General features: G+C 39.4%; 1 protein-coding gene across 1 annotated transcript; it reads left to right on the top strand.

The window, feature by feature from the left end:
• Window positions 1-23,497: 23,497 nt before the first annotated feature.
• On the top strand, window positions 23,498-41,487 carry LOC140246702 (carbohydrate sulfotransferase 15-like). Its single transcript, XM_072326040.1, has 9 exons — window positions 23,498-23,645; window positions 25,088-25,102; window positions 26,852-26,967; window positions 31,482-31,698; window positions 32,883-33,011; window positions 36,862-37,012; window positions 38,497-38,656; window positions 38,895-39,039; window positions 40,959-41,487. The coding sequence occupies exons 1-9, from the start codon at window positions 23,498-23,500 to the stop codon at window positions 41,153-41,155; spliced, it is 1,278 nt and encodes a 425-aa protein (XP_072182141.1). The 3' UTR covers window positions 41,156-41,487.
• The last annotated feature ends 30,602 nt before the right edge of the window (window positions 41,488-72,089 follow it).

Genomic DNA, 72,089 nt, shown 5'->3' on the forward strand with positions numbered 1-72,089 from the left:
ATCTCACAACTGATCACGCTTCGCAAAGGGCGCGCGTCCGCTGCAGTGCGTCTTGGAGCTTTTGACTGTCCGGTGGATACTGAAATCCTACGTTCAATAGCTGTTCGGGACGGACACATCTGTGTATAGACACTCTTTCCCCCCACCAACCACGATCAGTCTAGGGTAGCTAACTCTCGCCCCTGTATACAATTTTCAGTAATGTCCCAGGATGCCTTTGACGCACTTATCGTGCTTTGACGACCAAACTATGATCTCTCCGTGTTTCATGCTTGCTCGTACTGCGCCGAGCTCTAACAACGATTGTCAACGTTGTGTTTAGAGGCAGCATTGTTCTCACTCTCACCCTCTCCGAACAAGGGGAGTTCCCCTAGCTAAATAAGGCATCCGCCCATTTTTTTAAAGCTGCTTCGTGATTGGTCGTAGTGATCACAGCATGAGAGATGGAAGTCTGTCTGATCTTTAAACAGGTGGAATCTGGTCCGACGATGAAGACCCGGTGAGAACCTCGAGGGATGAAGCTAACTTTTCGAATTCTCGCTTAATTTGTACGATGACCAGACGATTTCGGACGGACAACATGGCGGCTCCATTTCGCTGGCAGCTCTTGGCTCAGCTTGTGGTTAATGTAAGTTTTGCGCGATGTGATTTTAAGGGTATCATCTAGATCTAATTCATTCGCTCTTTCTCGTGTGTCCGTCAGCATGTCTGTATCTGTTAAAACATTTTTCTTTTCTCAATCCTTCTCTCTCCCCTCACCTCTATCAGTCTGTCTATATGTCTGTCCGTCTGTCTGTCTGTATGCTTATCTCTTCACATCTTGTCATGTTGTCTATGTGATGTTTTTATGAGTATAGGCCTCCAACGTATTCAATATATTTACCAATAACCTAATACATGTACTGATTTCGCATTCTACTGTGTATCATTAAGGACGTTACGTTTGGGTTGAGATATTTCACATTACTCAAGGAAGCATGTAAAGGAGACCTCCGGGTGATTTTTAGACTTTTACATTTGAACAACTACATGTATAAATCAGTTATACTGAGTGCAGAGTTTGAGAATCTATAGTGATTGGGATGAGGAATGAGAATGTTTTCAAAATAAGGCAATGAACAAGGATGATGACATGGCAGCCTCACCATAAGAATGCATGAGTTGGGGCTCAAGGAAGCAGAACAAAAGGAGAAGGCATGAAAAGATTCTACACAGGTGAACAGGTGAACAAGCGGTATGTAATGGATTTACACTGCTACATTTCTGAAATTGTGAGGCTCCTATGTCAACAACACTGTTTAATGTAATTTGTTTAAGATTTTTCAGAGTATTGGTTTCTCTGCTCAGGGACCACAGTAAATTCCAGAAATCTATACGTGGAGCTGTCGATTTATGTACTACATAATGTGAAATTATGAAAACCGTCTAGACTGCCCCTTAATAATCATATGCTTGTGACTAGATGCAAGCAATCAACTGGACCGACGGCCTGCAGTCATCTCAGAAGAGTATCAAATATATGTGCGTGTCATTATCTTTGCTATTTGCTTCAAATCGCAAAAAAAAAAAAAAAAAAAATATATATATATATATATATATATATATATATATATATATATACACCATACAGTATATTACTTACTTGTGATATGGATGTGTCATGACGTATATACAGACAACATTTGACATAAACCAAACATAATTATAGACACCTGTTGGTTAATCCTGCGTAGTAATTTACCAGCCACATTCATATCTCGCCTTTTATTTGCTGTCAATTTTTCTTCTAAATTTATACATTACAATTTTCGTCAAAACAAGACCACACAATCCAAGGGCTTTTTTTTTTTTTGGTAGTAATTGTGATGCATGATGCATACACGGCGGATATAATACTGTCACTAAATTACTTACCAGTCTGCGGTCACATTGGCATATATTCGTTTATTGAATGTCAAACGGCGGAAGTATACACGATGAGTAGTAAAACTGGGCCACTATTACTCATATTAACGAGGAAACTCTCTACACGGACGGTATACTGTGGGGAAATAACATTAGGACTACGATTTGCGATGCAAAGTGTCCATACAATTTCCGCTTTGTTTGATGGCCTGAATGTGTCAACAGAATGCATTATTTTGCATCGTGTGCAGTAGGTTGTACACAGTGGTCTCCACATGACTGGGCATTATTTTTGATAATACAGTATTCCTGATGATATATAAACGAATTTCAGTAATCATTTCGTGCGACAGTAACTCTGTAAAATATTTGAAGGGGTACCGTACTGACTTGTTGCTGAATAAAATGTGCTTTCACCAATCACAATACCAATGCAGATATCGTATAAAGAGGCGAATACTGTATTTCATGATTTGCGCGAGATCGCATGGGGGGGGGGGGAGGGGTGGTTCTGATAAAAACACACAGATGGTTATCGTGTCAAAACGTACAGGTGTTGTTATGGCGACCAATTTGCTGGTCAGACTACCTCCATCCTTACAGCACAGGATCCTTATGGAAGATATCTCTGTTTTCCACAGAAAATGAATAGCATGAAATATTCTCATCTTTACATGACTCATCCAAACAAATTGATAGAAATCCTCACGTCCAAGAAGTCAAAAAAACCTTGAAGTCTGCTGTTCTACATTGACATGCAGACTCGTTATCTCGTGCGCAGGTAGATACAGCACGGGTCGCATCGCAAGAGAGCGACAGTTCTGCATTGGACGGAGGTATTTTCAGAAATTTGCCATACTCAGCTACTCACATTCACTTCATAGTTTTACGTCTAGGTACCAGTGCCACACATAACTATTTTGAACGTTTTGCGAAATTTCATATGCACTTCAAAAAAAAAAATACACAAATCAAAGCAGGGATCGAGGCGGAAACAAACAAACAAACAAAACAAAACTAAGAACCACATTTTCCGGGAGTTTTTGTATAGATTTAATAATCAAACAAGACTTATTACATTGTATGCGTCCAAGCATCAACGGCAGATTCATTCATTCATTCATTCATTCATTCATTCATTCATTCATTTTGCATTCATTTTCCTATTTCAACAGAAACATATCAATATTTTACAGAAATTGAATACAAAAATTGCATTACAATACGTAATAAAAGATAAGTTTACATAATATTTTAAGTATACGGAAATGCTGGAAATGGGGAGGAGTGGCAAAAAAGCAGAGCTTGTAGGGTGCATTGCCCCCACACAAATCATGTGATTGAGAAACTGTTAGAAAACGGTTGATAGAAAACGTACCGCAAATTTGATGAAAACTCCTAGGGGACCTTTCTGTCTCTACCACGCTCTATAAATTGGAAGATATCATAATCTCTCTTTAAAGAACATATCGTACTGTGAATGGCCTATTTTCTTGTCTTGATTTCTTTATCATTTTCTATTTTCCTTCATACTTCTTCTTCCTCTCTCACATCTCTCACCCCTTCTCTCAACTCATTTCTTCTCTTCTCATTTTGCCATTTTGCAATTCCATATCCATACCGCATTGCTCTTATTTTCTTACTCTTCTTTTCCCCTCCCTTCGAGATACTGTCACCCCTGTCAGTATTGGTTTACCCCAAAGGATTATGCCCTGGGTTCAGCTGGTAATCCCGTCTTCTCCAAAGTAAATCCTTGACACATCTTGCTCGATATTTTTTTGTGTTTTATTTCAAATATGATTTTCCAGACAGCAGACAACCGGCCAGATCTGCTTTCACTTAGACCGAATCTCAGCTCAAATTTTTGGCGCAATCCATCGACCCGGATGTACAAGTTATGTTTTTGGATCAAATGGACATCTATCATTTCATATCTAACAGTGTTTCATTTTCAATTTTAGCACCCTAGACGAAAATAACCTAGGGGCATTGATTAAGTGCATCTGGGCGGATTAATTATTATGATGTCTTGGTAAGTGGGAAAAGTGTTCCCCGATCTGTGTAATTCAATTATCATTCCATGTAAGCAGTTTTGAAATACATTTTTCATTGACGATGATTACAATGGTCACCATCGCCAAGTAGGTCTTCAGTCATTCAATCATTGATTTACAGTCCTTTTGTTTCTGTAGTCTTGGCTACCACTGAGACTTGCCATGGATGTGACTTTCGCACAGTCGTGGGCGTTATTAATTTTGATTACGGTATGTCTTACTTACTTTGTCTTAAATTTAGTTTTTCCTTACCCCTATAATAAGACGACTAAAAGAGGAAATCCACCCAAAAATACTTTAAAAAGAAAGAAAAGAAAAGCTGATAAGAAATAAAGAATATATGACATTTTGAAATTTCACATTTTTTGAAAGCATTTTTTATCAAGTCCTCATGAATATCCAAATAAACGAGTGGATGACGCCATACACTCACCATATTTTTCATGCATGTTAGGCCTATATATGAAGTTAGGGAAAATGTTATTTTATACAAAAAAAAAGTTATTTTTAGGAAATACAAATGAAAGCATGACCTCATACCGAGATATATCACAGTTAATGTTTGTTCTTCTATATTTTGGGTGTTTTTAAGCCAAGTTTTATATTTATACAGTTGATATTTTTGTGTCATTTCTGTAAATGAAATGAATGAACATTTGTGAGAGGATGGCAGCGTCAACATTTTCATTTGAATATTCATAGGGACTGGTCAAGAAATATTTTCCGAAAAAGTGAGAAATTTCACAGTGTCATATCTTTTCCGATTGATTTTATTTGTGTATCTTTCTGTATCATAGGGCATTTTTTTTTTTTTTTTGGGCGGGGGGATGAATTTCCTCTTTAAATGGTTGTCATAAGTTATCACGCAATCACAATATTGACGTGGGTTCTGTAAATGCAGTCTTCAAGCCGATCAAAATCACCACAGCTGTAACGAGTGTTTTGCATGTAGAGGTCCACCACTGTCTATTCGACCAACACACATCGATCACACCCTCTGTGGAGGGGTAAATCAATTCCACACCAAATGATTCTATGGTGGAGTTGAAGACGAGAGGTGACGGTCAGATCCCACTTCCCATACTAGTACTTTTTAAAGAAATTCTCTCCTCCAAACGACCAATCATTTGTGTGTGCGATGTGTGTGTATGTGTGTGTGTACGTGTGCATATTTATTTTTCTTATCTTCCCTTCTTTTCATAAATGCAGGTGCTGTACAAGAAACTTTCTTTGTTGCTATTTTTTTATTGTCGCGTTTGTTAAGGTTGATATACCTCACGACAACTACTATACACACAGAAACAACAACGAAAAAAATGAAAGCGAGCTAAAAAAAAAAAACACACAAAGACATGAAAGATTTAACGTTCGCTTATACGTAATCGTATACAGATTTGTAAGGTTAGCTGAACTGAGCGACATGACAAGGAATGTAGAAACAAGATCTCTGCGATATGTCACGTTCTGCACCAAAGAAAGAAAGGTAATAGTATAGAAAAGGGGCCAGACGTTTCCTTTACCGTGTCTCCACTGCTGTTCCTGACAACCCAGCTGTATCATCACTCTGTTTGCACGTTTTGCAGGAGGGCATTTACTGTTGATAACTTTTCATTTGACCACAACACTTAATTACCACAAACAAATGGCATAGTATGGTACATGGTAACGAAGAATCAATAAGGACGCTCTTTAAAAACGGTCATCTTGAGGTACACACTTTACAGTCTCCGCTTTAGAGGCGTATGCTGTTTGGACATCTTATAATCACACCATGTTTCTTTTTTTTTATCTGTCTTTATAGTTACATAATCTTTTCAGGGAGTATTAGTTATTGAATAAGACGCTTAGAGAGAAGCTGACTGATTAAACGTTTCTATCCTTCTTATGGTGTATTTATTATGTGTTCTTTCACGTCTCTGCCGAAGCGTCACTTAATATAAACAGTTTAATACATTTTTTTTTCAATAATACAGTTATTATTATTACTGTCATATAGTTATTATCATTCTAATTATTATTATTATTATTAATATTGTTGTTGTTGTTATTATTATTATTATTATTATTATTATTATTATTATTATTATTATTATTATCATTATCATTATCATTATTTTAATCATCATCATCATCATCATTACTGTCACTGTAATTTCTTGCTGACAATGCGGATCTGTGAATTTTTTTTCCTATTTGTAGTTTGTTTGTTGTTGGTTTTTTGAGAGCTGCTTCACTCGTATAAGTGTGGGTGTCCTGTTTGAACTGAAAGCTTATCAAGCGAACCCACGGAGTGTCACAGTGTCGCGGTGATGGAGAGATATCCTAGTCCGCTGGGTTTCAAAAGGCGCCTAAAGTCGGGAATGTGATCTTCACTGCACGGAGGTTGACAGGGTAAATACGACGGAATATTCTGAATTACCGAATATCTCTGACTGTTGGATTGACAAATACATTTTTTCCCATTTCAAACCCGACAAGAGGAGAGTGATGTGCGCTTGTGAGAGAACAAAAAAAAAAAAAAAGGAAGAAAGAGAGAGGGAGAGGAGGAGTGAAAAAATAACGACATGTGGAGAGAAGAATTACGGGGAAAAAGAAATGAAAGGAGTGAAATTGACTCGCTTTAGTCAGAATAAGAATCAGATAATTGTGCTTGGGTGTGTGTTATTTTTGGGAGGAAAGAATGTTTTCCTTCGAAAGACGTCCGAATTTAGGAAATTGAATTATGTCACGGCACCAGTTTGATGAAGAACATTGAAACTTCAAATTTCCAGCATTTTCAGCATTTCTTATATTTCATATCAAAAAAGAAATAAAAGGAATGTTTCATTCTGTTCTAAAACAGTTATACTCTGAACTGCAAAACGAGAACCCCCATACTCTGAAAAAAATACCTATATAGTCAGATATGACTAGAAACTGCTGACTATGGATTAAAGGGTCCCAGGCAATGCCAGAGGCAATTACTCTTTTGTAGTCATTTTCAACTGGAAAAAAAAAAACAAAACAAAAACTGGTCACTGATTTTCACTAGAAATCTAGTAAATGCCTAAGTCTAGATATTCTGGTCATTTTGACTGTGTGGGATACGGATAAATGAAAGTTTTGACCATCATCACAACAACGTTAGTTTTTTTTTATCTCTCTGATATTCTCCCCTGATTAGGTACATACTCTTCAGAGTATGCATTTTTTTTTTCTCTTTGAAGGAAACGTTTTTGAAACATACCAATGTTTCTGACCTGCTAGGACTTGACATGGAATGCAACAAAATATAACAAAGTTAGAGAATGACACATTTACAAACATGGTAGGAACGCTGCCGACTTTCATAGTAACACAATAATGTACCACATCACAAAATCTGGATAACGCCTGACTTTAGCCCTTTTGGAAATGATCTGCGACTAGGATCATGGTAGTAACCGACTCGAAAAACCGAGCTTTGTGGTGGTCATACAGGAGTAAAAATAAAATCGCTGTTTTTTAATACGCAAGAAAGTCATTCTCACCACGTAGAATTAGGGATATCAGTTTTGGTGGCATCCAGTGCTTGTAGGCGTCCGTGAGATGGCACTATGACTGAAGGAGAAATCATCTGAAGGGGAGAGAACTTCTCTCCTTTTTCTTGTCTCACTTCCCTGCACTTGAACATAGAAGATAAAATTGACGAGAACTATACATTTCTACTGTCCCTGGAGAAATGAATCCAATGGGACCTGGAAACGGGGTTCCATGTCGATGACATTTGTAGGACTGATGACTCTCACTTTTCCAGCCAATTATCCTTTCCTTTTTGAGTTTCTGTCTTTACTCTTTCCTTGTCCCATGAATATGGAGTAGAAGTCAATTGCTGCGGGGGATATTGAATTTCGCTGCGCCCCAGAATTCACGATCACGTCCGAATAGGCTTCTGGCAGCGAACCCTGGTTGACCTGCATCTAAACTCCGGCAGGGCGTGAAGTCCTATATGTACATGTACGAAGTAGGACGAGACCGCCGCCCTAAAAGCAGAAATGACCATCATCAACATAAGTACACTCACGAACACGCAAAAGTGCGATGGTTATTGATCTTATCTTTATTACCATTATTATTACTAGTAGTAGTATTAATAGAATTAGTATCATCATTATCATCATAATAGCTACTATTGTTATGATTATTTCGTGATTATGACGATGACAATACAATGTTGATGATAACAATGCTGATGACAGTGTGTTGGTGGTGGTGGTCATTATTTTTTTTTTGTATATTATTATCATGTAGATTAGGTTCGAGTATTTCCCTCTTACATTCATCCTTAGAGGTTTGTTTCTCTCCTGCAAGAGACTGGTATATAAATGGCTATCACCTCTTTAATGACTATAAAAAAAAAAAAAAAACCGCACAAATCACAGCAGGGCTCCTCTGATGAGGCAGTGTCATTCGATTGATGACACCTCTCGATGGAGTAGCCCATACACTACTATACATTTGTGCATCACTGCTATATTTTAAGTGGGCGCCTTAAAATGATTAAATGGCAAAATTTTCTCATCAGTGTGTGCCTAACAGTCAGTCATGCATCATGCATTGCATAAACTTGCCTAAAAATGGCCCAATAATATGATGACACAGCTATATTACATAGTCAGCCCATCAGTTTGCAGACACTTTAAGACTAATGGTATGATGTTTTTGATACTAATAGTGGTAATGGTAATAATTGTGATATTGACAATGTACATACTATACAGATAATTCGTGTTATTGATAATCTTAATATTACTATCAACTTTATTCAACTTTATTCAACTTTATTTTCATTTCCATTAAATAAACAGGAGAAATTATATTCAATGCATAAACAATCGTATCATCGTAATCACTTTTGGCATTATCACTGAAAAAAGAACCCCGTATGATTATTTTAGAAACTATATCACATACATTTTATTTCTTCATATCATGACAATGTTTTTCACACACATTTTTAGTACCAGTGCATGCCTTCATTTTCATTGCGCTTGGGAGGCGAAATCATTTTGTCATTCTTTTTAATGAAAAATAAATTTCTAAATTTGCAAGCGCATGCAAAGAAATCTGGCAACATACGGATTGTTATCAGCGTCCACCTGAATGCAAACAGTACCTGAATGTGAGTCTATATATTCTTTGCAGCGAACACTCATTGGAATCATTTGAATTGAATTGAAAACACAAGAAAAACCTGCATTGCACGGATATTAGACTTTGATTTCCATTTTACTACCCGATTACTGCGATTTTTTATGTTCGAAATGAATGCAACCATATTCCACAATCAAAGTTGCGATGTATAGATAATCGAATCATAAACGAATTCATATGGTCGGTCCCCCACCCCCTCCCCCGCCACAGCTGCCGCGTAATATGATACGCATCCCGCTAAGATGCAATAGACATGATAGAGAAAATTCATGTCCGGAAACCTCAAACGCTGCCACTAATTTTCATCTTCATATCACACTCCATTGGCTATGCCGTCGCCTTGAATTCCCGTGATGAAATTCCCTGGATGTTGTTGATATGTTTCGTATGTTGTCTTTGAATAAAAACCCTCGTATGCCGGCGAAGATGCGCGTGCCAGCCACGCGATTGTCGATACGTCTTTCAACGCGAGCTGTCGTCCAGGGGACTAGTGACGGAAACGAGTCCTTCTTGCCTCGCTCGCTCGGTCCGTGGGGAACGCACCTTATTAAAACGTCGCTGAGAAAAGTGCGATGTGGCGAGCAGGCAGATGGAGTTCGCTTCAAATTAGGCGTTCCTTCCATATTTTTTTTGCGTATTTCGGACTACGACTGCGCCAATGTTTGTTTTTACATGGATATTCTATTGCAAGATTTGTCTCAACGTGTCAATCCCAGTCAATACATCCATCACTTTATTTAAATCCGTATTCGTTTCTTTTGTCATAAAATAGTATACTTGATAGGAGCCCAATACAAGGCTCATGCTGTCCCCTGTGTTGACCCTTAGAAAAGGGTCAACACATTATATTGAATATAACCTATGTTTTGTATCTCTTTATTGTGCATGGCCCCTTGGTGGAGTAGTTTTTTCTTTTTTAACTGAAAGAGCTACCCTGTTGAAATAAAACGGAAATAATAATAATAATAATAATAATAATAATAATAACGCAGGTATATGCAGTTGGCATATTATTATTTGCTAGCGAAGCTATATTAGGTATACCTCCCCCGAGTCTATACGATATCGTCACAGGGAAGACTGCTAAAATAGCAAGGGGTCATGCTTATTATCTCCTTCAGAATATTCGCCCATATCAAGCGGCACCTAAGATGAAGCCATCCACCCACCACTAAATGAGCTAACTATTACGGAAGAAGGGGAGAGAGGAAAAGTTCGCACTTCGAACCCTCATGAAACTTTCATGCAAATCATTAGGACGTTGAGGCGCTCGGAGGCGCTTCGCAAGGAGTTAAACTAATTGCCAATGACCCACAGCTGTATTGTCACACATGCATCTCCCCCCCCCCCCCAAACATCTTTTTCTCCCGTGGACATTTCTCCTTTGTCTACTTCACCATTGCCCCTGGTCGTCTTGTCATCTATATCTTCTTCTTTTTTTTTCTATCTTTTCTTATCACAGTCCAATTTGTTTCTTTTTTTCTCTCGAAGATTACATTTTGAGTTCTTTATATTATATCCATGATATTTTTCTTCTTTTTCCCCCTTGTTTTGTTGCTGTTGTTGTCATTGTTGTTGTTGTGTGTGTGCGTGCAGGTGTTATTGTTTGACTTTTTTTTTTTTGTCTGGGGACCTACCCCACAAGCATATCTGCTTTTCTGTGGGTTCCCCCGCACATAATCTTCATTATCCAATATGAATACAACGTACTCTAGACTGATGTAGGCCCTAAATCCATTTTGTATTATCATGTAATATTATTTAGAATCTGTATGCAATGAATTTTCAAATATTTGTTACTATATTTACAAATGTAATTTGTGTGGAAACTTAATAAATGAGATGATGATCAATATAATGCTAGTCATGTTACAACCCCACAAATAAAATCTCTTTTTTTTTTCGGGCAGAGTTTGGAGTACTTGTCATTAACAACAACAAAAGCAACATACAAACAGAACATACTTCAGTGACTTTTTTTTTTTACATTATTTGATTTGATTTGACTTAATTTATTGGTTCATGTATCATCATAGTACATGCACACACATAATTATTGTACATGTATACATAGATTGTTGGTGGCATACATATTCATAGGCATAAGTTGTTTACAAACAAACAAAAGTATTTTTCTACATTGCCTTTACAATGTACAGCAAAGCGACGCAGCAATACAATCAAATAATGCAGAATGGCTACAGCTTAAGTGTAGTGTGATTTGCATGCAGCCGTCGTTCATAATACATATAGGGAAAATAGGACGTAGGGATGACTTGCATATAGAGATAGGATAGAAGTAGGGAAACAGGAAAGGAGAGGTCTGTCTGCTTTCACCAAAGAATTACACAAAGTAAGATCACCTTGATCACTGATCAGCAAGGCATGACAAAATATCTTATCACCGAGGTACAGGTGAACAGTTTTGTTTGTTTTTTTTCGTTTCTTCCGAGTGATTACCACTTGCTGAAATCATATTATATCACATCCCTTAACTTCATTGTTCTACGTCCAATTCTATCGAAGCTTACACTATTTTTTTTTTTTTTTGTCGTAGGGACTTAGTCTATAAAAGAAGGTGTTTCATTGCACTGTCGCAGTCAATGAGTATAATACTCATTTTTGAAAGAGGATTGTGATTTCGCTGACTTGGTAGGACGTCTGCCTCCAGATCCAATGGTACCGGGTTCGATTCCCGAGTCTCACTATTCAGTCTTCGTCTCCTCTTTAGTTATGAGAGGCATAACACTCTGTCCCTCGAATAGGACATTAAAGGACAAGTTCACCATCACAGACATGTGGGTTGAGTGAATGCAGCAATATTAATAGAACACATCAGTGAGGGTTTGAGGAAAATCGGACAATCCGTTCAAAAGTTGTGAATCATTAAAGTTTCTGCTCAGTCACGGCTGGATGAGAAGACTACTGTAGCTTGTGATGTCACATGTGTACAACGATATAAAGAAAGAATAAAGAAAATTCAACATAATTTCCATTTTTCTCGCATAGCAAAAGAACACTCGACTTCTCTCTTTCAGAAGGCAGGGGGAATAATATTACCCATAACATACGTCAGTAACAAGTAGAAGAAATGTGCACTTTATTCAAAACGTAAAGTTTTGTGAAATTCTCTTTTTATTTTCCTTGTATCGTTGTGCGCATGTGACATCTTACGCTGTAGTCTTCTCATCCAGCAGTGACTGCGCAGATACTTTAAACATTCATAACTTTTGAACGGGTTGTCCGATTTTCCCCAAACTTTCACTGATGTGTTTTACTAATATTGTTGCCTTCACTCAATCCACATAATTATGAAGGTGGTCTTGTCCTTTAAATGGAGGTCCCGTGCGTGAGTTAGCCTTACGCTTTAAAAGATCCCACTTCATTCATTATCGCAAAGAATGAAGTGGTCCACCTATACCTACGCACGTAAGAAAAACTGGCGAATGATGCCAACCCCTCGTGGTTCTCCCCAGGTGACTAGCAATCAATCAATCAACAAACGGTATCAAGAAGGCACATTGTGCCATAAGCTTTAATGATTGAACTTGTGAAAGTTGAAATCAATCACATGTTTGGATTGAGAATTTAAGCCATATTTCTTTTACGCTGACATTGTTATTTTTGAAAGAACTGTAACGTTAATCTGAAAAGAAAAGTCAGAAAAAAGTTGCAAAAATTTTGTCACATGATTTACCCTCTGCTTTTCCGGAACAGGGTTTTTACCTTAATGACTTTTTTTTAATATATAATCGTATCGAAGTCAAAGGGTTAGTCAAGGCTTGTAACCTCGGAGGGTGTGAACTCTCATCAACGTAAAAGGCGCTGTGATCCTGAACTTCAGAGAAATATCAATAAGGGGAGAGAGTGATAGATAGACAGACAGACAGACAGACAGACAGATAGATAAAGAGAGAGATAGAGACAGACAGACAGACAGACAGACGGGGGTGAGTGTGGAGAGGAGAGCGAGAGGGAGAGAGAGAGAGGGAGAGGGAGAGGGAGAGGGGGAGGGAGAGAGGGAGAGATGGAGGGAGGGAGGGAGGCTGGGAGGGAGGTATGGAAAGAGTATGGGAAAAGGGTGTGACGTGAAAGCTGAGAGCTCTGTCTGATGACAATAATTCAGCTTACTGGCACTTCCGTCCATATTGACTAACAAAGTACCCGTTGCTAAGCGACACGTGCAATGGTGTTCTCTAGGAGAATTGCAAATGAATATGCGATGCGTGTTCCAGGGCAGCAATGACTGACATTAATTGAAAGGTTCGGGGAGATTGTTCTTTGAGGCTTGTCTTGATGTTGAAAGTTAGTGCGTCAGTCAAATTTAGATGAATAACTTTACAAGAAGTTAATTTTGACTTCAATTTCAGGTGAACTTTAACGGTTCATTGACCGTGAGTACTCTGACACAACTAGATCCTTTTTTTAATTATTTGATTCTCTATTTCTTTTAACTTTTTCTGTAGGCTACATGTTCCTGCCGAAAACCCGTCTTGTTACGTGTCAAACTATACTTGTTTCAGATAATTTTGTCATCAGTTGTGCCATCTTTTCTTTGCTCCCTGTTTGATCTATACTTCTGTTTACAGTCATTACTATTTCCTGTGCGTGACATGTTAATGGTGTACTCGTTTTTTCAGTGTTTTTCGATAAAGCTCGTGTTTATGAAAAAAAAAAACAAACAAAAACCGTGAAATTAGGACAACTGAAAGAAATTCCTCTCTCAAAGTTGGAAAAGTCGTTTTGGCTGGATACTAAAATTTGAAACGGTTGGCAAATCTTTATTCAATAAAATGAATGAACATTGATCGTCTCACCTCCCTGATATTGATCCATATACACTGAATAAGTTCTTCAACAAACAATTCGATATAACAATTTCAAGTGAATTTCGTCCAAGTGTGTATTTCCTTGCCAAAAAGGTAAATATCTCTAGATCCAGAGCCACCGGATATTTCGCTACAAACATTTTGGAGTCATAAATAATGATGCTATTCACGGAATCCTAGTCCGCTTACGTTAATTTTCAGTGATAGTCCGCTACTGATTTCCCTCGGGACCTCATAGTGTTTGTTCACTGGAGCAAAGCGAATGTGAAATCATCAATTCCAGTTCGACGGTTTCACTGACGTTAGAGGCGCTGTACACATTTGTCGCTTTTGTTTCTTTGGTTTTGCGTGTCTGGGAATAGTCGGTGCCCCTAGGTGCATTCAGGCCCCTATCCTTGCAGGAAGAATACATTATATGTTGTAATAATTATATTATGAATATATTATTCTTCTCTCTTTTTTTTTTCTGCCTACATGCCAGAAGGTAGTAGATCTCACCTGCATGGCATAATGAGCTACTGACTCTGAGGCTCTGACACACACAGAATCAAACAACTTGGCGGCTTGTGACTTCTGGGAACTTATGTTTATGACTCACTATTGGAACAGAAGGGAACATGTTATCAGAATGCATTATTTGCGCTAAATTACATCACAGTCATATGACAAATTCATGGCCATTTTTTTTTTCTGCGCGATGATGTATCAATTAAACAATACTGACTGTTATGAGAGGTATGTTTGGTGAAGGGGGGGGCAGATATAGAGGCGAACTCATTATCAGGCGATGATTTGAGGTTCAAAGACGGATATGGCTTGATCATCAAAAACAGTCAATATTAAGGTGATTTTCTGCTGCTACGTATATTTATTGCTTTATTATTATTATTTTTTTTTTGGGGGGGGGGTGAGAATTGTAATTGATGCTTTAGGCATTTAGTATCAGATTTCAAAATGATGATTTACTGTTGATCAGTAAGGCATGCTTTAGACTGATTACATGGCCGATTGATTATGGTACGAATGTTTCATTGATTTCTGTGAGCGCGGTATAGTGGGTTGGCTTTTGAGTGTTGGCCAACAAAATGTTCCTCTTGACCCGGGTGTGTACAGTAGAGTCCCGTTATAACGAAGTCTTAGGCACCTGCAGTTTTCTTTCGTTATAACTAATAAACGATATAGAAACACTAAAATGAATAATGCTGCAGCCTGAATTTTTACTTCGTTGTAACCGGAATTTCGTTATAACCGTGTTCGCTATAACGGGAGTGCACTAGGCTATACATAGTGTATCTGGTAATGCTGGATAATAACAACGGCTGGGAGAGTTAGAGTTAAGCTGCTACCCTTATAAGCAGATAAAGCGGCTATGCCCTAGGTAGATAAGATCATTTTCATTTCATTCGTTTCCGTTTAGAGCTTATCTCTGTTTTGCAGAATCAATGCCACATTGGGTATAACTTTTAAGTACTTTTGTTTTACAGCAAAATAATGGTAACTCAAATTAATAAGCATAGAAAGTTTATAGGCAAAAATGATGTCACATCGAAAAATCATTTTCCCCTTTATTTGTTCATGTTTTTTTTTTTTCATGTTTCTAGAAGCTTTCTTGTTAGCTTATGTGGGATACTCCGTGTCTTTTGGAGCAATCCCTCCTGGAAATAAAACAGTGCCCCACAGTGTGAAACACAGTGTGAACTCATTGTGAACACAGTGTGAAATCTCTTCACACTGTTCAATTCGAGCGTTTTAACAATGTGAACACATTATGAATCATCACTTCACATGGGTAAATGATAACTTCACAGTGTGAAACAGAACATTACCATGTGAACTCTCCTTGAAAACCACACCACAGTGTGATTTTCACTATGTGTTCACATAGTCACTAAGAGAACACATTGTGAACACACTGTGAGACACAGTCTTCTTTCCAGCACGGATGTCTGTGAACATAATTATGCCGCAACAATCAAATCTACACCAGCGCCATGAAAATTAAGAGTTCTCGTCAGTCTGCCCTTCTTTGTCTTCATCTTGTCCACCTTTTTGTTATTATAATTACGAATATGATTATTTTCATGATCATTCTTGTTACTATCAATTTTGCTTTGGTTCCGTGTTGTGACGGACAATGTTGTGAATAGTTGAGTCAAATTTAAAACGGGACTTACATCTCATAAAAATTATAGAAGTGGGTTTTTGGCAAATCCCTCCCAAAGAATCAATATTTTGAGAATCAGATTCTACTTTGAAAAATAAGTGTGGTTTTTTTTTCTTTAGCCTAGATAATCCGCAAAGGTAACTACACGCACACACATTTCACGATATGCAATGTTGTGTATATACAGACTGTTATTCATTTTTTTTTTCCCGACAGTTGATTAGAGGTTTGGAAGGTGCGGTGACATGATCCAAGCTGAAAATATCCGTTGATGTGGGATGCGTTGCCTGGCAACACATCCTGCAAGCTGGTATGGCATCCTCTTTCTGACGTATTAGGTCTTTGGCATGTCTGTGACATGTTGTAGCTCCATGATGGGAGTTAGCAGTGTGCATGGGTGCGCGTCTCTCCCCCCCCCCCCCCTCCCCCTCCTGTTTCTCTCTCTCTCTCTCTCTCTCTCTCTCTGTTACCCTGCCGGCTCGAGAGAGGGCAGGAGATGAGGAGAGTAGGATAGAGAGAAGGGCAAAGGAAAAGGGAGACAGAGAGAGAGAGAGAGAGAGAGAGAGGGAGAGAGATGGAGGGATCGTGGGGAAGGGAAGAGCGAGTGAACTGAAAATAGAAAAGAAAACAACAACGCGAGTGGTATATTGAATTTCAACAAAGCAAGACATGAGAGCGTAATGGAATGTCATACAAATTGACCTCAGAAAAAGCTCGGCTTGTTCAAATTCATGAGATTCTTCCGTCGAGATGTTTTCATTGCAACTGATTGACAAATTGCCCTGCATCTACGTAGATAAGTACTGAATTGATCAGTGTTTAAGTAGTAGCCATGATAAAAAAAAAAAAAAAATCATGGGCGTACATACTCGAGCGGGATTTGAACCCACGACCTCCTGATCACCGGACAGGCGTCATCTCCACTAGACCACCGAGCTTTCGCCCGACAGCAAAAGTTAATTCTAATCTTTATAGCATGCAGCGGGTACTCCGTAATTATTCAAATTCATGAAATTCTTCCGTCGAGATGTTTTCATTGCAACTGACTGACAAATTGCCCTACATCGACGTAAATATGCACTGAATTGATCAGTGTTTTAGTAGTAGCCATGATAAAAGAAATAATTGGCGTACATACTCGAGCAGGATTCGAACCTACGACCTCCTAATCTCATTGACCATGGTTACTACTAAAACACTGATCAATTCAGTGCTTATTTACGTCGATGTACACTGCAAGGCAATTTGTCAATCAGTTGCAAAGCTCGGCTTTGTTTGTGTTACATATTATGCATACAAAGTGGATATCGTTTCTACCTGAATCAAGGCATCAATACACATAATACATGCAATAAATCTTATACACATAACCACAGCGTACGATTCCCAGTCATTTCATACTTATCAACAACAGCAATTGTTCGGATGTAAAAAGAATTTCTCCCTCAAACCAGATTGATAGAATAATATGTTATACATACAAATAGGCCTACGGGTAATGCTAACTTCCAATAAGTACTACGGTAATACAGTGTGCATGCGTTTATGCTTGGTCTACCTAAATACTGTTCGGTAATTAGTCGTAATACAATAATGTTAGTAATGCAGGGAGCATGGAAATTGTTATATTGCCTGCAGTGACGTCACGTCAGGTATTTTTTTTTCCAGGATCTGACCACCTGCAGACGGGGATAGAATGAAGTGATGTGTATCAATTTTATGTAGAACATGCAATATAGCAAAACAATATACTATGTCTATCTTTGTGAAATAACGTTTGCCAGTTACTAGTTCAGCTGTACTTGGAGCTATATTTTCCATTAGACACAATATTCTGGGCAAAAACATAATCACCGAGTGTGTGTCAAGTGTTATTACGCGTCTAAAACAGGCGGTATCTATTAAATATCACGGAATTGAACAAGATTAAACATGAAATAAAAATAAAACGCCCCCTCTTTTCCACCGGCCCCGTACTGGTTTAAATATATATATGAAGAGTTTGTTTGCAAAAACCGATAAGTCCATTTTTGAAGATTTTGAAGTACGCTCTCTGTCATAAAGCACAAAATAATCCCTTTTAAATGATATATTGGTCACTACATATAAAGGTACATTTTTTAAGTTATGGTCAAAAGAAGCACAATTTTTCTTATTATTCTCTTTATTTTTCTTGACCTTTAATCGCAAATATCTCCATTTGGCAAATATGGACTTATCGGTTTTTGCAAACAAACTCTTCATATATATATATATGTATAAATATATATATATATATATATATATATATATACAACAAATAAATAAATGAATAAAAAAAATCAGCCAGTGTGAAGTAGCCTTGACTTTTATGTGAATGAAAATTAAAAAGAAGCTGCATAGACGGATAGATACATAGGCATAATTATGCACATGGTATTCGCACCCGCACGGCAATAAAGATGTGCACATTGAATCAATGCCCTAGGGAAATGCAGTGCCCTCTCTTGGCCAGTTCGCAGCTTGTGTCGCACTTTATATACAGTTGTAGTGTATATCCCGCATGTTGGAGTGTGAAGGAAGGGAGGGAGATAGCGACAAAACGCAATAGCATCACATAAACCTACTTGCCCAGTGGAGCATTGGACAAACCGGAGCTAAGTCGTCCATCATTCTGTAACTTTGAAAAATTGATCGGCCTCCTAGGCAGAAAGTCGTGTATTGGTCTGATTCGGGGGCGCCACCGTTGCATAATTCATAGTATCATCATTCGTCTCAAATTAAGAGATGATCTGTCAGTCCGACCAGTGCGTGAGTTCATCATGTTTCTTCGCCGCGCGTGCGTGCGGAGACAGCGGGGCGAACGCTGTGCAGACGACGAAGAAGAAGTAAACGTGAAATGCAATCACACTTTGGCGCGAAATGTGCGTGAAAATACGGCTATAAAGAGAGGTCGTCGAAATTGATTATTATCATTCAGAAGGGCCGCAACGTGTTTGGAATAGACCATACGAAGCTAGTATCGTTAAACTTTCTAATTTCCCCCAAGTCCTCACATTATTCTCAGAAATGTCACGAATGTTTGATAAGTTAAAGCGATCATCTATCTGCACAGCACTATCTCTTCGCAGACGTACACAGAATTATGACCTAGTAATCTATTGCCTGTTACCCAAAAGGTCATTAGTCTCGGCACAGGAATCCTCTTTTTGTCCTACATACTAGTGACAAATTTTCATGAACAGTGCATTTTTTTTTTCAGAAGGGATAGTTAATAGAAGGCCTAGACTCGGAAAATGAAATTTAGTTGAACACTATGCAAGCACAGTGTCCAGGGATCAATATTGAATTCTGTTTCAACGTGAAATGTTGTTATATATTCCATCAACCTTTCAATTTTCATTCAGCTCTAGGTGTTTGTATGTAGTGCAGTTTGCTGCATTAAACGAGGCAGATTATGCAGTGCTTACATCCCTAATAAGAAAACATTACTCGATTTCGATGCTGTCCGAGTACTTTGCTAAACAATCGCTGAAGCAAATGCCAAACAATGCTTAATGACTCAGATAATATGATTTGAGCAGCACATCTCTGCGGCTATGCTTGTTGAGACAAATGTTTATTTTGCTATTTTACTCGTTCTTTTTTCAGGTACCCGGTAATCATACATTTTCGCTCCTCTGCTTGAAGTGAATTGAATTGAATTGATGAGGCTTATTGTTACTGAAATTGGCAGCCCAGAGGCTGAAATGCATTCAGTTTACAAAGTATAGATAAAAATCACAGTGCTTCACAAATAATAAGATGTTTGCAATAAACATATGAATCTGCCAAAAAAAAAAAAAAAAATATGCAGCGGTATGAAAAAAGGAGGGGACGTTATTGCACAAGAAATGTAAAACTTTTTACCTGTCGTCCAGTTAAAATTACCAACATTTTGGAAAAAAAAAATCAATGAAATTATTCAGCACCAAAAAAAAAAAAATATCATAACAATATATTTCATCAAATATTACATTTTCAATTTACTGTGTTAAAGTTTCAGATGAAAAAGACAAATAATATACATTGCAATATACATAATAAAAATTATCGATCTCTTATCTGATCATATCAAAATCTATATTATTTAAACATATATCAAATACTCTATATTACAACTACATTGCATTCTTTCAACATCTTACAAAAGTACTTTTTTTTTACTAATTTTTAGATATATGAATATACAATAGATTCAAAATCGCACTATATATATATATATATATATATATATACACAATATACTTGTACATACCAAGATGTCAATGTACCTCATAAGTCATCCATAAAGAGTAAAATGAATGTACCTTAAAATGCAGTCTGATAAAAAGGGTAGAGGGGAGAACTAAAGCCTGAAACGTTTCTAGACAAACAAAAATGACTTTTCATTAATCAGATACTGGTGGTTTTTTTAAGAAAAAAAAACACACACACACACATAAGGAGTACAACATACGTGTGTGGAAAAAAGATAGGGAACAACCAGTCTTGCAACTTTTATATACAAATGTAAAACAATTTAAACTAAATAAAATTTGAAAATTAATGTTGATTAAGAAGGCGAACTACAGACGGAATAGTGGATTTACGATAGCGTTCAGTTTTACAAAAAGGAGTGTTCAGGGCATGAGAATTACCAAGTTGACGTGAAGGTGGCAAGAAGTCTCTATGGCGGGGGGAATGGCGAAGACCACGTCCGAATGAATGGAGGAGCTGCTCAATTGTAATTCATTGAGAGCGTTTTCATATGAGGTGTACTCACTGCCTAGGATGATGCGACAGACTCGTTTCTGTACTCTTTCCAAGGCATTAGCCTGTCCTTTCATTATGCTAGGACTGTAGGTGGCAGAGAGGTGAAGCGTACTCAAGGAGAGTGCGAATGTAAGAGATGTAGATAGTTACCAGGTCAGCCCGGCTCACACTATACACCTACGCAGACGGCAAAGAATAAAGAGTCTCCTCCCCGCCTTCGATATCACGTCAGCGACTTGCGTGTCCCACTTCAGGTTTGACTGGACGGAAAGAGCAAAAATCTTCTGGCGCGCAGTTTCCTCCAGAGGCACACCATCGATATCCAAGGGCACTTGATGGATCTCGCGTCTGCTGAAATTGATAGCCATTGAATTCATGACTTTTTGTCACATTGATTTTGACGTCGTTTCCAAGACACCAGCCAGCAAGATCATCAAGATTTCTCTGTAAAAGGGAAACTGCTGTGGACGGACGAATTTCAAGGATGCTAAAATCATCAACGTATTTCCAGCAATTATTGGTGTTACATGCAGCGTCATTGACGAGCGTTAAAAACAGAACGGATCCCACCTTGGTTCCTTGCGGCACACCACTGGACAAGGTTTTCATATCCGAGATAGCAGAGCCAATTCTTACCGCCTGGGTACGATCACTCAGGAAACTACAAATAACTGGGAGAAGAGCTTCATCAACACCATACTCAACGAGTTTGCGAATGACGATGTTGTGATTCACTCGGTCGAATGCCTTTGAAAAATCGATTGTGCAAATTGTAGCGCAATGATTCACTTTCTTCAAGTACTTCAAAATTGTATCGAGTAAGCTCACAAGGAAGTGTGTTGTTGAGCTACTTTGTACCGCGAATATTTCACAACTGACGATTGTCTAGGTGAGGTGCCAGAACTCTCATCAAGTGCTGCACGACAAAGGTTTCAAACATGGGAAAACAAGGGTGTAATCGATCTTGGTCTCAAATCGGTGCAGCCAGAAACCGGCAACTTCTTCGGTATTGATGTCACGACAAATGATTTCCAACACAGAGGAAACACTCCAGAAGTGAAGGCAGCATTGAAAATGTTGGTAAGTGGTGCCGAAATCTCGAAAGCGAACTCACAAATCAGCCCCATGGGAATGTCGTTTGGGTGGACAGCTTTGGTTGGATCGAGTCATTTCAGATCCTTGAAGACTTCGAGCCGGGGAATAAGCGGAAGTGGTTATCTTGCAGGGAGAAAGGCTGGACATGAAGAAGTGTCAAGGTCAGGTAGATCTCTGCATATCTCTGCAAAAAAAATCGTTAACAAATGAAGCTCGTTGGAAGTCGTTGTAACCAAACTCGTTCGAAAAGCTAATGGGTGGTTTCGTGTTCATACCAGCCATAGATCGAATTCTGCGGTGCAATTTTGCTGGATTAGAGCTTTCCAAGGTAGTGATCTTTGAGTCTTAGAATGCAGCCTTCCGTTTCTTGATATCACGTGAAACACGATTTCGCAGAATGCGAAATGTGACAGAGTCTCCTTTATTGTAGTCATGTCTTTTTCGGATGAGCGATTTTAGACCATCAGTTATCCAGGGTTTATCGGTTTTTGCACGTTTGCAGATCACAAGAGGAACATGTTTCCTGTAAGTCTGTGAGAGCACGGTATTGAGATATTGGGCCATGTCCTTCGGAGTATCCAGTTGTGATATCACATCCAAAATCATCCAAAACTCGTAAAAGCGATCCAGTTGCTCCCATATTCATTCACAAATACTTCACTCCATAAATGACAAACCAACAGCCGAAGTAACTCTCCTACAATTTAACAGAGCTCGAAACGAGTGGCAACCTCTACGGCGCACGCACTTATTGTACATGTGTTGTGTTTGCCCAGGGAGGTTTCCTCTCACCTCCCTGGTTTGCCGTAGCCTTTGAGAGAAAATTGCTCAATATTAGATAGTTATGTGATGGGAATGTCTTTTCCTTCCCTTAACCAAAAAAAAAAAAAAAAATTAAAAATAACAAACTTAGTTTTTCATGTTCATGACTGCTGCCATGCTTCAGAAGAATAACCATGTGCCACATACTCTCTCACACACACATACACACTCGCACACACAACGTCACTTTCAGAGGCCCTATTTAGGCTAATGGATTAAGGGTACAGGAACTTTTCCTCCCAAGAAATATAGTTCCGTTTAAATGGATGAAAGCACCCCGAGAAATCAGATATACAAAAGTTAGAAAATGATGCAGTGTTAACTATCTAAAGGCATCAATTTTTGTTTCTGACCGCAATAAGTCATTTATGGACAATGGACAATGGATGTCAGGAAAAGCGAGATTGTAGAACTGTATAACATTCTGTAACCCCCCCCCCCCTCAAAAAAACAAAAAACAAACAAACAAACAAACACACACACACACAAACCACTTTTAAAACAATATCGCCAACCGAAGCAATTTGCCAACTTACTTTACAAACATAATAAGATCAGTAAAAGGTTAAAGGCGTTTTAACATTGTTTGTTCATTCCTTCCTTTTCAGCAATTTCTGAGACGCGGGTTTTTGCTGGGTCTATTTCTGGTTTCGACACTGATGTGTATTTGCTCATGGTCATTAATGGCTGCTTCCGACTTGCACAAGCCTACACCACACCTGGGCAGCTCGCAGCCGAGCCGCCTGCAACACGCACAGAATGGTGACTTGAGGTGGGGCCACAACAACTCGTCTATCGGCAATGTCCTCTTTCGCTTCACCAAAGAACCGAGTAAGTTCATAATTATAATGATTCTCTTAGTGGCCTGCCGCCACGAAAGTTTACTCTGGGAATAGTGCTTGCAATTAATGTCTTTTGTGAGAAAAAAAGCTCAAAAAAACAACAACCCATATTGGACAGAAGGGAGAAGAGAGAGAAATATAGAAGATAGATAGGTATATGGAAATTAATAGACGAGATGAGTTTTGAAGTGTAACGCCATAATATAACCCAATAGTCAAAACAAAGAGGTAATTCTTACAAAGCACTCCCGTTATAAAGGAACACGATTATAACGAAATTCCGGTTACAACCAAGTAAGAATTCAGACCACAATATTATCCAGTTTATGTTATTTCTGTTTTTTATTTGTTTAGTTATAACGAAATTTCGATATAACGAAAGAAAACGGCCGGTCCCGAGGAACTTGTTATAACAGGAATACACTGTACAACTCGACTAGAGTTTTGATCAACAAAGGGTGCGTTTTACACCTTCACCTCTAAAGTACTCAAATATGACGGAGGGTTTAGGCAGAATGTATTGAGAGGAAGGAGTTGATAAGTGTTCTGCTTTAACCCTAAAAGGGCCGGGCTTTTTTTTGGGGCTATGTCAAGACCGGGGGGGGGGGGGGGAGGGATGGATTCCGCCCCCCCCCCCCCCCGAGATCTCGGCCATCGGTGGTGTGATCGCGATAAAATTTTGCATGTGTGAGACCCACGTCATAATCTACAAGACTGTGTCATAAGATTTTTATTTCTAATTTTAATTAATTAATTAATTATGCAAATTAGGCTCAAGATCATATTTTAGCTTAATTAAAAGCATTGAGAGTCTAATTTTTGATCTGTAAATCTGTTTTAGTATATTCAACACTTGTACATCACAAAAACTTCCAAAAGTCATTTCATTTCTTATGTATTTTATTGTTTTCAGAATTTCTCATGTATTTCTTTGTTTTTCAACTTTTTTTTTCGTTGTTTTTCATTGGAAATTGTCACTGACCACTTTTCTACCATAATTAGCATAAGATTAATCAATGAAAGTGATTAATTTTAAAAATAATCAGGTTTTATGACTTTCATGACAGAGCAAAATTGTGCCCGTTTTGGGGCGACGTTCCGTTACAAAAATGGGCGTGGCTTCGGAAAAGTATGCGCGGGCGTTGCAAATTTGGTCTCAAAAATTGCGCGAGACTTGAACAAACAAAGTCAAGAAGCCTCGCGACGAGGCCTTCTCGCGTTACAGAATTATAGCGCAAAAAGGTCGGGGGGGGGGGTGGATTCCGCCCCAACCCCCCCCCCCCCCCGGCCCTTTTAGGGTTAAAAGACGAATATTTCGCCTTTATAATCAGATGTTATATTGATCTTTTAAAAGATTCATCAGAAAAAAAGTCCCAGTCACAATAACCAAATGCCCCAATGTGTCTCGCCCATTGTCTTTTCCCTTTCCAGAGTACGTGGAGATTTGTATGGAACTCGTTTAAATTTCATCTGTTTATTACTTTTCTGATTATTCTATTACAGTTGTACTTGGAATTAACAAACCCTAAAAGCATGACACAGTTGGAACTGATAGTAAATAAGCACCGAATTGATCGGTGTTTTAGTAATAGCCATAATAAAAAATCATGGGCGTATACGTACTCTCGAAGGAAGAATTTCGTGAATTTGAACATGACCCAGCTATCAAGCATAATTATTAGTACATTGACCAAGCCATAGTCGTCAGTCTATTTCATGCAAAGGAATGGAGTTAAATTTGTAAATATAAAGGTATTTATATCAAAAGAAGTTTCTTTGTGATAATAGCCATAATAAAAAATCATGGGCGTATACGTACTCTCGAAGGAAGAATTTCGTGAATTTGAACATGACCCAGCTATCAAGCATAATTATTAGTACATTGACCAAGCCATAGTCGTCAGTCTATTTCATGCAAAGGAATGGAGTTAAATTTGTAAATATAAAGGTATTTATATCAAAAGAAGTTTCTTTGAGTCAAAGTTTGCATACAACATAACTTCCCATTACAAAAAAGACCCCAGAGTCTAGCCATAATGTTTACACACATACTAATCGTCTTTTATTTCAAGAATCACCGTATCATAGTACCAGCACGATTTTGTCATAACGTGCAGAGTAAACATCCAGTGGGAAATCATACCACAAAAAGTAAGTGGAGAAGGAAAATTGTAAGTGACAGAAGTATGCCATTCCGCGACAAACAAATGACTTAAAGCTGTGCGCAAGGCAACTACATCAACATCCTATGCTTACGCCTTGCGAAAGTTCATTCCTAATAAAAGCGCAGGCATAGAGATCTCTGCTCGTTGTTCTTGTTTTTGTTTTCACCATTATGGTTTGTGCGCATCGTAAGCGATACGCAGCAAAATCTCGACCTTTTTGGCGGATGTCGAGATTTCGCAAAAGTTGTACAGCTAATCCATCATCGAATGGAATGGCGGAAACTGGAAATTCCCTCCCTCCGTTAGGCTCGCTGACTCAATCCAGGGTAAATTGCGGCTGAATTTTTGTTTTCATCCCGAGTACAAGAGCACAACTGACGTCACAGAACTACTTTCAGTGTCCTTCTGTCCAATATTTTCATTAAAACCATTAGACATACATGTAATATCAATTAATTTCCAAATTACGATTGCTCTCATTTTGATAGGTTGACTTTCAGCCACAAATGTCCTTCACCAGATTACAGTTGAATCATTGTTATTTAATGAGACTTTTTTTCATTTGTAGATTTATCCAACTTATGTGTTTTATGTACATATGCGTTTTGGTGTTTTTTTTTTGAGGAAAAATTTCAAACACGAATGATTTTGTATAGAGTTTTTCGTGTATGCGTGGGTAGTGGGGTGGGTACCGGATTGGTGATTAACTTTGCAGCCTGTAAACTCAAAAGTTGATGCTGTCTTTTTTATGTTGTTTTGTCTTTCTATTTCATATCATTCTAGTTTTTGTATGATCTCTGCATAAGCATGTTCTTGTATGTTCTTGTATCATACTATGTGACTACTTTTTTCAAAATGCACGGACCTCTGAATCAGAGAACAGACTGTGGCCGAAGCAAGTGCTCATGTGGAAATATAAAATGATGAATAAAATGAAATTAAATGAGATTCCTTTGTTTGTTTGTTTGTTCAAATCGGTTCAATCTTTATCTAGTAATTTGCCATCCAATGTTTCACTACTTCAAAGCAGACACATTTCACACCACGAGAGATGCAGTGCATGAGACAAGACCGGCAACTGGTTACTATGGAGACGGATATAACATAAGGAAGCTGCCTCCAGAGCTCTTCAAATTGGCACCGCAAGTAAGATTTTTTTTTTTAAATCATAGGGAAGTGCACACGTCGTTGATTAGATGATTTCTTTACCGTTGGTATTTTCCGAGAAATGTTTCCATTATGCACAGTGACTAGTGACATGTGAAACATTGTAGAGTACTGTGTATATTCCCTCCGATTAAAGTAAGATATCCGTTTTGTGCTGTGAAAGATTCTTTCAGTTTCTCTCACCACAATTTTACGATTGCGGTCTTCTGATACAACTTTCATTTTATTACGAATTACGGAACACTTGCATTCTATATGAATCTGTATGTTGCAATGCCGTCTGCTTCCGTCAATTTGCCTCTAGTTCAACTTTCAACTTTATTTTTCATTTCCATCAAATAAACAGGGAACATTATACTTAATGTATTAACAGAACATATTCGTAATAATTTCAACAAGTACATTAACAAAATACATGTGATCATGAGTAATAACATAATTGCATTTATAAGGTATACCATATGCATAGTACAAGGATGGGAATGGAAATGGAGGGTCCCACTAAAAAGCCAAGCTTGTACGGTATGGGACCCTCAGAAGTAGTTGTACATCAGAGGTCATTGGTCAATGCGTTACTGACCATCGACCCGTTATGATCGACGAGAGGCGTTTTGTCCATTGATAACCATGCAATCATCAGACCACCCCACTGATGCGAATGAAGAGATCCTCATTATCAATATGACAAAGAAATGCAAACAGTGCATTCTTGCGGAGGGTGCAAATAAGTATAATGTATGGTAATGAAGCAGCCTTCAAGCAATTCTAATATACCATATGTGAGTTGTAAGGTGATGACATGATATATCCAAACGATTTTATCAATCACACACACAAAAAGTAAATCACAAGAAATAATAGCTTGCAAACAGCACACGCGCTTTGAACTATTATTTACATCGCATTTTACACTTCTACAATACCTCCCTCCTGGAAAGAACACAGTATCCCACAGTGTGAGAAACACAGTGTGAAATCTCTTCACATTGTTAAATTCGAGCGTTTTAAAAGTGTGAACACAATATGAGTCATCAATTCACAGTATGAAACAAAGCTTGAATATTCTGCGAAAACCACACCACAGTGTGAATCATCTTCACACTGTTAAATCCGAGCGTTTTCACATAGTCAATCATGTGAACACACTGTGTTCTTCCAGTAGGGTTGGTCAGTGAATCTCTAGAATAATCCAATTCAAATGACCCACCCTTTGACAAAAACTATGACACTCATCAAATAAACTTTAAATTCTTCATAGAATTGTATTCTTTCTCGTGTTTCATATAAGTGGTTTCTAATTATCTCGCAAAAAGTTAAAAATGAATCCCCATCTCAACCGGAACGATTCCATCCGTTTATAGATGCAAAGAAGAAACAGAGGGGAAGAGATGCAGAGAGAGAGAGAGAGGGGGGGGGGGAGAGAGAAAGAGAATAAAGAGATTGGAGATAAATTCGTTTAACTTGTATGTGCGTGTATGTTTGCATTCTGTATCTATTAAAAAAAGACTTTTAGTGAGTTTTGTATATTTGGTAAATGTCTGGTAAAGAATATGCCCTTTACCATTTTTACCATGAGTTTCACAGTATGTATATGGGTTTCACATCCGTTTACATGTACCAGGCACACTGCCGTATCGTCTACTGAGCCAAATTTAGAGACAATTCATTTGAAGAAGAAGAAGAAAAAAAAAAGAGCCTGGTTTGATAGATTCACTCAGCTATGGTTGATGAGGGTTAATTTTCCCCAAAGTGCACCCCATTTAGAAGCTATGCGGGTTTTTGTCATTTCTAATGGCACCGGAACGGCTTTGGTAGTGCTTTACAAAGGTGTAATTTTGAATGCAAAGTAGGGATGTTTTCCTGAAAGACGCCCAGAGAATTTTAGTAAACTTAACATCTACCTCAATGTAAAAGTGTGAGTACCCAACGCATGCATGACATTTGAATTTACTGAACAAACTAGGACTCATTAGACATCATGTTAGAGGACAAGTACAAATAGAACCTGAAATTAGCGAAGGTTCCAAAGTTTCAATATATCATTACAAATAGTAGAAATGTATTCAGTGCTATATTACCATGTCACGAAGCAATGACTATCAGACAAAGAACCCATTAAGAAGTGAAATTAGATAATGTCGCAAATTACCGATGACCTAATCGTAGTATACCACCATTGACAAGATAAAGCTGAGTTTCACGGGATTGCTACTAAAAAATGAATATTTCACTGTACAAATATTGACTGAAAACATTGCGTAACCTCAAAAGTCTACGGATGACTGTTTCTTTCTTTCTTTCTTTCTTTTAAACTTCTACCATCCCTCCTGGAAATGATGGAAATGATGGAAATGATGATGGTCCCCTGCATTTCATTTTTATCATTTCCTATTGCTTCCTTTCATATATGATATTCGTTCTTCAAAAAAAAAAATATGTAAGATCCAAACGTTACGAATATTAGCTGTGTAAATGACTATGTAAGTATTTTGTTGATTTGTGGATTTGTATTGATTTTGAAATGCAGAAATAAAAACTGAACTGAACTGAACTGAACTGAAAGAACACAGTGTCCCACAGTGTGAGAAAAACAGTGTGAACATAATGTGAACACATTGTGAATCATCAATTCACAGTGTGATACAGAACATTGCTATATGAACACTTTGAAAACCAAACCACAGTGTGAAATCATCTCCACACTGTTAAAATTCGAGCGTTCTCACATAGTCGACTATGTGATCACACTGTAACCACACTGTGGCACACTGTGTTCTTTCCAGTAGGGATTTCACTAGCCTCATCCCACTATCTCCATTGAAATCATCTTGAACACGGGGTTCAAATGAACTTTTATGGGGAAACAAACTACCTAAGCATGATGCCAATATATGAAACATACTTTGTGTCAAGGACATCTTGTTTTTTTTAATCTTTTTTTTTTTCGAATACTCTCCTACATATGGGACCCATAGCCTACCACATATGACGAAACGGTATGGAGGAAACGTTGGCAGAGAATACACAATGCCTGCTGGGACGAGGATAATGTAAAATGAGTGACCTTGAACGATAACGGGCTCCGTTTCCCTGGTCGGAAAGTGCGGCCTGACACGTACTCGGCCAGCCCCCATGCCAATAGCGATGACTTCGGCGATTAGCGCCATCAAAAATGCACGTGTCTCCGCCAGGTAGGTGTTTAAAGGCACCTTGGAGTGAGTTGGGTGGGAGGTACACGTCTGTAATCACATCGACGAGATGAAGCTGGCAAGATGCTTTTAGACAAATTAACTAATGATGGACGCATATGCTATGCCACGAGATTTAAATGATGTAACGCTTAACTCAGCACTCTTAAATACTAAATTCGTCCATTTTCTCCCCTTTTAAGATTCACGAATGCTATCTAATGTGCATTTCACGCGTAACGCGTTTACAGTCATCGATCAAACAAGAGTGCAAAACACACACACACACACACACACACACACAGACACGTACACACAATGACAGAGAGAAAGATATGAATAAACGTAGATTGGAGAAAAAGAAGAGGTAAAAGAGGAGCAGAGAAGGGTAGGGGTAAAATATCTTGATGAATCACGTTAGACATGCTGCACATACACTTAGCATACAGAATTTCTGGTTAAATATCCCGATTAACAAATAACAAGATTGATATAGTACTGATTATTATTGTAATTGATAAAATTGGAAGATAGGTACAGCAGTATACAGCTAGAAAGAAAACATTGTATATTGGCAAGCTGGAGAGACGCACACTGTAAGACAATAAGATGAGTAAAACAAATGTCAGAATATTTCCGCATGGATGAATGATATCCCCCCCCCCCAAAAAAAAAAAGTGTCAAGGTCAAACCATTGACGTAGTTGGCAGGATGTTAGTCTAAAGCACTCCCTCTAGGGTAGGGTAACCTCAATAGCCATCACTTTTAGATTATCGAGTATGAAGAATACGCACAAAGTCAATTTACTACATTGATTATGAAAAAAGGGGTTCTAGGGCAATTACTATCTGGACAATTACGCCAGACCCTTCCCCTTGCCCTAACTATAATCCTATTCCTACATAACCCTTACCCAATTCTAACCCTAATCTTTACTCTAAGCTTATCACTATAAGTCATTATTTGGGGGGGGGGGGAGGAGGTAATTGTCATCAGGGGGTAATTGCCGTGATACGAAAAACAAAAAAAAAAGATCGAGATTATTACCTGTCAAACACTGTGTTCACACTGTGTTTCACTGTATTTAACATTGTGTTTTGTGTATTTTATATCTTATATCAGAATCTCTACAGATTAAAATAGTAACATAGATGCTTCTTCATGATATCGAGAGAGAGAAAAGTTCAGTATCCGACCAGCGTGGGTATACCGGCAATCTGTAAATCGTAATAGTTATTTCTACGAATTATCAAACACACCATATATCTATACACGTCGTTTTTTTCTTCTTGTTTTCTTCTTCAGGTATTTGACGAGATCCCGCAGACATTTCTACCCATGTACAAAAATCCATGTTTTATCTACCGGGGAGCTTACCCCCCGGGCCTTCGCTGCCTCCCGTACTTCTATCTGATCGGCATGCAAAAGTGTGGCTCCACGGACATGTGGGAGAAGATAAACGAACACGACGAGGTGCAGCGAACAGAGAAAGAGCCGCATTGGTGGGCTCGCTACAGAGTGAGTAAGTCGTCTTCTTCTTGCGCGTAGGCAAATCAAAGCGCGTACTTGCCCGTACTTACTTATTTTTATTTGAAATATATTTCTTTATATCTGTTTGTTTGTCTGTTATCGATTTATATTTGTTTGCTATTTGTTTTATGGATAGGGTTCATTTACAGTGCATTGGAATGCATATGCTAACAATTGGTTTCACAAAGTTTTGAAGCGCAGTTTTCACCAAGAATAACTTGCCGCCTATTGGATCTGTGAAGAGTTTACATGCTAACTGGACATTGATGGAGTTGAGTTGTCGAAAGAGAATGGCTTAACTCGAGAAAGAAAAGATTGCGATTCACCAGATATGTTTAACCCTGAGATGTCAGAGGTTGAAGAGCAAGTCAGTTAACTCCTTTTTGAGTAGTGATCCCTCTTTGCATACAGTGAACCTATTGACATGATTGGCCCGAGTACGGCTCACCTGAATAATCATTATTATACATGTAAGGCCTTAAATTGGGAGGGGGGGGGGGGGCTTGGCACTGCCGGTGTCGGACTACCTGCGTCAGTAACACGAGCAAACAAACAGCCAGAAGTACACTTGTACTTCAGGAAATCCTTCATCCACTACTCAACCCGCACCAACTGTTTCAAACACTCGTAGATTCCACGTACCATCAAGGATTGGAATTCACTACCACCCGACATCCAGAGTGTAGTTGGCAGTGACACTTTTAAACTACAAGCGACCAACTTTATCCGTAACCAAATTCAAGCTATACAAGGACTTTACTGTGCACTCCCCCTTCCTCCGCGTTTGGTTCCAGATGGGACGTTGAGGAGCATTTTGAAGAAGAAGAAGAAGAAGAAGAAGAAGAAGAAGAAGAAAAAGAAGAAGAAGAAGTTTGGACTTTGAAATCATTACCTATGTTTTGTTTGTTTGTTTGTTTGGTTGGCTTTTTTTTGGGGGGGGGGGGGTATCATGGTACATTCTTGTGATCTTTCTTCACAATTATCTGATATACACGTTTTGATATTTTTCCAGTAATGTATGGTAACCATTTACGACAATTTTGATTACAATGTTGGCTATGATTATCACCAGTTCGCTATGAGCAAAATGGTTTGAATATTTTTGATTGATAACTTTCCGTCAGTCACTCTTTCTTTCTATCTTCTTTCTCTCTCTTTCCACGCTGACTTGTGAAGGAGATCTCCCACCGGACTACGGTAACTATACCACCCCTTTGTCCCTGGGCTGGTATCTAGACGCCATGTCATACAAGATTGTACCCAGACTCGTTCAGACCCCAGAAACAGCGAGCTGGCTCGTCATTGGTCAGTATAGAACACCATTTGTATATTGTGTAGATGAATGTAAGTGCAGTACAAATTAATACACTGTTTCCTAAAAAAAGTAACCGAAGTTCAGAGGTCAACAATGTCAAGAATACATGGATTATTCTTGTCAAATGTTTACTAAAACACAAAGTGCATGGCTTATCTTTAATTTGGCACCTTGATTGCGCCACAGTAAGTGAGTTCGGGTCCTTAGGAGGTGAAGGGTACAAACCTTACTTTTAAGAAGTTTTTGGTTTATGAGAAACCATCATTTCGGTAAGTTTTTGTTTCATCTTTTGTTTTTCACACCAATTTTTAATGAAACGGTATCACCTCTTTTAACATTTTGTCGAGAGACTGTAATTTACAATGAATGGTGAACACATCATTCAGCCCTTACCTTTTTATGCACCGACACCTTCGACGTGTCAACCTTCCCCTGTTGACACAAAGCTGTGAACGACGCTGCATGTCTCGCATTGCTCTTCTAACCATTGCGGGATCATGACGTAGAACGTCAATCTCATGCCAAATACGCGTCTGCAAGTCATCCAGATCACGTGGTAGGGATGTGTATACCCTGCTTTTTGGATATCCCCAGAGGAAAAGGTCGCAGTGTGCCAAATCAGGAGATTGTGGAGACCATTCCACCTCATGATTGAAGGCTATTATGAGTTGGCCAAATAGCTCTACCAGACGGTGAGGTGGAGCACCATCCTGTACTCACCAAAGGTGCCGGAACACTCCTCGATACTGTCTTTCAAAGTTTTCTTCCAGCTTGGGCACAATGTCCTCATTGATCAAGTCGGCAAGTCTATGCCACCTTTCATGTTAGTGTTGAAGAAGAGTGGTCCAGTTATTTGGCCACTTCTATACAGGCCAGCCCACACACTCCATTTTTATCTGCTCATGCTTACGTCGTAATTGAACTCTGCTGGATGTCCTGCAGCCGCGTACTCCACGGTGGGTGTTCACTTTCCCGTCCATGTTAAATGCGGCTTTGTCGCCAACAACAAGGTATCGCAGGAAATTGGCATCGCCCTCAATCCTGTCGAGGAGCCACCTCTCAAAGTTGAGCCTCCTCTGGACATCCTTCTCCAGCAGTTGATGAGGCTCATGCAATGATACATATACACATCCTATTAATTGTGCAATACGATGGAAAGTTGTTGACCTCATCCCTAAACCATTATGGAGTGCAGTTGTGGTCCTTGGATGGGCCTCCAGTTGTCTCCTGACAGCCTCAATGTTTTCTGGGCATCTCCCACTCTTCCACCTGCCAGAATTGCCATTGTTTCTGTTAAGGCTTGTTCCTTATTGCTAGTATTTGATCACATTCGCATAGATAGCGTTGTCACCACAAAATAATGTCCTTTGCTCAATTGGAAGTTGCACCATGATCAGATGTCATTTGTCGTCTCCTGTAACAGTTAAGACTGCGCTTGTCCCACTTTAATACATGCAACTAAGTGACGTGTAATTAGAAGTGTACCCAAGGAGGTTTAAGAAATGGAGTAACAACAGTCTCATTCCCTTTCATCCTATGTTTCATGCCGCCACTAAGAAATATTTGAAGTATGTGCTAAACTGGAGCTGCCTCACAGATAGGAAGACAATTGATTCATGTGGCATTACATCATGACTCGTCACTCTCAAAGGAAGATATGTCTTTATGATGGTAATTGCTTTTTACCGTCCCTTCTTAGAAAACAAGCGGCACATTAACAGTACAGGCACGGGGAAGTGCGAATAAAAATTGTACAAAAATTGATGAAATGAAAATCAAAATCACTCGTTTTTACATGACTTTACACGAATCTGACATATAAATGAATGAAGAACTGTACTCGAAAATTATACCAAATCAGCTTCATTTGTCGTAAGCGATCCGAAAGATGATAAAATCGGCTTTCTAGTGAGAGCACAGTTTCAAATATTTTCACGACATACAGCTCAGGTTTACATTTTTGCACATAATCTTGGACGAAGTTTACTTATGTTTAATATGCTTTATCATTAAGACAGCATTCATTCTATTTGACAAATAAACAAGCAGAATATAGACGATATAATGTTAGCGTTAAAAATCAATCTTCAGATTGCTCAAAAAGACGGCGGCATGGAACCCTGCTCATCAAAGGCACAAGTGCACCTGTGGAATTCTTTTGTGCATCAATACAACAATTTCAGCTGTTTGAATAATCACAGCCATCTGGAACTCCATCTCTTAAACCTCCTTGGTGTACCTTACCTTACTGCCAGAGCAATAGGCTGTTACATGAAATCGAAGCAAATCAATAACATTCTTTAAGAAGAATGTTGTCCTGTGCTCTCCTGACAATGCAGCTGAAAATTTACCCCGTTACATGATAGTGAAACAATGTCAATAATTCAGAAGAATGCGGGGATGTATAATATTCAGAGTTATTTTGTAACGATTTTTTCTTCTGTTTTTCTTCAGATTACTTGGGAACGCCCAAAAAAATTCCTTCCAAACCAATATTATCATGTTTTCGTTGTTTTTTTTTTTGTTTGTGTGTTTGTGTTTGTGATGTAATGTATTTTGTAAGGCAGCTCACCACAAGCTTTGCTTTTTTGAGGTTCTGCCTTCCTGTACAATAATTTCATGCATGTGATTTCCTACATGGAAAAAAAGATGGAAAATAAATGTTATACAAACTTGAACTTGAACTTGAATATTCCTCAAATGACATCATCTGTCAATCATTGCTAAGTACTGCAGTGTTTAACAAAAGACATAGGAATGCACCTTCCCCTCGACTCAGCATAACTTCCATGTTCCCTCGCCATGTCTTTGGTTAGTCATATTAATATCCCAGAAACATGAAAGTTATGCTGAGTCGAGGGGAAGGTGCATTCCAATGTCTTTTGTTAAGCATTTCAGACAGATGCGGTCATCTGCGGAATATTGGTTTGGAAGGATTTCTTTTTTTTTTTTTTTCGTGGGCGTTCCCAAGTAATCTGAAGAAAAATAGAAGAAAAAAATTGTTGAATATATATGAAATGTTTCTACATATTCGTTTCACCGCAAAAGTGATGTTGAGGGTATCATAAATCAACACATATCAACATTGAGTTGAGTTGAGTTGAGTTGAGTTGAGTTTATTAACAACATACATGTGAATATGATAAAATGATAACGTGAAATTACATAGGGTAAGATACAATAACATGAAAATCTGTTATGAGAATACAATGATATACAAGGCTCTTACAGCTATGCTAGCATATATTTTAAAAACTTATATCTATCTTACATAAGAATACATGTGGTAGGAATGTGGTAGATTTAATTTCATTTTGATACATTTATCACTGAAAGGGCAAAGAGAATGAATAGGTATGTAATATAGACATATATACATAGAAAAAGGTTCTGAACAAAAAATAGAAAACAGAAGATAATGTTGTTAAAGGCGTAACCAAAAATTAGCACAAGTGCTAGTCGAGAATGGTTCTCCCATTATAGCTACATGTATATTTAAGATGCTTATTGCAAGGTCTACACTTTGCATTTGAATTTCAGGGGCCCTTTAAGTGCCGCATCAAATATACAAATCTTATTCGTTTTAGCCTGCCTTAAAGAGGATTGTGTGCTGATGTATGCAGATGTTTGATTCCTTTGGATTTTATATCAGTTGATGAGTATGGAGAGGAGCTTTTATAACCAGTCTATGGCCATGGCAGCCAACCATACTTAATTTTTTTTTTTTTCAGGTTTTAATCTGACGGTTGACGTCTAATCATCTTGTGAGTGTCTGAACAAATAAAATTAAATCAGTGATATTTTTTTTTCCACTCCACCCTTTGACCCCGCCCCTTGAAGGAGATGGATCCACCTCCACTCTCTGGGACAACCAATGGCAAACGCTGTCTCCGACTCAGTTCAACGGTCCTGAGTACACCATTGCTGACGTCATGCGCGTGATTCAGCCGAATGCAAAGTTCATCGTCGTGCTGCGCGACCCCATAGCGAGGTATTAAAGTAGAAATTGTAATCTCTCAGTGGCCCTCACTCTTTCTTTTCATTTTGCTTATGCTATTTTTTTTTAGCACCGCCAATCAAACTCTAGAAATGATCGAATGCTGAGCGCGCATGCGCTCTGTCTTTCCTGACGTTGGGGACAAATATCCGTCTCACCGTCCCTTTGCATCCCTTTATCGTCGCTTTGCATGCAATTACTGCAGCAAGAAGACCCTTCACAGTCTACTTAAAAGTCGTCAATTTTGTTTATTGCTCTGAATTCCACAGCAGTGGTAGGCTAATTGGGCTACGGAAGTAGTTGTACTGTATACTAGTAAAAACAAAAAAATAGTTGGTGCAGCAGTTGTTGTTGTTGTTGTTTTTTTATAAGAGTTATTATAACAGAGACAATGCTGAATTATCTATATATATATATATGTATACAACGAAGAATCAAGAAATAAACTAGTAATGCATTATTTCGCCAATAAGAATGAGTTTATTGAACGACTATTATGTTTTATATATATACACATATATGAGAAAATGAACAGCAGATATAACAGCAGTCCTTTCTGTGAGCTACGAAAAGTGATTCCAGTCCCCATGGTTTCAATCATAAATTGAAAGGGGTCTATCCTGGCTTTATTGTATTTAAATTTTGGAAATGTGTAAACATTATTATGAAATTCGTGGTTTTTGCTTATTCCTTTTGACGATATCGTCATCATCATTTCACTTTCATACCAGTATATTCTAATTGCCACTAACAGCACCATCCAATTCTATAAATTCAAACTGCAGTCATAAAGTACACACGAAATCTCATATTTGTGGTAACACAGTATGGTTAAAGGGGATGGCGAGTAACTGATCAGTGGGAATCGGTGGGAATGCTGGGAAATGATTGTTCCAATTCTTGTGTGATTCATTTAAGAATACATTATATATCTATTGTTGTGTGAAAATTATTTGCTTCAGAATGGTCTCATATTCAAGTAATGTGCAGTTTAATGGTTCCAGGCTAGCATGCCTGTACAGTGGCGGGGCATAAAACTGCACTTTACTTGAATATGAGACCGTTCTGAAGCAAATAATTTTCACACAACAATAGATATATAATGTACTCTTAAATGAATCACACAAGAATTGGAACAACCATCCCCAAGCATTCCCACTGATTCCCAGTGATCAGTTACTAGCCATCCCCTTTAAGATGTAGATGTATCCCAAATGTTAATTCCCTGTGTGCTTTGAGAGTCGAATGGTTCAGATAAATCCAAAGCGCAGTACTGACTGTCAAAATATAATTGTATAAAGTCTCTTTATGCATAACAGGAATTAACATTTACATGTATGTTGACACTTTGTCACATTCTGTTACAATGTATTGCAAATTAAACACAAAGATAAAACTGAGCTTAACTGAACGGAAGAGTCCATGACACAGAAGGGTTAAGGTTATATTCGAGTACTTATCACTTCCACTTGCTGCAGAGTTTATTCAGATTACCTCTTCTTTGGAAACGAAAAGGATGATGTCGTCTCAAAAACGCGTTTCCATGACATCGTCAGCGAGGGCATACAGGTGTTTAGGCAGTGTCTGACGAATAACAGTGAACGAGCCTGCACCTACCTGCACGGGACGCAACATGCCGTACGTATCAATAACCCAACTTTCAATCATTAAAACCTTAATAATTCATAACTTTTGCATCGATTGTCCGATTTTCCTCAAACTTTCACTGATGTGTTCTACTGATGCTGCTGCTTTCACTTAATCCACATTTCTCTTTGGATTTGGGGCTTCTTTTAAACAAAGTAAGCTCCTGGTATTGGTCAAACCGTAAATAATATAAATGGTAGTAAATATCATTCTCGTTCTTTTCATGCAGCGGCTTCTCCTGGGAAATTACGCAGTGTTTCTGCATGATTGGCTGAAAGTTGTTCCACGTGACCAACTTCTTGTCTTGCGTCTGGAGGACTGGCAATCACGCTGCCCGTCCGTACTGCGTGAAATCTTCGCATTCCTCAACTTATGTGAGTATTGTTCCACATTGAAAGGAAAAAAGAAAGAAGAAAAAAAAACATCAAAAACATTAGTGAATCGTCGCGATAGGCTGATTTGGCTCTCGGAATTTATGCTTACACAAAGGGGGGGGGGGCAATAATTTCAAATATAACTAGATCTGTCGTCTTTGGGACACGATACATACATGGTATAAGTTTGAACTTGATAGGCCTAGCACTTTCTGAGCTAACCTCTGCACAACTTTTGGGGAGAAATAAAGAAAGAAAGAAGAAGAAGAAGAAGAAGAAGAAGAAGAAAGAATCCGTACAGATACAGAAGGTGATCCGAGAGGATACTCGGATCACCTAATTAACATGGCCCGTATTCTGATAAAAAAAAACTTAGACCGAGTTTAAACCCACGTCTGGGTCTAAAGCGGGTTTAAACCTGGGTTTAAAACACCAGTTTAAACCCATCTTTAGACCCAGGTTTAATTTGTATTCTACTAAGTCTAGCTGTGGTCTAAATCGTATTTAAATTAAACCTACCCAGGAGGAGGTTTATTTCGAGTTTAATTCGAGTCTAACGATGACTGGATCTGGTAAGGCAGTGTATGTGGCTGGATGATACAGCAGCTATCCGGCCACACGCGTGTACACGAGATACGCAATTGTACACTAGACATAGACTAGAAATACTTCATAACCTGTACTACAGACGTATAACTTTAGTCTAGACCTTACGATGAAAATAACCCGAAGACTAGACCAAGAACTCAATGTAGGGGGTCTAGAGGGTAGAGCCTGAGGTCGATCTAGGCCTAGACTAGAGAACCTAGATCTTAGGACCTATTCGAATAGCTAGACTACACTTCTATAGTTCTAACGTTAGGACTCTACGTTACGCCTAACAGTTAACGTTAGATCTAAAGTTAGGTTAGTGTGGTAGGTAGAATCTACTTCTAATATCGAGACAGCGTTGTTATATTTCTAAATCTTAGAATGGTTTCCATTTTTTATTAAGTCACAATCTTTCGGGTGCTTAAGTGCACGCCTTCGAAGAAGAGTTTTTATTTAATGTCCTATCTCAAGGTCCTGGTTTGGTCAGTCGTCAATCCATTCCGAATTCACGATTCAATCGACAGCCACACAGCAACCGTGCCGCCGGCCGGCGCGGCGCGATGGCTTTGCTGGCTACTGAGCATCCAAAGCTAGCTAGCCATGATTGAAAATAGCCGCTACGCTTACCATGTATCCTGTGATGTGCGCCGCGCACGTTCACACAAACAAGGAGGTACAGTATACTAATGTACAGTGCTTTACCGAGTCGTCGCAAGCAAAAATACAGCATGCCCTTATTCGATATAAAAACCGGTAAAAACAATTCACAGTCCAATAAAGTCACACTCATATGGCTGATACACTGCCGATAATAAATTTAAGTGGATTTGTGGAGCGAAAAGTACTCGGAGAGAGAGTTTTTTCTTCCACTGAGGGCACCAAGGTGGCTCGACCCAAGAATAATTCGGGTTTAATTTAAACCCGAAATAGACGTGGGTTTAACTAAACCTCGCTAGCAGAATACAAAATTAAAATTCAGGTCTAGCTAAACCATAGGTGAGTCTAAAATGGGTTTAAACCTTGGTCTACAGTAGAATAGGGGCCCATGTGTTCAAACCTATGTCGAAGAGTTTCTCCCCCTGGGATTTTTACACAGCCTAGCGTTAATTTCCTGACCTTCACTTGATTAGGACTGTGCAGCAAACTTGTCATTACACATATCTTCTGAATCGGATCTTAGTTTGGAAATTCTGATACCTTCGTAATTTACTTCAGTAACGCTCTGATCATCGATTGATGACGCTAATGATTTATGAAAGAATTATGTCAATATACATACACAAACAAAGATTGTTCACGTCTTTTTTTTAATCTCTTCCTTTACGCAGCTCCGTTGACTGATTCTAGGCTAGTGTACATCTGCGCAGGAGAGAGAAAAAGAGTTAACGCGCAGATGAGGGAACACATTGGAGATATGCTAACAGAAACAAGGACGTTACTTAATGACTTTTATGGACCAATGAACAGGGAACTTGCGATTTTATTGAACGACGAAAGATATAATATGTGGTTCCAGGAGCTGTAACGGTAGCGTGAGTAAGATTTAGTCTCAGTTTGTAGACCTTTTGAATAGTACTTAGCATTCTAGCTGCACGATAGAAAAGAAACAAGACGGGTAGTACTGTATCACTAACCAAATTTTGAGTATGACCGAGTGAGCCTGCACGCCAGCATAAGTGTTTTGGCTTCCCACCTTGAGTTTAAGCATTTTGAGTCTGTAGTAAGCATTTAAAACTTGTGTGCTTATTATGTTAGTGGCATCTGAGACAGTTATACGAAGAAGCCCGATTTCAGCGAACTAACTAGGGCATAGCGAATGTTCTTCCAAACGTGGACACTTTGCTTCATGTTATCATCGCGGACTGAAACCCAGCAGCGGAGGACTCGAGGACATGATTTATTTCCAGTCGATGTGATAGTTTGACTGCAGTGGGCATAAGGAGTTGACATATTACATCTGTTTGACTGAATGGCTACTTCCTCTTGGAGAAGAAAGATGGATAATGCTTTGGAGTGAGGAGAAGGCAAACCAAACAGGATTTCAAAATGGCATAGAGTCTGTGCATCATGTTTAAACTTTTGTCAAAATGCATCGAATTATCCACACATTGTGCTCACCATCAATCTTACAATGTACTTGACAATCTTGTCTCTAATATCTGCTATTTTCTTTGCTGAAAGACACACACGTACAATGTCGATTCATATGAAGAAGGCAGATGTTATTTTCCGACGAAAATGTTCGCTCCGCTTGAGCGGCAGTGATTTCAGTTAGGTTATTTGGTTTATGTGTACCTGCGAGGGCGCTATATAGTGTTTATTTTGTAAGTGAAAAGCAATCTACAGAGAAAGGGGATTTAATTTTGAAACGGAAGATTCATATAGCTAATAAAAGCTATTCTTCTGAATTTGATAGCTTGCATGAAGACGTTTTTCAAGCGCAGTCCGCCATTTGTCCAGCCCTAACAAAACAATAAAAGAATGTTACAATATTGCGGTGCTGCCTCGACAGGTATTGGATTTGTTTGACGTTATTGTAACTATTTCCGCAACAAGATGAAATTCACGGGATGTTAGACTAATGTCAAATATTTCGAGTAAAATGTCTTTTAACTGTTCATGGATTAATTTCTTTAAAAACACATTCACTCATTCTTTCGGGCATTCAGTTATCCATTTGTCTCCTCATACATCTGCCCGTCAATTCATTTGCCAATTTCGTTCGTCTACAGGTTATCAAAGTTGAATTCTTGGTCTTCTTTTAACCTCCTTCTTTATTAGTGCCACGGATTTTGGACAGTGTGTACAACGCTACGGGGTTTTCCTGTGCAAAGCACACAAAATGTTAATCGATACATCAAGTAATAACATGACACGATCTTTTATCCATATTTGCTTCGCTGTGTGTTCTGTGGACAAAAAAAAAAAAAAAAAAAAAAAACCTAAGGCATTTGAGATGCGATATTGTCTGTGTGCCGGGGAGTAATATAATAATACATGCAAAAAAAAAAAAAAAAAAAAAAAAAAACACGACAAAAACAAAAGCAGCAGCAGCACCAAAAACAACAACACTCTTTTCCAGGTCACTCTGGTTGCCCTTGTCTACAATACGGACTGAATAATTCTCTTGAGGACGTGTGACGTATGGCGAACAGGTCGGAGAGAAGATCGTGAATTCTCGAGAGAAAACCCAAACAATTTGGATGTGGTTGATAAAACAAATGTATATTTCCGATTTTTTTCTTTAATTGATCGCTATTAATTGCATTGCTGTATTGATTGCGATCTTTATATGCAGGCGACTTTCAATCAAGCTCATGGCCAAAAGTTTACCGCCTAGCTCTGAAAGTATTATCACACTATTGTGAATGCGGTAACCAAAATGGTGATATTCAATTAAATTAAATTCAATTCAATTCAATTCAATTCAATTCAATTCAATTTATTTCACATCTTTCAAAAAAAAAAGCCCACAAAAAATTGACATATACGTGTAATATGTACAGAACATAATACAGAAATATACACAAAACAAAACACAAGCAAGACAAGGACAGTTACAGTAAAATATATACAGTAAAAACAGTAAGAACTGCAGCAGATGTGAGGAAATGACGATGACCATTGGCCTGTCAAAGGTCAAACCCTTGATGGACAGCATCTTACAAGTTTGCATTTTAAAAATTGTGTTTCTTAAGTTACAGAATATAAACGGAGACAAGGAGAAAGACAGTCAAGATAAAACGAAACACTGACAAGATTTACAGGTTATAAACTCAGAAGACTTAATACAAACAACTAGTGAGCTACAACAATAACAAACAATACATGAACAAAAACAACAGGCAATCAATAAAACTTACATGTATATAAAGATACCTCACAATATAATATATTGCATGTTAGCATTTCTGTAGTAAATACAGCTTATATACTTGGCTTTGTATTTCCTCTCGCTCTCTTTCTCTCTCCCTCTCTGGTAGGCTAGCAGAATACAAAAAGTTCAGCTTCTCATAAGCAAAAAATGGGAATGAGATGAAAATCTCCTTGGTGGTATGGCTAATGATAACAATTAACTTTAGACTGATTTAAATTTATTTTTTAAAATTAAATTAGATTAAATTCATGACCACCAGGAAGAACAGTGCCTGCCTACTGATGGGGCCACCCTGTTGAAAGAAGAATGAATAAATGAATAAAATGAATAGATTTATTAGAGTTAGTTCCTTGTTTGAACACAGACAAGCAAACAACACAAACCGAGTAAGATGCATTGTGTAATAATGATCAGCTTAAAACCAATATCTAACATTCGCAGATGAAAAAAATAAACAGCTTTAGTGCTTAAAAATAGTTCTAAAATGTGAGTTAGGTACAGAAGCAACCAACTTGATAAAAGGTAAATCAGTGTTATCAATGCTAAGTATTGGTAAATATACAAAACGTGAAAACGGTTTTATTAAAATCATTTCTAGATTAAATCGTCTACAGTAAAAATGTTGTGGTCTATCATTTTCATTGAGAAAATTAGTGATTTCTCCATTTAAATGTTGCTTTATTGCAAAATTGTTATATGGAAGATGTTTTGTGATACAACTGAACTTTATATATGTATCAAATGTGATTAGTCCAATTTTTTTACATCACTGCTCCAAATGGTAAACAGTGGCTTTAATCTAGATAGAGAAACCGATATGCAATGTACTTGGATCCTGTCGAAGTTGTGCCATTATGTGCAGTCTATAATAGCCTGTACTATGGTGGTTTCCCGTTGCGTTGCATGTTGTTTTTCGGATAAAATGAAACATTTTGTCCTACTCAGCCTTACCGTTGAAAATGCTGCCTTACACTTCAAAAACGTGATGGAGACTGGGTTCATACAACTGCTTTTACTTGGAAAAAAAAAAGTTATCACATTAATTTGATGCGGAAGTGTAGGTCAGTTGTATCTCAAAACATCCTACCATCAAAAATTTCGCAATAAAGTCTAAAGGAGATATCATCTTTTTTCTCAATAAACCATAACTGTAGACTGTTTATTCTGGAAACAACTTTATTCTCACCATTGTTCACATTTTGTATATATAACAATACTATAAACTGATTATACTAATTAAGGATTTTACGTTCTTTGTTTCTATTCCTTACATTTTAGAACTATTATGTAGAATTAAAGCTGTACAAAGTTAGTGTTTACTGATAGACCATTTATGTATTATCGGTATCAAAATGAAGCTTTCCTGCTATCATATGCAGGAAGTGGTGGGGGAGGAAGAGAGAGAGAGAGAGAGAGAGAGAGGGGGGGGGGGAGGTGAGATTTCAGGGGAGAAAATTTAAGGTTGACCAAATTCGAGCTGCGGATTATATTCTACAGATTTGCTGAGCTGGTGTTGTGTAACGGATCAAGCTAATAGATTGACATACCGAAACCTGTTTGATATGCGAAATAACAATCGGCCCCCAAAGCATTGATACAATTGTACAGGTATAAGCTCTTTATATGTGTAATATCAATATTCTAAATGCTGCTGCTATGGACACAGCTCTACGAAAAAACGTCATAATGTAAGTGTCCTGTATCTGAGCCGTCGAGAATCGTGAATATGTGAAAAGCATTAAAAAGATTGCTTTCTCGTAGCAGATCACAAGCAAAACCATTTGATATTACACACAAGAATCATTGATGTCATGCCAGGAATGACAGCCAGCTAGTCTAGGTTGCAATGATGATTTCTTGCACTTCTGTAACACCACCGATTCAATGTCAAACCCGGCGATAACTTTAGCTTCAGTACTTGACACACAGTTCACAGTTATTCAATGAACTGCAATGATTTCAGTAGTGCATGATATACGAAGAGGACTGATTGTCAGCAAACAAGAAAGGTTAAACAAAAACTGTGCATTTTATTTTTGACAACTATCAAGACCAACATTTGAGTATCTCCTGGTGCATGAACCAAATATCACACACATTGAATAAATGAATGAATTAATTTGAACTTGACCTTGACTGACGGTGACAATGATTTAAGAGTCGAAAGGACTCGGTAAATATCGTACGCTGTACAATAACCATTCAATTAACGAACGTGATGCAAACGACCATGACACCGTTCATTGATCATGTGACTTCAATCAGAGAAAAAAAAAAACCTTTCCAAAACGAAATGAAAGAAAGTTCAGAGAGTTATCATTCCCTTCATTGCCAAGATGTATATGCAGAGTTGTTTTTTGTTTTATAAAAATGCTAAATCCCATTGATTTTTTTTTTTTTTTTTGGGGGGGGGGGCATAAATGTGATCATTAATTTTAAGTACGTGTAATCCCATACAGTAAACTCTTATAAAGAATATTGAAAACCTTGTGAGAAAAGGGATTAATCAGACAACGGAATTTAAATTTCATTCCAAAGGTGCTAAATCCATGAAATTCCACCAAATGTTATAAGAAATGTACAAAGATATGGTTTCCATTATGGGGTGCTATTATGGGACATAAAGTCAATGCATGCAAACCTTTAGAAGCATGTGATAAGAATCCAGGGGAGTGTTTCATCAACGTTTTTCAGCGCTGACAAGTTGTCATCGCTGACAATCACCATAGTAACAGTCAGTGACCAGAGCATCTCAGCCAATCAAAACCAAGGATTTTGCTGAAATTGTCAGCGATGACAACTTATCAGCGCTGACAAACGTTGATGAAACACCCCCCCCCCAGGTTTTTTTTCTCCTTTCAATTATCTGAAGCAAATGCGTTTATGGAAGGAAGCTATCCAATATTAATGAATACAATCATATCTGAACATACATAACCGTGGTGCCTTAAAAGACCATCTACCCTGTAAGATCCAAGTATGCTCTGCCGGAAACTACTGTGCTGCCTTTTTCGGGAAGGTTGAGGTGGCGATGGGTCGGGTCATCTGTAGTAGCCATAATGCCCTTACAGATCGAAGTGCTGGCCATATATGTTTATGTGTGTTCCATTACATGTAACGAGTTTGCCCGATTTAGTAACGAGGCACATTCTCAAAAGAAAAGTCGTGGACAGTGGATAAGACACGATCCGCTCACCCAAAATAGCGCCATCACACGAAAGCCGGTCAATAGTGTGCAAACCCTCCTCCGGGACTGCGTACACCATAAACAGAGAATTTGTTAGTGGGTCCACGGTACACTGGGGAAAATGCCTTTCTCCGTGTGGGATCACGGATTGAATGACACCAGTTTTGCCAATGATTGTGAAGTCGTAATTTGTTGTTGCTAGGACGCCCCCACAAGGCAGCGATTGCACCCGACCATCCATGAAATGGATCTTTTTATCCACGAGGCTCAAGGTCCGTTCTACCTTCCCATAATCCGGATCGATTACAAAAATGCTCGATTCGTTGTTCATGCAAGCCAGTATCTTCCCGTCTCTGTCGACATCAAGATGGACATGTCGATCACATTCTAAGGGCCGTGCGGACAGTGGAATCCTTTTGCAACATTCTCGTTGATCGTCGTATACTTCAATGGCATCATCGTAGATGGCGACTTTTATGCTCATTCGTCTACCCAGGCTGCGCCTAATTATTCTACCACATGCCAAGCGGTTACCAGTGAGTGGAGCGCAGGATGCAAAGGACTGACTGCCAGGAACAAGCTGCTCTGTTTGGCCACTTGCTAGACATGTTACATATAAGCGATCCTCGTGCCTTGATATCACTTCATTGTCTCTCATCAATCCAACCATTCGCATCTGCTGGACATCCTTGGAAATGATGACGTCACTAAGCCATTGCCACTTTCCCCCTTCGATTCGACCATGAAGACCGCCCTCACCGACATCTTTCACAAACGACAGACGATGCACGCTTTCCAACAGGTGACGGTGATCTTGTAAAATATGTTCAAGCGCCATTTCTTTCGAAAGAGCTTCAGAGTTTTTGTCCGCGGGTTCAACTTTCTGGTCAACACTTTCGTCGACCAGTGCCCTGTACAAGGTACATGACCTCTTGCTGAGTTTTTCAATGCGATTCGACACTTTGTGATCAATAGCTTTGATGTTTCTCATAACTTTCTCCCTTTGCGTTTGCAATGGTAGGACCCTCTGTTCACTTTCGAGGCTTAACTGACGTAATCTGTTTTCCAGCTCCTCTCTGATTCGTTTTATTTTTTCCTCGGCTTCATTGTTGATGTCAGCTGCTTCTCTCTCTGCTCGTCTGGATTCGCGAACCAACTTTTCATCGAAAAACGAGTTGACTCCGTCCTCGAGCTCTCTGAGATGCTGAAGCACGCCCTCTGCGTGCTCTTTACACTTTTTCTTGTGTAATGTAATGGCCTCTGTTGACAACAGCCCCCGCGCAAAGGCACAATCGTTACACAATGTTTCCTGTACTTGCTCGAAGAACCTCAGTTTGTTCCGTTGATGACACTCGACAGTCTGACATTTGCTCCCATTCTCTACAAAGTTACTCGCCATTCCACCTCTTTAGAATTGACGCCAAAATCGCAAATATGGTATATCATGCAGATATACATATATCCAGTCCAATACAGAAATCACAGAATGGTGAATACACTTCCTGAACGTGCACGCCGTCTTTCTTTCGATTTGCTACGTTTTCATATCTACGAACATTGCAAGAAAGGGAAGTTAAATTGAAACAAGCCGTTAGTGAGTCCACTTCGTTCATAGACTGTCGAGTTTTGATACTTGATCCGATAAACTGATGACGATAATGACGATACGTCCAGTTTCCGGATCATAACTTGATCTGCATTTTTTTTTTCCCGGAGGCGTTGGTAGATCATGTCTTATATACTCGGATATCTGGTGAAGCAAAAAAGAAATTAATCGACGGTGGGGAAAAACTCTTTGATCATGTTGATATACTTACTAGTACATCACGCGGTCTAAAGTCCTCGCTAATGTTTCTGTTTGTTTTCACGGAGAATGGAGGAATATTGTATTCAGCATTACATACGTGAATGATAATGGCAAACATAGTAATGATAATGGTAGCACATATGGTAATGGTTGAAGTGATAATAAGATAGTAATGACAAAACAATGGTGACAGAAATGATTCATTAACGGGAACTATGACAGAGTCAGCACTGTCCCTTAACTCAGCACAGACTGTGTATAGACTATAGCGTCAGTTGCTTTTTAAGACGCGAGTTTAATAGGAGACTAAAAGATTCCCGCCATTCTTAGAGACTAGATAGTATTCAGTTCAATTCAATTCATGCTTTATTTCATTTTTCGAAAAGAACATAAACATTTCACTTTCTTTGGTAACAGAGAATAAGGTTGCATAGTCAAGACAAAGTAAATTGAGAAAAATAAAATCGAGGAACCTTGGAATAAGAAATACGTTGTAATGAAACTTGACTGAAGTGCTAAAGACGACATAATACGTAAGACATCGAAAAATGGAGGGACCCACTAAGAAGACAATGCTTGTAGAATGTGGGCCCTTCAAGTACAGAATGTCAATAGAAATTGAACTGATGCAAAAAGGGGAAGAAAGACTGGGAATAAAGTAAAAAAGAAAAAAGTCTGGAAGCCCTCTAGGAAGATAGAGTATCAAACAGACATACATACTCAGGCGAGTAAACAGAAAACGAAACTGGGACGGCGAAACTAATAAAGGGGGACTCATAGACAAGACAGAACGAGACAAGACAGAACGAGACAAGACAGAACGAGACAAGACTAATATAACAGGAAGACAATACAACGGACAGAAAGACAGAACAGATCCAGTGATCCTCGACAGAATTCATTGAAAAAAATGATGGGATGCGTGAAAAGGATACCATTATATAGAAAAGTATAGAGAAATAGATGCAGAAATAATATAAATGAAATCAAACCTACTCTGTAGGTGTCTCAGGACAAGAGAGACGAGAAAATACGGTATATCACTTGTAAGCCAAGTTCTTCGAAAAGGAATTGAAATAAGCCAACAGGCTAATTCAATTCTGTGGGATCACAAAATTGCAATAAAGAAAACTTTAATCTTCTTTTAAATGAATATATAGAGGGGGAATCTTTTATATCATTATTCAGGGAATTCCAGTAAGTTGGGCCAGTGTAAATAAGTGTGTTCTTAGCAAACATCGTTCGTAAAAGAGGTAAATGAAATTCATTGGAGCGTCGAGTGGGATACTCATGGAATGATTGATTTCTTTGAAACATAGACTGCGCGAAGTAGTGCAATATGTGTGGACAATGCGACCAGAGTTATAAATATTGGGGAAAAGTGGAACTGTATGTCTTCTGCCGTATTCAGTCTGTCTCATGTAGTCTTTCTATTCTCGTTGGGTAAATACAGAAAACTCACTTAAAGTTAGGTATACTTTCAACGCGTATTTATGCAACCGACAGATATTCTCCGGTTCCTTTCATGCGTGCAGATTTACGCAAGGCTTACTGTAATAATCGACGTATTGATATAAGAAGAAGTCACGGAAATATTAGTTGGCTTATTACATGACAACTGAAAATGATCTCCAAATGGGAGAAAACATACACACTTATGATAAAGAGAGAGACATTAGAGAAATACATACATTATAACAAAGAGAAAGCTACCGAGAGAAGAAAGTAAGGGACCAATAAAATAATAACTGATAATAAGAAAACAAGAATACAAAAGGAAATATATATATATATATATATATATATATATATATATATATAACTAACTTATTGCAAGCTATAGACAAGATGTAAATTGAACGAAAGCCGGGGGACAAGGAGTATGAAAGAGAAATGTGATTACCTGCACGTATAGAAAACAGAGAAAACCACAGTTTAGCGTCGTCTAGCTCACATACACAGCAACTCCCACTCCAACTTCCCGAAAACAAGTCTCAACAGAGAGCAAAGTGCCGAAAGTGCTGTATTGTCCATAAAACATACGATTTCTCACAGATACAGTATCAACAGTGTGTACAGTTACTATGACTTGGCAGAGTCATGTCTGAACCCGGGAGAGCAATCTAATAGATTTTAAATGCCTTCTTTCTATTCTGAAAGCACATTCATTGTCAGTTAAAATTAGCATGAACAAAAGTTATTTATATTCATATGCAAAACATTAACTTTTTGTTTTCCCCTATTTTCGATTCTTGCGGTGAGTTCGTAGTCCCTAATGTGTTTCCGCCTTCTTTCTTTGATTGCGATTGACGCCTAAAGTGGAAATAACAGTGTGTGTCAATTCCTTTGTTTCTCGTCAGTTTTTTTTTTTTTTTCAGCACTGGAAGCGAAAGTGAAGAAATGAAAGGAAGTGGATAGTTGTACACCACTTTTAAACATTGACCGCGTGGCATGGCTCCAATAATAATTTTCAAATGGAGGAGTGATGTTCTGCAAGCAAAAAAAAAAAAAAAAACAAAAAAAAAAAAACACACACACACACAAACAAACATACAAACAAACAAACAGCAACAACACAACAACCACCAACCAAACAAGCAAAAAGAAAACAAACATACAAACATAAACAAAACAAGCAAACAAAAACAAAAACAAACAAAAAAAAAACGTGCAAATGAAAACAAAACAAGACGAAATGCTAATAGGGATAATTACAATGCTTTTACTGATATTTGACAATAGCAGCAACAACTACTATTACTACTTCACCTTCATTTGACACGACTCTCATAATATGATATGTACGCTTGTTGATCTGTAGAGGTGTAGAAGAAGTATTAGTGGGCGTAGTAATAGTGATAGTAATAGTGGTAGGTGTAGTAATGGTATAGTAGCAGTAACAGTAGTAGTAGTACACGTAGTAATAGTAAGAGTAGTTGTTGTTACTGTTGTTGCCGCTGCGGCTGCTGTCAGATATCAGGCGTAGCATTATTACTATCATTATTTCGTCTTGTTTTGTTCAGTTTTTGTTATTACATTGTTGTAGTGATTTCGTGATGTTATTTGTTGGAGATGAAATGAAACAACTTGAACTTGTACTTGAAGATTACAGACTGACTTGGAAAAGTTATATGTGTCACCGAGGAAAGGCAGCCTCGTAGCCTTTAACGTTTTTTTTTTTTCGATTTTGAGAGCAAACGAATAAATAACACAATATTAATGCTTACAATGACCAGTAGGAGTGATAATCAAGATGATGATAACACGATACAAGTTATTATGTTAGCACATAATAACAATGAAATGACGACGACGACGACGATGATGATGATAATGATGCCGATACAGTTACCTGCTGGCCTCCTATGTTTTATGGAGATAAGGCCTGGGAGACATATTGTGTGCTGATAATTATTAGCCTACATTGGAGACTAACTCCATTTTCATATCTATAGACATTGCTACGTCGAATCAGTGACTGGCTGGATTCCTAGAGGGGATATTATTTTGATACTGTATTATCATTTACGCATCGACTGGACGCGGTCGTCATAACGTCTGGATTCTACACGTATCTCTGTGGATTTACAGTTAGGATTACAGTAACCTGTGCAAAGTGATTTACGTCTGACGGATTATTCATCGGTGCTTCGAGAATCATTAAATCTGTGCCTCGAACATCATCTTTTTCAAGTGGTGTACATGGAACTTGTGATTTTTACTTTCGGCTCTAACACATATAAGTGATCTTATATCAATTACACTGATAGAACAGTGATTGTACCGGAAATATCACTGTTTAAACCGCCTGACGAACAATATATTGGGTCTTTTGTGCGATCATTCTCAGTGTGATTTTGTTTGTAACATAGTAACAAGGGGTATTTTGCAAAATATTCCTCCAACAATATTTTTTCTTTAATTTTTTGTACTAATTAGTTTCCACTCGAAAACATTTTCTCACCTTGCTTGCTTTACCAACTGACACATTCGGAGATACTTATAAGCATAACCGTATTACACGGAGTCTTTTCTTGGATTTATATGCTGTTAATTGCTTTCATTGTTACCGTATCGTGTAACTATGATCTTGTTTATTTAACAATACACAGAAGTAGAAAATGCCGGGTCATATCAAATCGGATTCATGTCTTCATAAAAGGTGGTTAAGGTGCTCTTGCCCATCCTAGCAGGCTGCCCTTAACACAGATTGTCTTGGCGAATACATTCTTCGGTTTTGCCATGTACTGCCAAGCTGGTGATCTGTCCACTTTTGAAATCCAAGCCTATATTGATAGATTGAGAGGAAAAAAAGAGGCAGTCTGAAAGAAATCTCTATTAAAAGCAATAAAATTATCGCGTCTCTGCCTGTACGTTTTATCCCCTTTCTTTTTTATCGGTGTGTTTGCATACATGTATCTGCAGTGCGCGGTTGTCAGTATAGATTGACACATTATCATCATTTGGACCATATAGCTTTAAACCTTTGATACGGCGGAATTCTCATATCACATCTTTCAATGATATTGGGGGAAAATTTACAAGGAAGACACAATGAATTGTAAGTAGGGATTGGATGGGATATACATATGAATATATATATATATATATAAAGAGTTTGTTTGCAAAAACCGATAAGTCCATGTTTGCCAAATGGAGATATTTGCGATTAAAAGTCGAGAAAAATAAAGAGAATAATAAGAAAATTTTTGCTTCTTTTGACCATAACTTCAAATATGTACCTTTATATGTAGTGACTAATATATCATTTAAAAGGTATTATTTTGTACTTTACGACAGAGACCGTACTTCAAAATCTTCAAAAATGGACTTATCGGTTTTTGCAAACAAACTCTTCATGTATATATATGTATATATATATATATATATATATATATATATATATATATATAATAGGATGATAGGCTTTGCTTTATTAGTGACTTAGCCTCGTCAGCAACTAATATCAACTTCTTTGGTGCACTCAACAATAAAGTTCATAATTAAACTGGTACTGGATTTAACGTAAGGCAGGGGTACAATGGCTTGTTATATGTCGGCCGGGGGGGGGGGGGGGTGTTCTAACCGTGCTCTGCAAGGAAAACCTTGTCTCATATTTACAGGTTGAAATGAGTTCTGTTCTTGAGTTCAGAATGGCTGGTTTCTTGGCCGTGATGATGTGGTATTTCTCCCATAGACACAGGTTGCACCGGTTTCTTTTGGGTGAGTAGGGTTGGGCATTGCTGTTGCTGACGAGGCTTCGGCTGAAACAAAATGTCCAGCTAAGTCACTAATAAAGCAACGCCTTCCATCCTACTACTATTGTACAGCATGAGCTCCTATATAGTTGAGCACTGTCAGCCGTATTGAAATTCACACTCTACTAACGTACTATATGTATATATGTATACATTATATATTTATATATGCAATAATTGCGTGTGTGTGTAGATTCAGCTTTAGGGAGACGATTTAATCATAGTAAAAATTACTTCATTAAGGAGACACATCACCTCTAGGAGACACTGTGTGTCTCCTTAACGTTTTTAACGTCATCAAATCCCATACAATCGCCTGCTTTACCGCTGACATTGCTTTATCTACACAATGTCTCCCCAAAGCTTGGTCAACAGTTAAAAGTACAACCATACATGTTCAAACGTATACAATAATCATCCATCAATATAATTATATGCATGTGTAAGATAGAGTGAGAAGGAATGTGGCTGTGGGGGGGGGGAGGAGAAATGAATGGTAAAAGATCACATGGCGTACCGCTATTCACGCTGACGAGGGGGACGCTCGTGCCGTCTGGTGAGTATGGACATCTCCAGTCCCCCGTTGCGCTTCGGCTACTGCTTCTGCTACCCATGATGTCCTGTTAAGGCTTGACGGCCAGCAACAAGAGCAATCGACCCAGAAAGGCGAGGATCCACCGCACTGTCTCTCAACGGCCGCCTGGAGGGCAAGCAAGAAGCCACCGTAGGGCAGAGGTATGCGTGCACCACGAGCTTTGCACAATGGTGTGCGAATTGAAAGGCGGCCTCGCCGCAAGTAATGACCTCTAGGCCGAAGCGGGCAAATGAAAAGAAGAAGAAGAATAATAAGAAGAATTGCATAGCTTTATCGAAAACATGACACCGTGGAGTGTGCTGATATTAGTGAAGCACTATTTTGTTTGTTTGTTTTTTTGCGTGCGTGTGTGTGAGATTGTGTGTATTTTTTATCATTATTATTATTTTTTTTATTTTTTTTTTATTTATTTATTTATTTATTTTTTTTATTATTATTTTTTTTTTTTTTTTTGGGGGGGGGGGGGCATTTCTTTCTTCTACTTTATGCGAATTATCGGACGCTTATGACATCAGACCTGAAGAGGAAAAGACACACAAAACCCCCAACTAATACCGGATTTTGACTTTTTCCGCTTCAAAGAAATTCACAGTACTTTGCAATAAGCACATCAGACATATGCACGTAACGTTAAATCCATATCCAATTTATTTCCATGAGACAAAAAATAAACTACAAAGTATGCATTTGTCATTAAAAACAATTTTAGAACTGCACAAGTCACATAGTGAATTACAAAATATAGGTTTGAATAATTATAAAACCAGAAAACGATGCCCACTTTGTACTGGTGACAAGAAGAACAGCTTGCTTTCGAAAAGAATGATCTACTGAAAAACGGAGCTTGTATGACGCACATTACAAAAAAAAACAACAACAACAACAGTAAGCTTATTACATAGAATATTTGAAAAAAAATCAATCTATGTATCTTCAGATCATTATTTTGATAACTTATATATTTGATGCTGATAATACTAAAGTATTTTGTCGTTTGTGACCAATCTTCTTGTAACTTTAATTATTTCTGCGCAATACCAAGAGCGCTTTTGTGGCACTCTCATTGAGTAAACAGAATAACCTATATTTTCTATGTCGTTTGTGACCAATGTTATTTTCTAAGGAAATAAAAATGATATTAATTATTTATCATTTCCTACTGACACAAACGTTGATACAGGAAATAATATTCATCGTACACAATTTCATTTCTTAACATTACATCATGGTTTCTATTGCAGTTCAGTTGTTTGTTTTTTTAATAAAAAAGGAAAAAGGTACTACCTATATCAGTCACGTCAAGGGTAATGTGAAGTGGTCAGAGAATCTGTAGAAACTGAAAAAAAAAATGAATAAGACGCAGTTTACCCTTTCCACGTGTCATATTGCGGGCAGAACTCTGAAATTATTTTGCTGCTTTTGCCTCTATATCTAAGCAAGCTGTCAGTAACCAGAAGGGAATGTATCCACAACATACTTTTGAGACAGATAAACCTAGTAATGTTATAGAAAGATTTCGTTTTTTTTTTTATGTAGGCCTACCGTTAAATTCAGTAAGCATTAGTTTTCTCGAATCATTAAGGAATTCATTCCTTTGTGTGTGTGTGTGTGTGTGTGTGTGTGTACAATTTAACCCCAGTGAGTAGAGATTACTAGAGAACCCTCTTCAGAAAGATGACTGTTAATGGCTCTGTTTTCTTTATCTTGGTAATGAATGGATCCATTGCTGATTCAGTCAACAATTAATTCATGTACGCTTATTGTCTGACATTTGAAAGTCATACACGTAACGACGATATGCGTATAAAGACTCTTTAATACATAATTCTAAAGTTAAACGAGTAATAAATCCAAAGAGGAAAATGACCAACGGGAATGATGATTCTATTCAGTAGCTCTTACAGCAGCGATGATGTAATGAAGCTCACCGTCATGAGTTGTTCTTTGATTGATTTGATTTGATTTGATTTGATTTGATTTATTTCTGCATGTTTCACAAAGTATATACAATGTAACAAACAATTTTCCCATACTATACATATCACATCTAACACAAGATGAATAGAAATATATTGATCTGTAACAATAATGAAATATTGCATAGATGAATTATAATCATTCAAACACAATTAAAAAATCATTGATCATTCAATCGAGCTAATACATACAAAATGCAGGAGACCGTCATCTAAAGCTAAAGCTTGAGTTTGATAGCAGCCTCTGGAAAAGCATATGGCTTACACTTCTTTACAAATCATTTAATACATATCAAATTGGGTAACCAAATAGGGTAACTTCAAAATACATCAGTGCAACCGCTACGGTGAGTGACGGTGCAAGTGCATATGTGCAATTTGGTTATTTTATCATATGCAAAAGCCCTTTAAGATAACAATGATAAAAAAAGACCAATAAACCAATGAGAGATATGAATGAAATGGCAAAAAAAAAAATTTACGTTCTCGTCATCTTTTTATAATCTCAAATAAAAGTGGGAAACTTAAGAGGAAATAAAAATGTTCTCTCAAGTAAGGGCACGAAGATGATGAAATGAATAGAATATCTTTATTTCAGTCATTCAATTTAGTAACTGGAGAATTCATGAGACAAATTTAAGAACCAAATATAATTTACAAATTTCCTGACTTGAAAAATCAATTCAAAATTTTACCATTTTTGTAAATGTTGCTTCTTCTTTCATTTCATTTGAATTTGGATTTGACAGAATATTCTTTACTTTCCTTCATTATTGTTTCAGCCTTTGTTGATCTTTTGGACTTAAAAGATATCGTAGAGATCATAGTCATTTTTTTTTTTGTGAAAATGAATCCATGTTATTTATTGTGTTAAATTTGTCTTTTGTTCTTATTGTTACATGAAAGAACATTTCCGCATGTATGACAACTTGGATCATTTTTGCAATTTTCACTTTTGTGCCTTGGAAGAGAAAAACAAAGGTATTCACTCTTGCGTAAAGTTGTCCTTTTTATTGACTTACTAAGTTGATAGCCAATTAAATTACCTTTCATATGGTATATAAAACGTTAACATTTCCCCGAATAAACTTGAAAAGGTGTTGATTTTTTTTTTTACTTAGTGTATCTAAAGATCTTGCTTCCAAAATGCGCTAAATCTATTGACAAATGATGGATTTAGTGTCTTTTGGAAGCAAGCTCTTCATTTGATGCTAATAATATAAAAGCATGTTGTCGTTTGTGACCAGTCTTCTTGTCAATTTAATTATTTCTGAGCACTACCAAGAGCGTTTTTGTGGCACCTTCATCAAACAGAATAACCTGTATTTTTTATGTCGTTTGTGACGTATGATTCATTTTTGTTAAGGAAAAAAAAATCAGATCATTTTATTATTTTCTACTGCCACAAACGTTGGGAGAAGAAATAGTATTCATAGTAATACACAATATTCTTAACATTGCATCATGGTTTTCATTGCAATTCACTTGTCTAAAAATGGGAAAAGGTATTACCTATTTCATCCACGGTAAGCGTACTCGAAGGTGAAGTGGTTAGAGAATCCGTAGAAACTGAAAAAAAAACCCAAATAAGAAGTATTCAACTCTTTCCACATGTGATACTGTGGGCTAAAACTCTCAATTAATTCTATCGCCTTTGCCTCTATATTTTATGCTGCCAATAACCAGAAGGGAATGTAATGTCTGCAATGTGCTTTTGAGACAGACAAAACTGTTAATGTTTCATATGGATTTCTTTTTTCATGTACCGTTAAAATCAGTGAAAATTATTGGTTTCCTCGAATCAAAAAGGATTTCATTCTTTGGTGTGTGTATACAATTTAACCCCAGTGAGTAGAGAATCCTATTCAGATAGATGAATCGCTCTGTTTAATATATCTTGGTAACGGATGGATCCATTCTTGGTTCATTCATCAATTAATTCATGTATGTGTATTGTCTAACATTTTGAAAGTGACACACATAATGACGATATGCGTATGATAGACTCTAATACATAATTTTAAAGTTAAACGAGTAATAGGAGGAAACACGAGAATAATGATTCCATTCAGTGCTCCTACAGCAGCGATGATTGTATGCCTGAATATGAGGAGGCTCATAGACATCAATTGTTTTCTTTGTTGTCAGGAAAAAATAAGAGAACCCACGTGACTCTTATCGAAACACTTTCTTAAGTACAATGAAAATGAACTTAAATGTATAGTTTTATCACTATTTGTAAATATACATTGTATATGTGTATACGTACTTCATTCGGCATCCATAGAATAGGGAAACTCCGAAAGTACCTTGACAAAAATTCCACTGAGAGACTGGTCAATGCATTTGTTACTTCGCAGATTGACTATTGTAATAGTCTGTTGATCAACTTCCCTGCATCTCACTTGTCTAAACTCCAGCACATCCAGAACACAGCCGCACGTCTAATCACACGCACAAGAAAGCACGAGCATGTTACTCCTATTCTTCGTTCACTTCACTGGCTTCCTATTCCACAACGTATTCAGTTCAAGATTCTTCTTCTAACCTACAAGGCTTTCAATGGACTCGCACCATCATACATCAAAGAACTCATCAAGCCCAAGACGCAGACCACTTCCATCCGGCTCCGTTCATCATCATCAATTCACTTACAGCTAGCACCGGGTCCACGTACTAAGACTCGCTAAGGTGACTGTGCTTTCTCTGTGTGTGCCCCCAAGCTTTGGAACGATCTCCCAGTGATAATCCGTGATTCTCCTTCTGTTGATACCTTCAAAATCAGACTCAAAACATATCTATTCAATGGACTGTAGTTCGATTCACTGATCCCATGTCATCCGATCTATTTCGTTTAATTACTTATTATAATGTCATGCAATGTAATGTAATATAATGTAATTTAATGTAATATCATGTAATATTATGTAACGTAATGTTATATACATGTAATTCATTATGTTTTTCATAATCCTTATACATGTATTAATTTATGATTTAAATGTTAAGCGCTTAGAAACTACTGTAATAAGCGCTATATAAATGTACATTATTATTATTATTATTATATATAGTAGGGGCCTATATATATATATATATTTTTTTTTTTGGGGGGGGGGGAGAAGGGGCATAAATTTGTCGCTAAAACCAAATTCATTGTAACAGGAATTATCAAATACAAGATGTATTTGGGAGTGCTTGTTTATGTTTGTGTGTGTGTGTGTGTGTGTGTGTGCGCACTTGTGTGTGTGCACGGGTGTATGAACTGAAATTATACACTGAATGATTATGCGCTTAGAAACACATGTATTAAGCGCCTTATAAATGTATTGTATTGTTGTTATTATTATCATTATGACCAAAAGTACACTCTACCTGTTTTACGACGCGGTAAGCAGGCAAAATGTCGACCAATACCCCTGAACATGATTGAAGGTGCGACTTCGACTGCAGCAAACTCCATTCCGATTGGGGCGATGATTCCGCGACAGGGTTGTTCTCCTTGCACAACCTGTTAACCTCTGACGTTCCTATCCCAGTGAATACTTCGTGGGAGGCGGGGAGAGGGAATGACGATACCCAATAGAACTTGGCTAGATGGCGAAAAGAGAATGGAGAAGAAATGATGATGCAACACTACGGGGGAAATTGCCAAACAATTATTACGTAAAAATTCACTTGCAAATACTTACATCCTTTAGAGAAAACAACAAGAAAAGATAATGATAAAGATGCGGCCCTCTTTATTCAAGAGATCACTATACCTAACAGTGGTCACTGAGGATGGTTCTGCTGATTTACGACTACTTTCCTCATACACCGCCTATAAGTTGTTTGTAGGCGGTGTAACCAGGATTGAGAAGTCTACAGGACTTTCTTTTATCTTTTAATGTTTTTCTTTAATATGAACCTGATGACATTTTTTTTTTTGTGTGGCAATTTATGCAATCTATGTAGCGTTCAATGCTTAAACAGTTTTTTGTTCATTTTACTTTGAATTCTATCTTCACTCTAATGTATGAGTATTAATACCTTTTGTGAATTCGAGGCCCACGGAAGGCCAAAGGTAACAATCATTGCCACTATTGAGTATATCATTTTTTTTCTTCGTTTTCCATGTTCCTTTCATGTACAATGCACTCCCGTAGAGTGTTTACTTATGCAATCCATGTAGCGTTCCATGCTTAAACATTTTTTTCCCATTTTGCTTTGCATTCTATCATCTCTCTCTCTCTCTCTTTCTCTACTGTACTCTCTCTATACTCTGAAAATATCAACTAAGTGGAAATACCAATACCTTTTCAATTGAATTCAATTCAATTCAAATTTATTGTCCGTTTCCGGAAATTTGTTTTGTTTGCATACATATCCGGTTACATCGATACATTATACATTTACAAAGCACGCGTATACATTGTAACGTAGATATATAATTATGATAGACATACAAAAGATATACATCGATACAATATCACTATCAATTGTCACAAATATATAACATCAAAGAAGTATTAATCTGTATGAGTCAAATAGTATTGGATGTGGTGTACATATGATATATAAGGGTGTATAAATATGTGTCAATTGATAGTTGGTATGTTTGCATGCATATCCGGTTACATCGATACATTATACATATACAAAGCACACGTATACATTGTAACATACAATTTGAATTCAAGGCCCAAGGAAGGTCAAAAGTGATAATTGTTGTCACTACTGAGTATATCATTATTTCTTCTTTTTCCTTGTTCCTTCCATGTTAAGTACACTCCGGCTATAACGAACAAGGTTTTAACAAAATTCCGATTACAACGAAGAGAAAATAAAGGCCGCAAAATTATCCACTCTATGTATTTTTATTGTTTATTTTTTCTTCAGTTATAACGAAATTTCGATAAAACGACAGAAAACTGCCGGTCCCGACGTCTTCCTTATAACGGGAGTCCTCTTTAAGATTACTCATCTCACTTGCATTTGAATATGATGATGAACTTCTTAATAAAGGGAAATAAAAGCAACAACTAGTTCCCCTTTTGTGTGTCTTGCTCTTAGACTGGTACATTATCATCTCTGCCCATTGTTTTTGGTAATAACTTGTTGTGATAGTACATGAAGTTTGAATGAGACAGAGAGTAAATTTGAATCCGTTTCTCATGTAACAAAATGAGGAAATGCAAACACAGAGTCAAAGATCTTACCTGAATGGGAAATCATACAGAGAATGACCAAGGCAATGATTCTAGAGTAAGCAGGACGAGGTTTTATCTGAAACGATATGGAATCATATTGTGTTAAAAGATCTAAATGTAAAGTTAATGAATTCTTACGTCGAACCGTTTTTTATTGCAGCTGATTGACGAATTGCACTTGATCAACGTAAACACCATTATTCAGTGTTTTAGACGTAGCCTCTGGATAGCATCTGGTTGGCATCGGGTTAGATTCAAACCGAAGATTTCCTGATTACCTATTATCAAGAGATCGTTGGTTCGTATCGAATCCTGTATATATCCAACATATAACCCCTTCCTTGTATGTTCCTCACGTCCTCAGGACATGCCATGGAATGACGTAACAAAAGAGGCTTCTCAAAGGCCAACTCGAAGTACCAACAGTAAAAGGCCCGTCCCCAATGAGAAAAAAACAACAACAAACTAACACACCAGCAACAGACAAACAGAACAAATCAAAACAGTAAAAACCATCACCTTCACCACCAACAAACAAAGAAATTGACATCAGAATACATTGCACAATACGTCTGAACTACAATGTCTGTTTTATCGAACCTTATTTGACTTTAGAACCTTATTCTATTGTCAGGTTAAGAAGCCCTATTTTAAAAACAAGTCCTGATGATTTGTAAGTTGAACAAGCCATATTTGATTGTCAAATTTACAAACCTGGTTTCATTCTAGACCAACCAACCATTTTCTTTTCTCTCTGCAGCAAGAACCTTCGGCATAATGAAACTTTGGAATAACGAACCATTAAATTAATGCAAGAGGATGTAAGACAAACAAACCCCATTTCACTTTGTTAGTGGAAGAGTTTTTAAGCTTATGTTATACAGTGATGGTCTGATTGTATTATATATATATATATATATATATATATATATATATATATATATATATATATATATATATTGTAGCCTTCTCTCCTTCTGTCGCTAGTGTATAATGTTGTTATACGCTGTGTGCCATCCGGCCCCCGGCAACTAGCTGGAGAAGGGTCAGGATGGTCCGAGCTAGGCTGGGGTCCGTTTGGTTGAAATATACAACCAGGCGTGGAGAACGGCGTTGAAATGTACCATGTTCCTGGGTTACTTACTACCAGTCTATTCCCATTACTTGCTTACTATACCAGAATACTACCAGTCACAATTCATCCAACGAAGATACCAGTACCAGAGCAGCTCATCCAATCGCAGATACCAATACCAGTGCAGCTCATCCAGCGCAGATACCAATATCAGATACCATCAGTTCACTCGCATATTACCTAAGCAGCACCATAATTGCATTGCACTACTCACCGATACTTATGCTATACTGCAGCAGACTTCAAAGGAAATGGTCCAGGCAGTAGTGTACACTTCAATCAACGCTTTATTAACACTCACAACACTAATCATCCACACTTTGGCCCGTTTTCGGGCCCACCCAGCTGTTTCGATACAAATTCGACCTCTTCTTATTCTCTGACCGCTATATTTCCGAAACAGTTACGCCTTTTACTTACTGACCTTTTCTCAAATACTAACGCTTATTAACCCTCCTCATCATACGGAAATGATTAGATAACGAAGCAATAACTGTATGAAAGATTATTACTGAACATAATCGCATCTCCAACAATTATTACCCCTCTTAATTTTCTATCAAAACAATCCATAATCGTTAGTTTCCCTGAAACTGATCGATTCATGATCGATTGCTAAAATAATCGATCGATTATGTAATCTATCACGGAACTCTCAATATTTGACTAATTTTCACCGTTTCCTTACTAATACACTAATCTACCAATTCTTCATTGGTTACACGACACCCCTCCCTCGCTAAGCTCGGTCCCCGAGCTGACAAACAACAACTCGACAACTTGAACTGGTAAGTATAAAATACAACCAAATGCAACACTCGATAAACAAATCTTGCTACTATCTCAACGTCTTGATAGCATTTTCCTCAAACATCCAACCACGTAACGTTTTATACCAAACATCCCTACTTTCTAACTTCCGCACGAATGGAAACCTCATGAGCACTGCTCAAATCACAAAATCCTACCGAGTTTCACGTCCTATAAACATGAACATGAACATGCTGTAATCTGTCTGCTAACACATTGTGTTGAATGAGCGAAACATGGCACTTCCCGTTTTAATGGGCCCTTACCGTTTGATTTTCATCCTAGCAAATCAAGTAAATGATACCAGCCTAATCAAACATCATCCCAACTTACTGCTAAACTCTCCTTAAATAAAACACGGTCTCTACCACTTTGGTCCTATTTCTTCTTGAAAGAGAGACAAAACATAATTCGATGTGATTATTCCAAAACAACCCGGTTGTATCTAAACCGTAACTAATATAAAAATCCACAGTCTACACTGTTAATCCCAATATACCACTTTGGTAGTATGGTCTTTGCAAACATTGTTATCTTCCATCACTACCAATTAAGTGAATACCTACTTAGTATAAACTGGACTGCTTTTGGTTACCTATGACACATAGTGCTGGTATAAACAACCGACCTGTTCACCTTATGCCAGCCACCGCTACCAGTTACACAGCATTGATAACTGACACTCAAAAACCAAAACCCTACATCTGGTATATGTGTGAATAGTTAAAATAACAACTAGGTGCATGAAAGTTGTACCATTTTCACACCATTTTATACCAACAACATACCATATATGAGCAAAACATAGAATCTTAGCATGCAAAACTGAGTCCATTGCGATACTTAATGTCCAATGTTTACAGCTCATAATCAGCAAAGCGTCCATCGTAAGCCTGCTCATCCCGGCTTTCGTCCTTTCGTTTATTTATTGTCCATAAATTCAAACTAAATTTGTTAAAGTCCATAAACAAAACAGGCATGCCGACTTGGCATCACTTTTTTTTTTTTTGTATGTATGTCCAAAAATGTTTCAAAATTTAAACCAAAACAGAAAAACACTGATTGCTCCGTTAAACTGGTTCCCTTGCTCAATCGTCGGCCACGATATCTGTCTGCACCTCCAGCCACTCCCCGGCTGCAGTGATGTACCGCTCAATACGCCTCGTCCACACACGCCCTGGCCGCAACACCCGCCTGGTAGTGTGATCGATGCTGTCCGTCAGACTCGTAGCCTGCTCCCACTGGCGCAGCTGCGACAGTCTGTCCCTGATGATGGTCCCGTCCAGATCCGCTGGCCGCACCTGTACCTCGGCATCAACAGCCATCTTAACCTCTGACCCTCTGGAGGCGGAGGCGACCGGGGACCGTGGAACCTCCCTCTTTCTACCCCCAGTCAGGTCCAATAGCTCACACTCGCTGTCTTGCTCCAGACACGCCTCGTCAATTAAAGGCGTCTCACCCCGTGACGGTGAAACGCGCCGAGCGGGTGACATGCTGCGAGATGGGACCCTCTTACGTCCCACTGCCACAGGTGGCCGGCTCCTGCTTCTGTCTTTGTTGGGCGTGCTTGGGGCCTTATCCTTAATCGGTGCGGTAACGGGGGTCTTGGTGTGGACCCTGGTCGGAGCGCAATTAGAGGCATGCTCCCCATAATGTCTTTCCAGTTCCCTATGGTACGTGGTCCTAAATGAGCAACGGTCGCAGTAGTACTTTGGAGAATGTACGTCCTGCTCGTGTCTCTTCAACGAAGCCCGCGAGGCATAGACTCGTGAACACACCGGGCAGCGGTATGTTTTCTTGGGGTCCTTTTCGTCTCTTCTCTCCTCGGTGGGCATGGTCTTAAAAATAATGATAACACACACACACAAAAAGGCATCATTAAATTGTCCGATTTGGCACTGGCGTGTATGCTAAATTTATCCAGTCATTCCACATACAACGACAATCACTGTTCCGGCACTGATATCACTTGCAGAATCCGAAACACCAACAATCTGCGCGACCAGTATCTGGCCTAGCCCATACCGGTTCCTGTACTAGACGAGGGTAGCACTCGTGAGTCCCACATGGCGTATGGAGTTTATGTCGGTAACAGTCTATGACGGATCTGCTACCACGCAAGAAGTCAAGGCCCAATATTCCTTCATGGCGTATATCAGCCACAATTACGTCTGCCGTATACGATAGAAGTCCCAATTGTAAAGCGACTGTTGCCTTCCCATCCATTGCCAATAGCGATCCGTCCGCCATCATCATCGGCTCATCTAGTGGGCTTAACGGTGGCTTACTGCTCGAGTCAATCGTGTCGTAAATCCTCTTGGCTATGAAGGAATGGGTTGAGCCGGTGTCCACCAACGCTTCAACTCGTGCCCCATTTACTCTGGCTCTTATAAACAGTCCGTGCCAAGTCCCATCGAGAACTGTCCTTTGCTCACTTTCAGCAACATTGCTGGCCCCAGCGGACCGCTGTTCACCCATCTGGTTCCTTGCCATGTCGGAAATGCCCTGCATGAATGCGAATACCAAAATGAAATAACATGAGAGTTCAGTCTCAGTGAGAGTACGACATGCCGATACGTGCATGCCTAGAAGTATCTGGGGGGACGTCTGTTCCGTCTGGGGTATGGGTGCGGTTCATAGCTGGAATCCCTTCCAGGCTCATCACCTTCCAAAGCCAGCTCTGTTGATACTGCCTCTTCAACTTGATTTGGGTGGGCATCTGAACCTCCACCAGACTCCTCGTCGTCTGTAGCTGGTTCTGGTACAGCCTCTTCTACTTGTTTCGGTCTGAACTCCCACGTTGGCCTCTGCACCCCTGTGTATGGTTTCAGGCGGTCCACATGAACCACCAGCGGCCTGGCCCTTGGTGATAGCTGCAGCCGTAGCGTAACATCTGATAGTTTCGTGACTATCAAATACGGCCCCAACCATTTCGTCTGCAACTTGGGACTGCAGCCCTTCTTCCGCATCTTTCTCCGGAGCCACGCATACTGCCCAACATTGTATGCTGCGACATGGGCCCTCTGATCGTAAAACCGCTTCTGTTTTCTGCAGGCCAGCCCCAATCTAGCTCGTGCACGCTGATGTGCTTGTCTCATCCTTGTACGCAGACCCTCTGCATAATCTGTGCAGACCTCCTCCTGGTGGTCAGCACCATCTGGTTCATCGACATCGCCTGGCATCAGCACCTCTCTTCCCAACATTAACATGTTGGGGGTCTCCCCCGTTGAATCTTGAGGGCAGCTCCTGTAAGCACTTGTAGCGAATGGAATCAGCTGGTCCCAGTCCTTCTCTCCGCTGTTCATATCCAGAAGAGCTGCAACGGTGTCTACCAGGGTGCGGTTGTATCTCTCGATGAGGCCATCCGATTTGGGGTTGTAGGCTGTGGTTTTCGTCGTGGTCGCCCCAAGCAGCTTGCACACCTCGCTAAAGACTTCGGAGATGAAGTTCCGCCCTTGGTCCGAATGGACGAACCTTGGCACCCCGAACCTGCAGACGAACTCTACCACCAGTTTTTCTGCAATGGTTTCAGCACGCTCGTCTTTGATGGGATAAGCTTCCATCCATTTTGTAAAGTAGTCCCCTAGTACGAGGACGTACTTGTTTCCTTGTTTCGTTCTCGGGAACGGACCCAGAATGTCAAGTGCCACTCTTTCCATTGGGAAGCCGCTGATTCTCTGCTGCAGTGGAGCACGCGGTGTTCTACCAGCACCCTTTCTCCTTGCACATATGTCACACTCACGCAGAGCAGACCGGAAATCTGCTGCCATCCCAATCCAGTAGTATCGTAGCCGAGCACGAGCTAGCGACTTGCCCATACCAAAATGGCCACCAGTCATAGAAGCGTGAACCGCCCGAATCACGTCTCTCACAAGGACTCTTGGTAGGATAATCTGCCTCCTCACAGTGCTACCATCTGCTGCCTCCCAGCGACGAACAAGGACCCCGCTGCTAACCTCCAGCACTTCCCAGTGATCCAATAGCTGTCTTGCCTTGACAGACCATGATGCTGCTTTTTCATCAGACGGTCGCTCAGCTGCCAGTTTAGCGGCACGAACCGGATTGATGTCCTCGTCTTGTTCCTGTAAACTGCCGATATCGGGAGCCTCATATGCTTCTTGCTCTACCAGTACCCTGGCTTGGTCTGCTGGTATCTCCTCATCACAACCGCATTGTCTACACGGTCGGCGTGACAACCCGTCTGCATTGCCATGACTTCGCCCCTGCCTATGACGGATCTCAAAATCATATTCCGAGATCAACTCCAACCACCTTGCAAGCTGACCCCTGGGGTCCTTGAATCTGACAAGCCACTGCAGCGAGCCATGATCTGTCCGTATCACCACATGACGGCCGTATAGGTACTGACGAAACTGCTTCAGAGAGACTACCACTGCTAGGAGCTCCTTCCTCGTCACGCAGTAATTTCTCTCCGCTCTCTTCAGTGTGCGGCTTGCATATGCCACCACCCTCTCAGCACCATCTTGGACTTGGGAGAGCACGGCCCCAACACCAATGTTGCTGGCATCAGTATCAAGGATATAACTGCCATCTGGTCGTGGATAGGCCAGGATGGGAGGCGATGATAATCTCCCCTTCAGCTCATCGAATGCCTCTTGGCATTCTTTCGTCCAAAGGAACTTGCGATTTTTCTCCATTAGCTGGTGGAGCGGTTTGGCGATGGAGGCGAAGCCTGCAACAAATCTGCGGTAGTACGATACCAGCCCCACAAAGCTCCTCACTTCCTTGGTGGTCCTCGGTGTTGGCCATTGTTGAATGGCGGATGTCTTGTCTGGATCTGTTGTCACTCCATCCTTCGACACGATATGCCCCAGGTACCTAACGCTGGTGTGAAATAGCGAGCATTTCGATGGCTTAAGCTTCAAGCTGGCCTCACGGAGTCGCTGGAAAACCACTCGAAGTCGTGACAGCTCATCTTCCACTGTCTTGCCAAAGACGATCACGTCGTCCAAGTAAACAAGCAACATTTCCCAGGTCAGGCCTGCCATCACTCTATCCATCAGACGCTCGAAGGTGGCTGGCGCATTACAAAGCCCAAAGGGCATAACGCGCCAGGCATACGACCCGCCATTAGCGATGAAGGCCGATTTCTGCTTAGCCTGCTCGTCCAACTGCACTTGCCAATACCCACTGGCAAGATCGAGGGTTGAGAACCACTTTGCACCGCTGAGTGCATCCAGCGTGTCATCTATTCTGGGCAGCGGATAAGCGCCTTTCAGTGTTGCAACATTCAGTTGGCGGTAGTCTATGCACATCCTCTTGCTCCCATCCTTCTTTGTGACCAGGACCACGTTGGAAGACCAAGGACTGCTTACTTGCTCAATCAGCCCCTGAGATAGTAGCTGATCTATCTGTCTATCAATCTCCGCCCTCTGCTCCGCTGGATATCGTCTTGGTGCTTGTCGCACTGGTCTCGCATCACCAGTATCAATGCTGTGCTGGACTAGGTCAGTTCTGCCCAGATCTGTTGGTCCGTGTGAGAAGACATCTGCAAAATCTTGCAGCAGCTCTGCTACCTGCGTGTGGTACTGCTCTGGGACCTCTTCAATGCTTCGCTCGTACAGCTCTACCACATGTGATGGCATGCCATCACCACCGTTCACTTCACGTGGAATTACCTCGACCTGTTCAGCGTTTTGGAGCTGAGTCAGACAGGCCACCATAGTGCCCTGCTTCACCACTCTCTCTTCCTTTGTGGGGTTGTAAACTCTGATAGGGAGTACCTCAGCATTCGCCTCAACGACAGCCCTTGCTATCAGCAAGCCCTTACTGAGGGTCTCAGCCTGGTTGGTAGGAGCTTCCAACAGGCCAACTCCTGCGATTGGTTGTGGCTTTCCACCTGCCACCATGCCTTTCAATATTGCCTCGTGCCCTGCAGGTACTGAACTGGTCTCGCTTGCTATGATTCTGCGGCAGAAAGGCTGACCCCGATGATCTTTGCATTGGATCGTATCCCATGGCAGCTGCAGCTCCAATTTGCGGCAATCCAGCACAGACTGTGTTTTCATCAAGAAGTCCAGCCCGATGATACCTTCATTGTGAAGATTGGCCACCGTCACCTCAAACACGAACAGCAAATGTCCCATCTGGATTTCAGCCAGTGTTTTACCACTGGTCTCGAGTGGAGAACCGTCTGCTTGGTGCACTGTACGAGTTGCTCGCTGCAATACCGGCTTCCTTGCATCTTCAATCTTGCTGAAGATCGCTTTGGACACATACATCTGCGATGAACCGGTATCAATTAGGAATGTGATGGGCTGACCGTTGATCTTAGACTCAACATGAAGACCATGATATCTGCTATTGCCAACTGGCCGTGCTTGCCCCGCTTGTTCAGCTTGGGGTGCTGGCTGTGGTTGCTCTGGTGTCCTTTGTTGCACGCCACCAACATCACTACGAAGTGGAGCTGGTCCCCACTCTGGCTGACTGCGCGCTGGTATCTGCTCGATATTTGATGCTTGGGGGCAGTGCCTCCAACCATGACCAACTTGATCGCAGTGGTAGCACCTCCTTCTGTCTGCATCGATGCTTGCTGGCATACTTCTAAGTGGTTGCTTCGCTAGACGTGGGCAATCTCGTTTCCAATGGCCAGCTTGGCCGCAGTTGAAACAATTGTTGCTCTGGTCCCCAGGCAGTGATGATGCTGGTACCCTTGCAAATTGTGCTGTCGTGTTGGTTCTCGATCGTATTGGTGGAGAAGATTCCACTCTGGAAATCAACTCTTCCACTGCTTTCGTCATTCCCCTCATAGCGCCGTCTTTCTCCTTGGTTGTAGGGCTCTTCTGCTCGACATCATCAGTCGCCAGTGCTCTGCTATACCGCTGCAACCGGCCATCACTTCTCTCCGTCTCCATCCTCAGGAAAGCCTCTGTACTCAGTGCTGCTTCGATTGCCTCATCAAGTGTGCGGGGCTGGGCGCGGAAAAGACCTTCTCGTATCTCTGGTCTTACGACCGCGTCCATGAAGTGGCCTCTTGCTAAGCGATCTTGCCCCGCCTCGTCAAATTCTTGGTAGGCTAATGCAGTCAGCTCCCGAATACCTTGCCCCAACTCCTGCAGAGTCTCCTTTGGTTTCCTCCTCCTGGTCCGCAGCTCAGCCAAGAAGACCTCGGATTTGCCTGCTGGGCCGAACCGTTGCTTAAGCCTATTTACCAGCTCGCTGTACGTTAACCTCCTTCCTGTCTGTTGAACAAGGACCTTTACAGCTGGGCCTCGCATGCTGGCAGCCAAATACTGCAGTGCTTCATCTTCGGACCATCCGTTCACCCCTGCGCAGGCCTCAAAATGACTCAAATAGTCAAGAATCGGCCCCCTGCCGTCAAATCTATCGGGAGTCATCCGCAGCTTATCTCCACCTCTATATCTGCGCTGGTAACTGCCTTCGTCCCACAGTTCTGGTCTTCGCCACGGTGTACCCATTGCTGATGGTGCTGCTGATGAATTACCTCCACCACCTACCAGAACTTCATTTACTGGTGCTGGCTGGTTGCCCGTTGCTGGTGTCTCCCAACTGGTCTGCTGGATCCTGCTGGGGCCGCCTGTCATCCTACCTTCACATGTAGGACCACTCTGCCATTGCTGACTTCCAGTCATCATGCCGACACCAAGCCGTTGCGCTGTAACTGGTTGTTTGCAATACCTGCTGTATCCATCGTTGACTGGTCTGCTTTCAGGTGTTGCAAAGCTACTAGCAGGAGGAGCTTTACTTCCGGATGACTCTGCTGCCGCATTTGGTGCTGTGGTGAAGTCATCCTGGTCTAGTGGTGTGCTGCTGCTAATTCCTGCCCTTCCTGAACTCATCATCCCTGAGCTGGGGTAGCTGGTGGTAGCGGGTCCCTGCGACGGAGGTGGAGTTCTTCTGAGTGCTGCACGAAGATCTGTCATCATCGCTTCGACGTCTGCCAGCTCCTGTTCTAGCTGCCACCAAATTTCCGCTGGAGTTTGCTGGCGCAGGCCAGCAGTCCTTGCTGAGTGATGCATGTTGCGCTGCCCTGTCTACTGCCAAATCCCACTCCTGACACCACGTGTAGCCTTCTCTCCTTCTGTCGCTAGTGTATAATGTTGTTATACGCTGTGTGCCATCCGGCCCCCGGCAACTAGCTGGAGAAGGGTCAGGATGGTCCGAGCTAGGCTGGGGTCCGTTTGGTTGAAATATACAACCAGGCGTGGAGAACGGCGTTGAAATGTACCATGTTCCTGGGTTACTTACTACCAGTCTATTCCCATTACTTGCTTACTATACCAGAATACTACCAGTCACAATTCATCCAACGAAGATACCAGTACCAGAGCAGCTCATCCAATCGCAGATACCAATACCAGTGCAGCTCATCCAGCGCAGATACCAATATCAGATACCATCAGTTCACTCGCATATTACCTAAGCAGCACCATAATTGCATTGCACTACTCACCGATACTTATGCTATACTGCAGCAGACTTCAAAGGAAATGGTCCAGGCAGTAGTGTACACTTCAATCAATGCTTTATTAACACTCACAACACTAATCATCCACACTTTGGCCCGTTTTCGGGCCCACCCAGCTGTTTCGATACAAATTCGACCTCTTCTTATTCTCTGACCGCTATATTTCCGAAACA

The sequence above is a fragment of the Diadema setosum genome, chromosome 3 (genome assembly GCF_964275005.1).
Source record: "Diadema setosum chromosome 3, eeDiaSeto1, whole genome shotgun sequence".
Classification (NCBI taxonomy): domain Eukaryota; kingdom Metazoa; phylum Echinodermata; class Echinoidea; order Diadematoida; family Diadematidae; genus Diadema; species Diadema setosum.

Coding starts and splice junctions, on each gene's coding strand:
- LOC140246702 (XM_072326040.1), top strand. CDS start 23,498: ATGGCTGCTTCCGACTTGCACAAGCCTACACCACACCTGGGCAGCTCG. Junction 37,013..38,496: donor CTGCGCGACCCCATAGCGAG/GTATTAAAGTAG, acceptor CACTTGCTGCAG/AGTTTATTCAGATTACCTCT. Junction 38,657..38,894: donor TGCACGGGACGCAACATGCC/GTACGTATCAAT, acceptor CTTTTCATGCAG/CGGCTTCTCCTGGGAAATTA.